Source organism: Lepeophtheirus salmonis, chromosome 14 (genome assembly GCF_016086655.4).
Source record: "Lepeophtheirus salmonis chromosome 14, UVic_Lsal_1.4, whole genome shotgun sequence".
Classification (NCBI taxonomy): Eukaryota; Metazoa; Arthropoda; class Copepoda; order Siphonostomatoida; family Caligidae; genus Lepeophtheirus; species Lepeophtheirus salmonis.
In genome coordinates, this window is record NC_052144.2 from 39,037,796 (window position 1) to 39,109,884 (window position 72,089).

The 72,089-nt window shown below is 31.1% G+C and overlaps 1 protein-coding gene across 1 annotated transcript; it reads right to left on the bottom strand.

The window, feature by feature from the left end:
• Positions 1–7,032: 7,032 nt before the first annotated feature.
• On the bottom strand, positions 7,033–20,089 carry m (zona pellucida domain-containing protein miniature). Its single transcript, XM_040725278.2, has 7 exons — positions 19,680–20,089; positions 18,507–18,725; positions 18,155–18,431; positions 17,948–18,070; positions 10,407–10,621; positions 8,433–9,473; positions 7,033–7,783 (listed from the first exon to the last, which is right to left on the bottom strand). Exons 1-7 carry the CDS (start codon positions 19,740–19,742, stop codon positions 7,508–7,510), a joined length of 2,214 nt encoding a protein of 737 aa, XP_040581212.1. The 5' UTR covers positions 19,743–20,089; the 3' UTR covers positions 7,033–7,507.
• Positions 20,090–72,089: the final 52,000 nt, after the last annotated feature.

The following is a 72,089-nucleotide window of genomic DNA, read 5'->3' on the forward strand; positions in this document are numbered from 1 at the left end:
GTAATTTTTATAAAATCAAGTTTATCAACTAATTCAAGAGATCTTGGGGTTTCACACCAGACTATCCAAAAGAGAGTTATCAAAGAAGTGGGTGGAAAGAGCCTAGTGAAAGTGAAGAGGCCACTTTTTGACACCAGGAATCAAAGAAACTCACCTTTTGGATGTGTGTAGAAGGGAAGGCCTGCAGTGTTCGTCATTCAAACATCGAGGCCCTCAAAGCCCCTTTCAGCCAGCACTGGGACGCCATGACAGAGGACTACATCCGTAGCGCGTATCAGGTCTTCCGTCGCCACCTGGAAGCCATCATTGCCGCTAAGGGTGGTTTCATTAATGATTAACGGAGCTCAGACACACATCTGTTTAGAGTATTACTTTTGTTTGTGTTCCTATAATTAATACATTACACTTATTAAAGTTAAAAATTCATAGTGGTCAGATTTTAATGGACCACTCGGTATTGGGGTTTTCTTGATTTTTGTTCAAGATTGTTTTTACGTTGGTGCACTCCATTTTTCCTTTTCTTTCTATTTGATTCATTACTTTTTCATTGAGCCACCACATGTGTATAAAACAAAGGATCACATGAGTAATCGGATTTGAAAGAAAAAAAAAAAAGATTTCTGGAATACTTCCACCTAGGTATTTAAAGGAAGGAGTGCTTGTGTTTTACTTCTTTTTTTTTTTTTTGCATCATCTCCTATTCATCTCAAGTGTAATAATTGATTAGCCTATATTTATTTAAAAAGCGTCAAAAATAGGGGAAAGAGGATTTAGAGTGATAATAGTAAAAAAAGAAATTAAATATGATGGATTTGATGTTCTATAAATATATTTGGGATTGGAGATAGAACTATTCAGGATTGATATTGTTGTACATATATGTACATAATACGGTGTGTAACTTATTATTCTTTAAGCTGTTGCCTAACATCAAAAACGTTTGAAAATCACATAAACCAAACTTAGAAAGTTATTGTAAATGTGTGAAACTAGGGATTTATAAATATAAACATTACAATATATTATTTTCAATTTCCAAAACATATATTACATAATATTTGCAAAAATGAACAAGTCATCAAGTGTTATCTTTTCGACGACATTATTCTCCATTACTCTTTTAGTTTTGCAAGTACAAAAACAAAAATCCTGGTATGTTTGTGTTTCTCTTTACAAGGACAATAAATGCTATTACCTACTTTTTTTTTTTTTCAAAAATAGTGCAAAAAGAGTTTTTTGCAATTCTCCTCGGGAATTTTATTTTGGTTATTTTTTGAGAAAAAAAAATTATGGACTTCTTATCTAGAAATTTTTTTTCTTGCATATATCCTATTTGAACTTTAGAACACATTTTTTTAAAGTTCCTAATAATACCTTTCGTATAATATGCAGGAGTTATATTATATTCCCTGTTAGAATACCCTAACACTCGCCCCACGGAAGGGGTATAAACAATAAGAAGAAATTGTATTGACCATTGTCCTTGTGACTCCCTTCTTGGCCTGAACAACGCCGGGTAACCCTAAGCTAGTGTTTCATATTCTTCTTCCCCTTCAATAATATCTGCTGATAACTGTATCGAATCATTCTCTTATGTGTTTTAAGCCAACTTTGATCTGACATTTTTCTATGTTTTTTTTACAAAAACTTTGGAAAATTTCATTTTCTGTCAAATATTTGTATGATAAATATGATTTTATTTGATAATGTTTGTTGTATTCTAAGCCTTATTTGCTTATTTGTTATAATTCTTAAATTAACCATGCTATCATTTTAAGAAAAACATGTGGTTTCTTAATCATAATAAGTCATGAGCAAAAAAATAACCGCAAGGTGGTGTGATCGTATGTAGATTGAGGGCACAACATTAATGAATTATACAAAAAGGGTATATAGTCCTTTTTAATTTATATTTCTTGTGCCTCATTTACAATTTTGAATTTACAAATAATAGTATCATTATACATACTAGTTGTAATTATTTTGCCACAAGGTGGCACCACTATTGTAAGCAAATGCATATAAGTAAAAAAACCGCTCATGCCCCATTATTTATGCAAATAATAATTTAAAAAAAAAAAAAATTTAAAAACATTTTTTGTCAAATAATTTATTCAGATTTGCCAATAAAAAACCATATTTTTCAAGCAATATTTCAATTAACCATATCGCAAAATTCAACTAAAATATACTAGTATGTCGTTTTAAGGATAATAATGCGATCTAATAGAATAATAAGATTCAAAGCTAAATATACAGATTTATAGATTAAATTAAAAGAAGAGTTGAAAAAAAGATTCTAGGAAAACTACATTTGAGAAAATTGTCATTGATAAGAAAAATTGCCATTGGTCAAAATTTCCCTAGAGAAATTATTATTCAGAAATTTTTCCATAATTTAACAACAAAATCAAAAAACTTCTACAAAGACTTGTTTTATGAATGGTAAGGCCACCAAGCAGGTTAAAAAGCATTTTGACTCCCTTCAAATAATTCAAAATAAACCCCGATCATATGGGTAGTTTAAGTAAACGGGTCGGACATCATGAAGGTTAAAACCCCTATCGCTACATCACAAATCATTTATGTTTTTTTTAATACTTCAAAATGAGCCCCGGGCCCAATGCTTGATTAAGGCAAAGCCAACAAGCAGATACAAAATCACTACCGCTACTTCACTAAGCATAAAGACCCCTTGCAAATACTTCAAAGTAAATCCCCGCCCACGGGTTGTTTGCTACTACGGTGAGGCCACAAGAAGGTTAAAACCGACCGCTAACACTTCAAAAAGTATGTAAGGCCCTCCGGATGTTGCTCTAATTATATTTCGGGCATATGTTAATTTTTATAGTTTATAGTATAATGAAAATATTTTTACTGGGACTGTCACATTTAAAAATAATGTACTTTATAAATAATTGGGGTTCTCTGTTAGCCGTGTAGTTATTGTAGTTTTGAGGCCATAGGCTTGGTGTTCATTTTGAAGTATTGATATGGGGCCTAAATGTTTTGTAAAGTGGTGGCAGTGTGATTTAACTTTCTTGCTGGTCCTGCATTACGCTAAACAAGTTTTGGGGATTTTTTTCACAATGATCATTTTTCACATTGGCAATTTAAAAAAAAAAATCTTTATTAATTAAAAAATAGTAAATGTATTATTGAATAATATATCTTTTCTTGAGAATGATTACAAAAGAATTAAGGGAAGAAAAAGTTATAAAAACCTATTTGTATTTAAGGAAATTATAATATTTAAAAAAAATTAAATTTTTCTTCCAGGCTTAAATTATCTGTTTCAGAAAATATATTCACTTGATTTTTTTTATCAATCAATTAATATAAATAAAGTAGATCTAAAGGATTTTTTTTAGCCTAAATCCACAGCTGAAACCACTATGAAAAGATGACTCATATTATTCTTTGACTGGGGTCTGCATATTCTGAAACTTCCAATGATGATTAATAACTATTAAATACTTAAAAAAAACATACCTTGTGATTTATTATTTTTCTTGTTAGGTTTGATAAAACAAATCTATAAGCAAATGGTAGAGTGTGACGGTCAGTCATGCATAATAAATGTATATTGTTGACTGTGTAATATTTACAGTTAAAATAAACTATATATTTAATTCTAGTTGTTTAAGTAATGACATTTTTACAATTCCATGAAAATGAATGATATTTTTTATATTTTTTAAAAAGAATCAAATATATAAATAGGTTAAGTATGGAAATTTATTTTTCATATTTATATTTTATTAAATTAATTTCTACTTAGTCTTTTTTTTCCTTTGCTTCATCGACATTTATTTCAAATTATGACAAAAATCTTAACCTAATAAACTACACTCTCAAAAAATATCTGGCATGGACATAAAATAATGAGAAAAACAAGATAAAACGAAACTAAAAACAACAACTTTTTTTCATTTATTTAACATAAATATTTAAAATTCCACATTAATGACCATTCTCGGAGAAATTTGCCAAAACGTCGGGTTCTTTACCGATTACACCTTCCAAATTTGTTGGAATGGGTTGCATGTTGCATCTGGATGAACAAATTATTTATTTGCACTTTGCCTTCACCTTCAGATCCCTAGGAAGATTGGGATCCGTGCCCACTCCCCAATCAGTTTTGAGGTCGTGACTTGTAGATTTTTTTGTTATATATTTCAGACATTTGTACCCAATGACTTATCTTATCAGACGCGTAGGGAATGTGTACTGACGTTTCTAGTTTATCGCTACAGAATGTGCGATTTATACTTTCATCTTGACTATTCGATTGATTGGTTAAACGAATCGTGCAAGTATTGATGAAATAGAGATTCTGTAACGGAGCAATTTTTGCTTAGAGGAAGTAAAAGGGTATTTAAAAAGTGTTTTTGTATCGATTTCATACCTCAAGAGACCTAATCTATTCAGATTTAGTCTTTCTTTAAAAAAATATATATCTTACTACAAAATTAAATCCTCTGGAGTAATAGTTTCAAGCTTCTTTTTTTCTGCCACGCTCATCTTTAATCTTATATCAATATAATAAAGTTTATGTGCCCACACCCATGGGCCTACGAGGCTTAAATTTTGCATGGGTCTCTTTTTGGACCTGGCAAGGCTAAGTCGAGAGTGCCAATTTTCTGAGGCGCCATATTAAGGGGGTTTATTTCATAACCAAAACACAAAAATTGTTTTCGGAACTCAAGGAGACTAGATAGGAGGTTAAGCTATAAATCAAAAGTAGGTTTTCAAAATCAAAAAAGTTATGGGGAAAATAAGAAATCGGTTAAACTAGCAGTTTCGCTGTTTAAAGGGAAAAAAAAAGAAAGGATTTCCAATGGAATATTGTCTTAACTGAGCGGTAAACCTAATAATGGGATACGCCATTGGTATCTTTCAAGCTTTCGCTAGCTGCTTCTCTCAAAAAATAGATGGAAACCTGGTCAATATGACGAAGGACTTATAAAGAAGGCAGGTAAATTAATAAGCATATCGCCTATAACGGGTTAATTGCACTTTAGGGCGTACCGTATATTCGTACCATTTATTTTGAAATGGTTCCGCATCCATACGTAGGTACCAGTGGCGTCTCCAGAGAGTGGATTGGAGCCTCTCCCCCAGTTAAGGAATTTTTGCTATACTATGATTTGTTTGTGTTATTCCGATAAATTATGCAGCAGAGGAAAAGATTTAATTTTTGAATTTTTTTTCCAAAAAATTTAATTTTATCTGAAATGCTATGAATTTTTGAATTTTTTTTCTAGTAAAATTAATATTTGAAACTTAATTTTTGAGTTTTTTTTTGTAAATAAATATGGATTTTTGAATAAAATTTCAAAAAAATCCAAAAACCATACCTCTCCAAAATATAATCCTGTAGACGCCCTGGGTACTGCACTTTTGATAAGGATCAAAGGATTTGATAAGGACCCCGTACTGATCATTTGTAAAACATCAGATTGAAAAATATTTTAATATCACCCCAAGTCTTATGTGTTCTACACTATCAAATAAAATATCCTACAACAAGTTATTTTACGCAATATATTTGATATGAAAAACACATCATTTGACATAAAATATAAGTACATATAGTTGCAAAGAAATGATTATGTATCAAATTATCAGAATACAATTGATTATGTAATTATATATATAGATTGATAAAAACTAAAGAATTTAATTCTCTGACATAGAGAGATCAAACATATTTTGAGAGAATAAAAAATTTAAAAAAATACACATACAACCAAAGAATGTAGAAAAAGGATACAAGGACAGGACAAAAATATATATGTATGTATGTATTATGGTATATATAAATTTGTATTACTATACGAATTAAATGATATAAGCACTCTTCCCAGAAATATAAAACATATGATCTGTATCAAAATGTGACGAAATACAAGTCTGTCACATCTGCACCAAAGTCAATTATTCATGTATAACATGTACGCTTATAAAATAAGGTTTATTTCTTCTTATTTTGTAATATTTTTAAATAGAACTAATGCCAAAAAACTATAATAATGAATATTCTGGCTCTGGAGAACGTTAACGAGTACATGAATATTAGGGCGGTTTGTGTTTCAACTTTTTTCGAATTTCTATCATGGTTATTTCGAAAAATTTGGGATATGGTAAGGACCTATGCAAAATTTCATTTTCAAGGATACCATCTTTAGGTAGCACATCTCGATCAAAGATTAAAATGAGACAACAATTCTTTATTTCTTCAATAATGAATTAAATATAGCATTAATCATTATTTTGTATTAATAAATTATGATATAAATGATTCTAACCTATACCATATATCAATAAGCCTTTTTTTTATATAGCTAATCTATGCTGTAAAAAGAGAGAATAACAATCAAAATGTAAAAAACTGATGCGTTCTATACGCGAATCACTATACTTTTTTCTATTTTTTTGCTCCATAAGACAATTTTAGAAAAATAAACTTGAAATACTTTTTATAGGTAAGAAAAATGTTTATCAAAAATAACTAAAAATGTTTTTTAGTGTATCTATATTTACCAAGTAAAGAGTTTTTGTCTCTGTTTTTGCTCCATGACATAATTTTAGAAAAAAAAAAAATTGTATTTACTTTTTATAAGTAAGAAAAATGTATATCAAAAATATTTTATGCAGAATTTAAAACATCTCTATTTAGTATCTATATTTACTCAGTTTTTATATTTTTTCATAATTTGATCAAGATGTGTGACCTAAAGATAAAATTTTGTAAAGATAATTTTCATACCATATCACAACTTTTTCTGCATTAACCCTAATCAAAATTCAAAGTCTGATAAAAAAAAAACTCCCCTAATATACAAATATAATGTTAAGTGAAGACATTTGATAAATTTCACCCTATCAAAAAAAAAAAAAAAAATAATTACAGATTCATCTAACAATCTGTTAAATTTGAAATGATATCTTTTCTACAATAATTATATTGTGCAGGTAACCATTGGCTAAAGATGAAGATTTCGCAATATGCTCTAGGATTCATTATTATTTGTTTTTTTTATTTAATCTTATTTCATTACTCTATATGAAAATCATGTAGTAATATAAACTACATCATATATAAGTAAATATATAAAGAAATACGGTGATTTATCTATGTAATAATTTTTAAATTAAAAAAAATAAAATAAAACTTTCTAAATAGTTTTTTTAAGAAAAAAAAAAATGATAAAAAAAAAAATAATTCATTTCTAACCGTAAACACACTTGATTTTTACATGAGGAAAATATTTGAACACCGAAATATCTTCAATTCAAATAAAACAATATATTATGATTATATATATAATCATTAACCAAATAAGCGGTTATATTCATTGCAAAAAAAAAGAAAAAGATTTCTCACAAAAAAAAAACTTATTATTTTGTAAAAATCTTTTCTACAGGAAGTCCGATAGATCCCAATCACTGTGTATGAATGTTGTTTTAAATCCTTCGTTCATTGAAATGATACGTGTTCGTTTTAGAAGACAGCAGGTGGAGGAATGCCGACTTCATGTTTCCTCTTGGGTTTAGCACCCTCAGAACTTTGTTTAAAAATTGTTCTGAAGGAGGATCTTCGTGGGATGGGTTTTGGAGCGGATTCTTCAGCCACTTTTTGTAATTGTCTTTGATAGCAAACAAAACCCGAAACGAGGACGGATATAACTGTTAGGAGTGCAAGCAGAACAAATATTGCAGAAAAGCTCGTTGTAGGAAGACAGATGCCATAGACTATTTCTTCGCCTTTCATTCGGCCCTGTAAAATAAGAATATATATATTTATTAGAAATAGAACAGGCGTTTCTGCAGGACGGTGAGCTGGAGGGGTTGTAACCCCTCCCCCAAATAAAGGAATTTTTGCTTGTTATTAGCGGTTTGTTTTTTTGGCTTGGATGACAAATTTTTAACACGAAAATATTGGTAAAAATATTTATTTTATTGATTTTTTTTTTCAAAAACTATATATCTTTTTTTGAACAGCTTTTGATTAAGCTAAATATTTCAAAAACCAAAAACTTTAGTATTTTTATAAGGAATTTGAGATTTTTTTCTAAAAAATTTAATTGTTGAAATTTTTTATCCATACAATTTAATTTTTTTTTCAAAAATTTAATTTTTGATATATTTCTCCAAAAAATTTAATTTTGTGTCAATAGCACTAGATTTTTGATTTTCTTTGAGATTTTTTTCTAAAAAATTTAATTGTTGAAATTTTTTCTCCAAAAAATTTAATTTTGTGTCAAAAGCACTGGATTTTTGATTTTCTTTTTCAAAAAATGTGAATATTTGGAAAAAAAAAAATCGATTTTTTTCCTCCCCCCCCCACAAAAAAAAAAAATCTATATATATTTATAATCCTGTGGACACCCCTGTGGAAGGAATAATGAATGCAGTTTATTACTTACTTGAAATGTGGTAACTTTTCCTGCATCCTCTACGACATCAGATGCTTCAAACGCCAAATCCACCTCACTGATAACTTCATAGGCTGAAGATACTCCTAGCTCAGCACTTCTTTCAGTTCTTGAATGGGACACTGAGCGTTTTTTTCTACGGATGCGACTCTTGTGACTTTGTTTCATCAGCTCCTCCTCACTTGGCTCCTCTTCCAACATGGCTGTCTCTTCCGTATCCTCTCCCTTAATATCATCCAAGAGGTCCACTTGAATAGCTTCAAGATTCAAACTCCGTGGACCATAAGGAAAGGTTCGACCAGATTGTCCAGGAAGTGGTTCGATTGGCTCGATACCCTGAGAGCTTGGAGTGTTGAAGGAGGAAGGGAAAACAAGAGGCTGCCCGTGTTTTCGAGTGCGTTGAACGGGTACAGCAGATGGGCGTTTGGATGGAGGTAAATCCAGAGGCTCGGGTCTGACACCCAAAGACACTGGAATGGCTTCACTTTTAAATCCATTGCGAGAGCTCTTATCCTTTTCTTCACTCCCGCCTCCAAAAAAGGAAGGGATTGTAGGGAGTTTCAAGTTACTAAATAGATTTGTGAAAGAGTTTCCTTGTTTGGAGGACTTTGGGTCTGCAGTACGTGCTGTTTCAAGTGAAACACGGGAAGTAGCAAAGTGTCTATTCCCCTCGGGAATGATCTTCCTTGAGTGAGAGATAAAGTGCTGATTCGGAGCAGCTTTTCTCTCTTGCTCCTTATGAGGGATATTGTGTTGTCGTTCATGAGGACGCTTCGTATTCTTTTTATGTTTCTTTCCAGCATTTATTCGGGTTTGCCGATTAGGTCTATTAATAGAAGTGTCCAATTTCACTTTATATGTGTCAGGAGAAGATGCTGCGGAACTCTGTTGTTGATGGATTTGTATAGGAACTGGAGCAACTCCGTTTTTAAGGATATTGGGTCCAATATAGCTGCTGACTTCTCTCTCTCGTGATTGATAACCTCCAGGATTTTGACAATGCTCTGGGCATCCATAGCGACATATTTCGACCTGAGGAGTTGGAACAATAAATAATCATTTATAATATAACTTGGACCGTTCGAACTACAATTATTTTCATTAAGTAGGTTTGTTATGCATGTAATAGGTTGAGGAAAAAGTAATATTGTAATTTTCGCTTTATTTCAATTCTTTATAAAAGTGTTACAGGCATCCAAATTAAGGTAAGTATGCCCTGTTCTGTTCAATATCTTGTTGCCAACGAGAATCCAACTTTATAATGCCCTTTCGTAGAAGCCCTTGTACTTATGGGCAAAAAACTCAGACAAACAATTTCAATAGGCCTGCATAAGAACTTCCCATCCGAGCTCCCAGAGCTTCTGGGACATCATCAAAAATGCGTGCGGCCTGGAGTTGTCTTCATGATGTCTAGTTGTCTCCTATTCAACAAACCTGACCACATCTGTTGCTTAATGAAGTGGGCAGAATTGAGCAGAATTTTTGTTTTCTTACATCACTGTTGAGCAACACAAACCTAAAGAGTATTGGCTCTTGGTCTTTTTCAACGAGTTTTTGCCTTTCAGGTAGTACAAATGGGAAATATGGCGAATTTCTTCCTTTGAGACCTCCATTCTCGACACATGATTATTCACAACTGAACCGGCCAAGTGCAATACTTTTCTTTAAGCGTTTATAGTATACACACATTCCTTTTCAACTTTTTATCGTATGATCCGATGTGATCAATAATGAACAAGACATACTTAGTTTAAAAAGAGGCTGTAACTATAAAATTACTTTTTCCCCAATCTAATTTTGGATTCCTGATTGATCATGAGTTTTGAAAGTTAATTTTTGTTTAATTTACTTTTTCCTAACATGCAATCATGGCACAAAAAACTTCATATTTATATATTTAAAAAATCAAAACAAACACAAAGTACATAGGTGAATATGTCTAAATAATGATAATGACTCACTCACCTTGCAACGAATATTAACAGCCATAGAGTCTGGGAATTTAAAGGCATGAAAAAAGGCATAGGTAACAACGGTAGCTCGTGAGTCAGAGCTCTTCATTTTCATGAACTTAGAAATCATTTTGGGGCGAAGTACACAGCCATTTTCATCAGATAAAAGTATGGGTCGACTCTTAGAGTCCGAGGCCTCGCATGATTTAAGGCGCATATCAAATTCACCTAGAAATAATGATTGTAATAATAATAATAATGTTAGCAGAAATAAAATAAATTTATGAAGAAAATTTTATATATACAAATAAGTACAATAGAAAATATATTTATTCCTTTGGAAAATAGAAATTACTTTTTTTTATATACGTATACGTACATATTTTATTTGTTGTGAAATGATGGTAGAAAATAAAGAATTTGCATATGTTACTTTTTTTACATACTAAATATGAAAAAAAAACAAAAAAACAAGGATTTGACGTGAGGTCAGTTGAAATAATTTTCGTTTTATTTTATTTTAATATCAAATGAGGTAATAGTAAATATTTGTACTATTTCTTCCAAGAGGTTCCGTAAGTCATATCAAGGTTAACTATTTGTGTCCTTATGATATATATTTTCGGTGAATGGGTTCAATCAAGGAGTGTAATATGTAACCAAAATAATAATTAATTGAATAAATTCTTCTAATTCCAAATGGAACGACGTAGCTCAGTGGAAAATGAACTTGGGAGATATTATTCTCTTCAACTCGATAAACTTAGATTCGCATCTTCGTCGTTCATAGAGAAGGAAATATACTACGAGGATGGTTCGAAAAGCTTACCACCTAACAAAGATACAAGACATTTTTTCTTCATTTGTATTTTGAACATAGTCCCCTACTAAATCTACATACTTCTACCAGCGATGTTTCCATCCCTGTAACCCGTCCCAAAAGTACTCAGTGTTTTTTTCTGCAAAATAATTGTTTATTACACACTTTTTGTTTTTGGTTCAATTACTCCGAGTTGGATTGATTTAGACTGAGTCAAATTTTAACAACACGAGCATTTATATGTTGGCTATTGCTTGAATCTATTTAAAGGCTACGCTTTCAAAAATAAATATTGAATGACAGCTTGAGCCTCAATTTCGTTCATTTTCACAAAAACCCTCCCATCAACTCCCACAAACAACATTTATATAACCACTACGATTCCAAAATGGTTGAAACTTTGATGAGTAACTATCAACAGATGATAGAAAGATGTAACTAGCTTTTATTTACAAGTGCTGTCATCTTTACGTTGAGGTGGGAAACTTGTCAAACCACCCTCATATTTGTATATTGACTTCAAAGATAAATCTTAGGTAAGATTGAGTAATTGTGATGCTATACTGTTTATTTATACTTAATCAGTGTAACTCCATCTGACCAATTACTCACCATTCACGATACAAAAATGTAGTTAATGTCTTAAAGAGTTTGAAAAAACATAATTAATTAGTTATTATTCTGGTGAGATTAAAGAAATACGGCAACCAATAGAAAGTATTTTACTTTTTTAAGAAATTCATTACACAACTGTTAAAATTCCCCTTTCATTTAATAATTATCATACTTTGAACAATAGCCCTAAGTTGGTCAAAAAGAAGTAGAAAAAGCATGAGTGCGTATTCTCCCGTTAAAAACATGACTCCCTCCTACGTTTGAACTTAAATAACAATTAATCTACTTTTCTTGAGTTGTGGAAATAAACAATCATCTAATAAGTGAAATTTTACATTTTTACGTATAAATATTTTGCTACATGTATTTTTTTCCCCCTTCAAGTATTATTGTTAATACGTAGATATTTTCTTCAATTGAAGTATAAGGTACAATCATTTAATATATAATTATATATTTATCATGCAAGTTGTTCCAGCTGAGATCTTTCATGTAAGATATATGTTTGTATTTTTAAAATATAATAATGTAAATATGATTGTACAGATTCAAGTTTAATACAATCGCAGAGTGCCTATTTTGAAGGCATAGGTTACAAATCTCTCGTTTCGATGTTTATAGTTTTCTTGCCAGGTGCAAATATCAAAAAGTTATTTTTTATTATTAAAAAACACATTTTCTATGACTAGAGACATAACAATACAGAAATATAAGCGTGATTCTACGGGCAAGAGCTTTTCCAGATTTCCCTCATTGTAGAAATATATAATAAATTGCAATAATTGTGCTAGATATTTTAAGTTTAATAGAAACTACAGTACTTTTGCTCGGGACCTAAAGAATTTAAAAATAATCAAGAATTCTTCTTCTTATCATACAACAAAAAGTACAGATCGTAAAATTTTAAGAATTATACTCATGTTGGTTTTTTGAGTATGAGTTTACTAATATTTAGGCACTCTTCTTTCTCCTGATGCGGAATTAGTTGCTTTATTTGGGATCCGACACTTTCTTGAGCATCAAGGAACCCTTCTAATATCCCAAAATACACCCCAGGTTGTACAGGAGAAGTACTGGACCTCAAGGCAGTTCAAACTACGCTGTCGCAGTATTTCTAAGCACCAAGAACCCCTTCTATTAAGCTAGAATACACCCCCAGCCACGGGTTGTGGGTTGCTGGTATCAGAGGCAGGTTAAATTCTTCCACCGCTGCTTCCCTGAGCATCAAAGAACTCGTTCATTATTCAAAATGCACTCCACCCTCAGGTTGTACAAGCAAAATGTTATTTAAAGGCCGTATTGCCTTGAAGGCCCAAAAATTGCTATAGAACCGTTTCTGGAGCCTTAAGAACCTACGTGAAAAAATTTAGGGAAATCCATCTTTTGGGTTGGCTGTGATTGAAGGACAAACATACACAGACATTCACATTTAATATATAGATTATTATTTGTCGCAATGTTGTGTTTATGTAATGACCATTAATTAATATAATTAATAAAATAAATATTTTTCGGTAAAAGATCCTACTCATTAATTTACCTAATATGATATATAATATATGCAGAATACTTATTTATCATACTATCATTTTAAATTGAATTAAAATATACAATCATATGTATATTAAATACCATTTTTTGTCCAATGAAAATTCAGCAAATTATTTTCCCCCAAAAATGTTTTCCACAAATTGACCTAGAACCTCGAAATACAAGGTTTTTGTCTTTTGTAACGTGAACTAAATCGTAAAAATTGAATTTCATATCTAAAAAGGTATTTCAATTTTAAAAACAGTACTTTAATGAAACCCTAACTGATGTTACTAATTATATGGAATAAATTTTTCTATCTACACACCCTGTAGATATTTGCATATTTTTTGCAAAAACAAAAAAACAATTATGGTTTTTAGACAGGAGGAATTGCAACTTATTTCAAAATAGACTTACATAGTAGGAAGATCTTATTTACAAATCAGTTATTCTCCTCATTTAATTTTCCAACCAATTTTTTGAGAACTGACCCGTACCTCAAGTGCTATTAAATATTTGCAAAATTCTTCCTAGAAGAGGTATAAAAAAATGCTCACTTAATACACCACTATAACTTTGAGTTAAAATGTTGTTCTGGCTATTTTGAAACAGTTTCTCAAAAGAAAGAGTCCCAGAGATTAAATAATTCTTTAAAAAATGTATTAGGTCAACGAAAAAGTTCTGAGCTTTTTTTGACAGATGTATTAAGTCAGCCATATCTCACAATTAATAAATTACATAAAAAAGCTTAAAGTATGCTTAAAGGTTGAGCGTACATTTAAAAAAAGTCTACAGTTTTGTGTTAGGCGAAGCCAGTTGAGTATTAACAGCGTTCCAAAATGGAAGTAAAAAAGAGGAAAGTCGATACATTTTTCACTAGGACCAAAAGATGAAATGGCGGAGCAGGTAGTCAAAAAATTGTGGTCTTTATGAACCCAATACAGTATCGAATGCAACAGCAACGGAATGATTCCAACGATTCCGTTTTGGTAATATGGACGTCGAAAATGTCAATACAATAATAGAGATCGTTTAGTTGGACAGGGGTTGAGCACTTATTACATTGCCCAGGAACTGAAAATTAGTCAGAAAACCAAATAATCCCAACTATGTTAACTTTATTGTCAAAATAAATAAAAAAGTCGCTCAAATCGTTTTAATTCACCTATTACTTAACTCTTTAAAGAGAAATATGGCTTGGAGAAATAGTGAACGCCAAGTATCTTGATGTCAACCCTTTCAACTTATTCACAGGTACTTTCTATTTAAATAAAGAGTCTCCATCAATAATTATATTCACTACCAAAATAAAACATGAAATCATAAGGAAAAATGTATGAACAAATAAATTCCATGCAGTCAAGTATTTAATCATCATGGAGGCCCCCATTATAATATTGTCGAAGAAAGTATAAAAGGATATGATAAAAGTTCTATTACTACGTGGGCGTATAAAGCATTTTACTGATGTAAAATGATTAAAAAAAAAAAAAAAAGCTTGAGAACTTGCAGTGAGGAATGTGTATTCATTTATTTATCTTTTATTTCAAGAATAGAATATGTATGGCTATAAACGAAATTGACTTCCCCTGAAGCTATGTGATAAATTACTCAAAAGAAAGTAGAATTGAATTGAAATTATGTTTAAGGAAAAATAAGGAATAAAAAAATATTATCAATGAATGACAAGGCTAAATCAAGCATGACTCTTTGCTTCATCTGCATATTATATACCTATACAATATACAGCTGAAATTAATACTTGTGTACATATATGTATATTTAAACGATAAACAACACACTTGATTGGAGACGAGAGGTACAAATTTTTCGGTAGAAGGAAACGTAATATACTGTGTTTGAATAAGTATAGGATATGTACAACAATACAAAATATAATAGATAGTGGTTTTGTCCAAAAATTACTAAACATAATATATGGCCCGTCAACACAAAATTAAACTAGAATGATATTTTAGAAAAATTGTATTTTTTGACAAATGATCGTTAATTTCCAATAAAGAAATTAGTTTGATTTACCTTTAATTGACGATCGTCATAATAAAAGAATAATAAATTTATAGATTTTATTTGAACGGCCATATCGGGATATATATATATATAGGTCTTATAACTCAAGCATAGGCTGTATGCTATAGATAATATCCTTGAGTATCTTAACTCATCTCATAAATATAAATAAAAACCCTATAATTGACTCAAATGTATCTGTATAATATACCAATGTGAAATTTAAAAAAATTAATTGGGATTGTCTCCTATACTTTTTTTTGTACAAGATTAATTTTATGTTGAGCCAATATTTATAATGTATTAATTAAAAGTCAAATATTACATCAAATGCCCATCCAAGCAAATATATATTAGATGTGGTTTTTTTTTACAGGATACACTCCGTGACGATTTAAAGGAATTTAAGGACTTTTACATTAATTAACACCTAAATCAACATACTTTTGACTTATAATTAGCAAGCATTTAGTTGGTATGTAGAGAATAATATATGCAAGAAGAGAGACACACAATGTCAGTTATCAGCTGGCATTTTGGCACGGTGCACTTACTGCGGTGTGTAAAGTATATGTTCTTAAAATTGAGAGACGGTATATCTGCTGACAAAGATCACTATATAAACTATAATGATCCTTACTTGCTAATAGATTTGAATTATAAAAATAGGGAAGAATAAGTAATTGAATCACTAACAACTTGAAGATTACACCACAATATACTTTTTTTTTAAATATAAGCTTCTGAAGATTTCAAAAATTTTCGCATTTCTATCAATTAAATATTTAATAAAACCTCAAGGTGCTTTAGATATCAGCTATCTGTACGTAAGAACAATTTGATTTCCTACTTTTTTTAAATTTCGCTTACGGTTAGTGCAAAAAAAGTTTCATATGGTATGAAAATTACCTATGGAAATTTGCATTGTTCTACGAGGTCATCTTTGGGTCCCATATCTCAATCAAATTATTAAATAAGAATAGTAACACTTTGTTTCGTAAATTTATATAGTAAAAATACATTTTTAGTTATTTTGATTAAAATATAGATTTGATATAATTTTTTTATATAATGTTTTTCTAAAATTGTTCTATGGAAAAAAGTGTGAAAAATTTGTTGATCAGCAACTAGTGCTCATCCTAGTAAGGAAAGATCAAAATTTTCTTATGTTATTCTCTCTTTGTGCTTCATGGGGTACCCTTAGAAAAAAACCTTTTAAGATTTTTTTATAGGTTAGAATAATGTCTATCATAATTCATAAATGCAAAGTAATGACTAATGCTGTATTTTAATCTTTATTGACGAAATAAATAACTTTTGTATTCTTTCAAATATTGACCTAAAGATGACATCGTAGGAAATAAAATTTCGCATAAGTTATTTCCTTATCAAATATCAATTTTTCCAAACAGCTGTGATCAAAAAATTGAGGAACTAACAGCTCTAATCTACGTGTTTTTGGGGAATGAGACAAAATGAGGGGGGAAGGGGGGAGAATATACCTACATGTTTTGGGTATAATAGTTTTGAAAGGTATTTTTTCCAAGAGTATTAATTTGTTGATGTTAACAAGAGTCATCAATATTATTAATACAAGGAAATTAAGGTACTTGAAATATTCTTATAGTAGTAATATATATATTTATATACACACAAAAAAAAATATTTTTTTCCCAGGTAAAAAAAAAGACAAAAAAAAAAACAAAATCGACTAGAAACGGGACTTGTTTAAAAAAAAATAGGCAGTTACTGAGAGTGTAAAATATTGTACATTCCTTGCCCAACTACAAGAAAGTTTGGCCAGGACAGAGAAAGACAATTACATATATTTATTCTTTATCAAATGGGCATGAATATTTTGAGGGGCTATAACCTGTTTTTCTCTATCTCTCTCTCTTGGTATTTATCCACTTTCAAGCACATTCCTGGGCATGTTGATAGTAGTATACTATATAAAATATACAAATACTGATATTTTTTTGAATGGATCATGTTCATTATATATCCTTCACACATTGCTAAGATGAAGTGAAAAAGGACTTTGCAACTGTGGTTTTTTTTTAATATAGTTGTATATATATATGAAATACTATAAAAATCTTGTTGGTTCTTTTAACAGAGCGTCGAAAAGAAGCATATAAAGAAGGAAATAACATATGAAAAAAATTGGAAAGTGAAAGTTATAGGGGTGCGTCGCTTCAGATTCGAACACAACCGTACGCACTACATTCTTTTTAAGACGGTAGAGTATTGCTTAATATAATAATAATTACATTAAAAAATTGTTACATTATAAATATATATAATTAATACTATAAGACACAATTTGGCTTGTGCTTCTTCAAAATACTTTTCTATGAGGCAATATTTAATATTTATATATGAGAGCCCCTTGCATATGTATGGATCTATCTTCGTAATGTCTTTTATAATATACCATTTTTGCAGGTGTGTTTTTTTTTTTTGCTTTCTGCAGAGAGTGAAATCAAGGGTTATATTTAAAAATTGTACTCGTCATATACGTTGCAAATTAGAGTAGTTGATGATGGTCTTACCTTGCTTATCATCAATCCCAACGACCATAGTCAGTGTTGTACCCAAAGGAACAATCCCTGCCACTGGACTTGCCCATGGACCCTTCCCTTGCTGAATCTCCATCCAACAATCCACATTGTCCCCTAAAGAAGAAAAAACGGGGAAAAAATGTATAACGTAGATAAAGAATACTAATAATTAATTAATTAATCAATATGGGAACCCACCTCTAAAATTCAACTCAATTACATCTAGATCCGAGACTTGAATGGGGGCCTTTGTCACGCCCTTTTCATAGTCATTATACCATTCACAACGAAGTCTTTTGGCCTCATCCCAAACTTCAATGAGATCCTTATCATACTGAATGACAATGTTGTTCTCGTAAAACTTCCCATTTAAATCCGGCTTGGAGCCACAGGAATCATACATGATTTTGAACTTATAAGCAGCCTGCCCGCTTTGTGGCTGAACATAAATGCAATTATAGATATCCACGGCACCCTAAAAAAAAAAAAATATATATATATATGTGTGGAATTTAGGGCACTATCTCTTCGAATGAAGAGAGGATCTTACTTTAGAGAAAACAATGCCGTAGAAGGGCCTGTCAAAGTTGATCATGACTTCCATATGGGAGTTTCCACACATGACTTCTAAATCCGTGATTTTGGCCATGTCTGGAGGCCTCTGACTTTGCCAAAGATTGCTTTTGGATGATGAGGAAGATGATGAGCCAACGGGAATGGAATTGGGTCGACTTAGCCCATTATAATTTTGTGCTCTGGAGATACTTGCCTAGTAAGGTAATAGTAGTAGAAAATAAATAATGAATATAGATAAGAAAATCTTACAAAACCTCTACTACAAATAAAAATGAATGATCTCCCTACCTGAAAAATATATATGTACAATGTTTTTTGAATAAACAATTTTAATGGTATTTGCAAGCCCTGCATGATCACAGACGGAACGTCTCTCACGAAGGGGAAAAAGAAGCAAATATATACAAAACGGGATTCTGTGTCTTATTTTTGTTGTTTTTGTTTGTTTTTCCAAAACAACAACAAATGGCCATTAAATGGAAGTATGTACTTTGTACATAACATTGATTACCTATGTATAATAAAACCACTATTTCACTTTTGTGTACTATAAAAAAACCACTAAACCAATGTTTAATAATGAGGTAGCAAAACTTAGCGGAAATATAATATCTTTTACTCTAAAGAAACATTGAAGCTTAAAGATATACCCTAGAGCCTCGTTACACAGCGTAGTCGAGTATATAGAGGGACTTGTACATTGTAAAAGAAATTATGAAGCATAATTATGAGGGAAGAAGGTGCTTCATACTATTCATACCATTATTTTTGTAGGTGCTTAATCTACCTGTTGGATATTTAAATACAAAAAAATAATAAGGAAAACAAGAGTTAAAACACCTCAATCACGTATGTTTATAGGTGCCTCTATTATATTGCAAAAACAAAAGATATCTGTCTTGACCTTTTAAGAAAAATAACATATAGTATGTAGTTGGCATGACTTTTCCATCGGAGAACATTATATAAAATCTTAAAGTAGGGAAAGTGGGATGGCATCATCGTCATTTCAATGATAATAATTAGTGTTACATTTAAAGCCGCAATGTCATCTTTTTGAGACAGAGGGTAGGTATATATGTATAGCAATTCTCTTAATATCATATTTATTATAAATAATATATAGTTGGATATAAAAATCTCTTACCAGAAGCAAAATCCGTAGAATAAATTTGGAAGAAATATTCGCACTGTTTTTAAAGGAAGTCATAATGTCCAAAAAAAAGGAAGAAGAAGAAGAAATTAAAACTATTTATATAGTAATTCTGTTACAAATATTATGTATAATATTGTATCTATATGTTGTATCAAAGAACGGCACTTGGACTATGCTTAAAGTCACACTAGCAAATTAGGGAGATCACTGATTCCTTTTGTAATGCGTTTTATTACCAAAAGGAAAAAGGTTTATTCATAATGGTGCTTCTCTCGACAAGGAACATGAAATTTTTGATGTCCAATAATATCTATAAGGGTATGTAAATAATATATATATATATATATTAATTTTTCTATCAGAGTACACGACACGAACGAGTTGAAAGCTCCGTAAGCACTGTGAAATATCTGGAGAAAATTTCTGTCATTTGGTACTAGGTGTAGTTATAGAGGATAGTATTATTAATAGTAGATCCACCACGGCACTGCACTCTCTCCCTCTACTTTTTTAAGGAAGGAAGGAAAGAAAATGCGTAACCGCTGGTTGGTAGGCCGGTACGATGGTCGAGGGTTTTTCTACCTTCTTCTATCCTCCTTATTCTTTCCTCTCTTCAAACCAATACATTATTAAATGCTTGATAATTCGTATATTAAAGATTTCTTTTTTCTTCCTCCGCCAAGATGAGATCATCTAATTAATTTCTTTAAATAATAATAACATTTGATTGCTATTTGCTCCGCTGATTAGAAATGCACAAGCATAGATTAATTTATAGGCATATACATATTTAGATAATAAGTGAGTTGCAATTTTTGTTTCGAGGGGGAAAAAAACAAGACTTTTGACTCTTGATTCCTTCTTATCATTTCATTCAATCATATGTTTATATACATATATATGAATAAGGTCTTATTAATGTAAGGATCTTATTATACTATGATTTGTTTTTTGACTGGACAATTATTGTCGTTTTATTTATTCTTGTTTTAGAAAGTGTGGGAAAGGTTCATCTCTTATTTATTACTAAAATATTTGTCAATAATATGACTATTTTTCTACTATATTACAAATGTATTTAACATCATATTAGAAATAAATGATGATTCAATGGGAAGTAAAGTCTTAAATCTAATAAGAAAAAAAAAGTGATCCTTTTCTTTACCAAGGGTTTTTGCACATTTATATCTCTATGTATTTGACATAATTGAATTCTAAATTTATTAGAATCTCTGTATTAAAAAATACCCTTAAATGAATATATATGTTAGAGTCTTCTCCGTCTAAAGTGTAACAGTTTTTAAAAAATTACTAAAATGGTTGTATTTCAAAAAATATGATCAAATTGGGAAAATTTAATTCATAAATACAATCAAAGAACACCTTATTTAAAGTCTCAATCAGTCTTTTCCCTTAATGACAAGTTCCAGCATGGTGTTCAACTTTGCACAGAAGTTATTTACAAAGCTGGACTCAACTTTGGCTCAAACAGACTTCAGTTTGTCATTTGTTATTTATCGAACTCCCAAAAATTTTCCCTTGAGATACCCAAATATACTAAAATCCAGGGGGGACAGTTTAGGCTGTGGGGAGACCAAGAGTTTTGCTCTTCAAGATTGTTGAGTAGGATTTTGCACCGGATCAAACGCTTTAATTGATTCAAAGGCTTCAAGGCCTGACGAGGAGTTTTCTTGTAGGCATTGAGGGTTAAGTCATGGTGCATCAAGGGGTACATGGTGGTTTGGTTGGTTTCAAATTCACGATAATGGCCATTGAGGGGCATATTGTCTCTTTTGTCTTCAATGGTGCGCTTAACTGCCTCAACTAATTCTTTTGGACTTGATTTTGACATTACATAATCTTTTAGTGTGTCTCTCACGGTCACCCTGTAAACAGTAGAGTAGTTACAGCCTAGCACTTTAGATATCTCTGTTGGTGATTTTCCACGGCTGGATAGCTCCAGAATTGCAGCTCCTGAGTTGCTTTATGCTTTTGGTTATTTTTCTGTTAACTTTCCTTACTTTTTATTTACAGTTTCTTGAGACAATTGTTTACAATCAGTTATTTGGGTTAAACATCGAAATATAATAAATAGGAGAAAGAATTTAAAAAGTTTCACAATGTAGACAGAGGGCCCTTTATTAGTGGCCTGTCAACTCAAGAGTTTAATATTAACTTTTTTCAATAAAGAGTAAATGAATGGATTATTGGTTAGATTTGTATTTTTCAAGTCATAATAGTTATATGTTATCTTTCATTTATATTAATAAATTATTCATGTTAATCGTTATTGAACACCGTAAATTGCACTTGAAGGTCACCAAAAATAAGAACTAATAATTTTGCTCAATAAAAATGAGTCTGGACAAAAATACATTTGTATTTTTTAATCAATAGTTATTCTGTTAGTTAATTAATATGACTAATCTTTTGTAAATGCGGGTCTTTTAAGTCACAACCACTGTTTGAGAAAGATTGCCCTAGACAAGTCTTAATTATTCAAATATACCTAAATGTTTTTGCCATAAATTTGCTGATGAAGTATTCATTTTAAATATTCATTTTCTGCATATAATATCTAGTCATCTTTTTTGATTTTTTTAAAGATTTACCTTGAAAATACCCTAAATAATTATATATAAATTATACTACATCAAAAAAATGTTTTGAGGCATGAATATATATGTACATACATACATATATGGGTATAATTGTTTTCATGTAAATAGTGTTGACTCTAAGGAATTTCTTTTTGTACATGATATGTACGTAGAATAGGTGAAGTAGTAAAAAGTTCATGTTACTAGAAAAGAATCGTGGGAACCACTGTTTTGCTGTTGCACTTGATACTATATTGGGTCCATAAACAGCACAATTTTTTTGCCAGCCTGTTCCACCTTTTCACCTTGGTCGTAGTGATACTGAAGAATGTATGAAATTTTCTCTTTTTTAATTCCATTTTGGAACGGAACGCTGAAACACACAATTGGCTTCACGAAAGACAAAACTGTAAATTATTATTTTTTGTTTATTGATTTTTATTTGATTTTTGGTTTATTGAATTTTTTAATTATTGAAATTTTTTTCAAAATTTTTATTTTTTGTGAAAAGTTATGGAGTTTTTCAATTTTTCTTTAATATCTATTGTTTTTTGGAAAAAAACAACAAAAAAAACAAACATATATAAATATATATATAATCATGCTGACGGCCCTGTAAATTTTGATGAAAATTGTGTGTATGTAAACAAAATTGAAACTGAAAATCAACATCTGACAAAACCTGACTATTACAAGAATATTTTGCAGGAGAGCTGCTTAGTAGTTACTACGTTTCAACTATAATCAGCTGTGAAACGGGAGAAGGCAAAAAGACTAAGACATATTCTTCGAAAAGCTTGAAGTGTTCGGAGTAAAGCTAAGGTGGTATCATCCAAATGGACAGTCACTTTTAAGCTAATCCATGTAAAAAAAAAAGAATTATAAAGGACTTCTTCAAGTGAAAGAAAGCGCATTTTTATGGGCGAAAAAATCAGCGTAAGGATACATTTATGTTATAATATACCTATATATGAGGAAGAAATTTCCCTGGCCGAATCTTCTGGTCACCATATTTATGTAGTTCATAGAAGGTGGTCTTAAAAGTTTCCCACCTAACAAAGATAGAAGACATTTTTTTGAATTTTATTTTATTTTTTTTCAACATAGTCTCCAATGTAACTCTAAAATTTTCCCTCTACAATGTTCCCATCTCTGTAACCCAACGAAATAGTAGTTGGCGTTTTTGTCGTCAAAATAATTGTTCACGATACACACTTTATTTGTGGAACAATTACTCTTAGTTGGATTCACTTAGACGCCTCAAATTTTAACATAAAGTGACTTTATATGTCTGCTATTGTTTGAATCTACTTAAAGGTTACACTTTAAAAAAAAATGTCCATTTTCAAATTGAAATGGAAATGGACAAATCTCCCTTTGTCCATTTCCACAAAAAACACTTATATCAACTCACTCAAAAAAGCGTTTACATAAGAACTGTGTGTCCATAATACCCTAAACTTTGGTAAGTAACTGTCAACATATACTAGATATATGTGACGAACTTGTATTTACGTGTGCTGCCATACGGTCGTTGAGGTCAGAAACTTTTCCGTATATGAATGATGGGTTTTTTATTGGATGCATATTCAGAATCATTTTACAATATTTTGAAGAGAATTTTTTTTATTTTCCATATAATTCTCAACCTATAAATACATGTTTATTTTCCTATCTGCTTTCTCCAAACTTCCTTTGGGTATTATTGTTACATTTAATAACAATTCGAATGATTAGATAGGATAGTACTACGCTAGCATATAACCCATAAAAACGATTGACCTCCTCTTCCACTATATATTTTCAACAATGTATAAACGTGCCTATGTAGTTTTTTTATAAACCTGCTGATGGAGATTCGATGGAAGAGCTTAAGGTTAAATTTCTCTCCCTTTCTGGAATGGTTTTTTATAAACATACATACGTATATTATAATCAATTCAAAGTGCATTTACTGCTTGTGAAAGTACTGTTATTCAGGGATAAAAGAAAATATATAGAAGGATAAAAAAAAAAGGAAGAATCAATTCCCCGAATTTTTATTTGATTTTCCAACTTACAACAATTATATATTATTTAAGTTCACAAATTGCGGTTTGTCGTTGATAATTATGTAGGCCATCACTTTCAACAATGTTCTGGTTCTGTCTAGCAAAACCTTCTGCCTCATGGAAACAGGATTAAAAGTAGTACATACGTGTACATCATTCGTTTGTTTATAAACATGAGTAGAAACAGTTTTGAATATTAATTTTTTTAAATGTCTTATCAAAAACTTAAGGCTAGTTACCACGTCTATCGTGCGTGAGCGCGTCTAAATGTATATATAGCCACTCGAGGGTTTGCTGAAAAGATTCCAACCTCAACGTTAAGATGGCAGCAATCGTAAATAAAAGCTAGTCACATTTATTTATCATCTGTTGAAAGTTACTCGCCAAAGTTACAGCCATTTTGGAGAAGCAGCTGTTATTTAGAAACAGTTGTTTGAGTGAGATGATGTGACTGTTTTTGTGAAAATCGACAAAATCGAGGTTTGAGCTGTCATTAAATTATTATTTTTTTTGAATAGATTCAAACTATAGCAGACCTAAAAATAGCTATTGTGTTAAAATTTATCGCGTCTAAGTCGACCTAACTCGGAGTAATTGAGCCAAAAAAAAGTGTCTCGTGAACAGTTATTTTGAGGAGTACTATTGAGACGGGTTACAGAGATTGAAGCATCACTGGGAGATGTGTGGTGAGTTTCAAGGGGACTTTGTTAAAAATAAAAATTCAGAAAAAATGTTTTATATCTTTTTTAGGCTGAAAACTTTTCAGATCACCCTCGAGTATATGTATATATATTAGTGTTGGATCAGTCCTATGACTGATTGCATAATAAGTTTCCCCTCCCCATGTAGTCTTTTTTCTAAAATTATTATCTGGGATCTTTTTTACTTGTATTTCAGTCCTACGGTCCAAATTATCTTTATAGTTATTTATCATTCATAGAATAATTGAATAATATAAAAACGAAGAAAATGATAAATGATTGCTAAAACGTATAATTATAAGTTTAAGCCACACACCTTCTACTTTAAACTTCAGCCATCTTGTTTCTTGAAAAAGACGATGTTGAGCAACTCAACGGACATAGTTAGTAAAAAGCCATTTTAGCTGTTGGAGTTACCATTACCATCAAAGAAATTAAAAATTATACCATTAATTTACCGACCATTCATTTAAAATTCAATTATTGCATTTTCATAATCACAAGTCTACTGAACATATATTCTTCATTTACAAACTATTCATCAAATTTTTTTTTGTAACTTGTACAATCTCATTATACAAGTTACAACTTGTACTCGGCATAACATACGGAGCGGTCCATTTAAAGCTGAACACTTACTAATGTAATAATTAGTTGAGGTTGAGAGATTGAAATTAATTCATATTTCGATATATTAAAGCACAAACAATTACTTACAAACAAAACAAACCTGCGCTCTCTAGCTTACGTACAAGTCGAGAAAATGACACTTGAACGTGATCGAAGGATTTCTATTTGCACACTCCAAGCAGTTCGGTGTCTCCCGGACCCCTGTCTATGCCGTCAGCAACTCCGAAACGTTGGATATGAAGAAGGAATCTGTCCAAAAGACCAAACTGGACCTGGATGGGTTAAAGAAAAAAACTCATGCTAATCTCCTCAAGTTCATGAGGGACCATGCAAGAGATCTCAGGGTTTCACACCAGACTGAAGAAAGAGCTATCAAAAAAGTGTATGGAAAGACCCTTGTGAGTGGAGAGGCCACTTTTGACACCAGCAATGAAAGAAACACATCTCCTCAGTTACAAGACTCTTTTGAAATCTTTTTTGACACTTTTGGCCCCATCCCAGCTCTGATGCCGACCCTCTTGGCTACACCTTTTGATTGCATGTCGAGGGAAAGGCCTGCAGTTTCGTCATCCAAATACTGTGACCCTCAAAGCTACTGTCAACCAGCAATGGGACGCCATGACAGATAAATACTTCCGTAGGGGGTGCCAGGCCTCAATCATTGCCGTTAAGGGCGACTGCTTCTCAGACATAACATAATTTTTTAGTTGAAATTATACTTTAATTCATAAATTAAATTTTGTTGAAGTTGAACATTCAAAGTGTTCAGATTTTAATGGACCATTCGATATGTATATATGTATACACATAGACGTTTAAACGTACGATAGATGTGGTAACCTTCCCATAATTTTTCTTTTGTGGAGAAGAGAAAGAAAAAAGGAAAAGAGAATACATTATAAAAATGTGAATCACATCATTACTACAAGGATGACCGGTGGTACCAGAGCGTTTTTACTTTTTATTATTCTTCTTATTTTAAAGCGGATATTTTCATCTTCTTCCTTGAAAAAATTCTTGGCATTCCAAATCTTTTTTTTTTTTCTTCCCTTCTTTCCATTCTTCTTCTCCTTCAAGTCGTTTTCATACTTGTACATAGTACATACGATTCATGAAAATTACTTAGAAATTTTAATTATGAAGACGAGAAAGAGAGGAGGGGAATGAATTGATTTGAAACAGGTCATAGGCACAAATGAATGGTAGAAGATTTGCAGGAATTCAATTTAAATCAGTAGTACTTATCCTTGAAAAACTTGGAAAAACCATCATTAAATGATGTATGAAAGTTTTTTAATTTTCGTAAGAAAAAGTGGGAGTCATCAATAACTATAACATGTTGTGTACCAGTTGCGATTTCTGTACAAGTTGTAACGTGTTAGAATTTGTAACTCTCATAACGCTGTACTCAATTATAAAACCGATTATTTTAGTAGTACGAAATATTAATGGATTAATTCTTTAATGATTTCATTTCGATCTATTGCAATCACATATTTATTAACGCGTAATATAGTGGTTCATCTAAACGTTCGCAAACCGCGAAAAAAAATTAAAACGCTGTAGTGACTTTATTTCTTTAACAATTTTATTAAAATATTCACAAAATCAAGAATATAACATAAATTTGACATGGAATAAATAAAATCCCCGTTAGCTCGAACCACACGTTCGCAAGGCCTCCATATACATTTTACTGGCTCCTTGACCATCCCACTGGTTAAAGTCTGGAATGCCCTCTTTATCCCAGCTCTCAGGGATCTTGTGGTGCTGTGGATACCTTTATTGGAAACCTGTTCCACATTTTTCCTGACAAAATAGTCTAACGGGCTGAACTCCGGCGAGTTAGGAGGCCAAGAACATGGGGGGGGGGGCGTACATCACATTCTCAAAATCAAAAAAATCGAGTGTTCTTTTGCTGGTGTGGCAGGATGTCCTGCCATGCTGCCAGATCCAATATAGGTATTGTATGATGCTGTGTATCCAGGAGAAGACTTTGGTACGTAAAAACTGATTTAGACATTGAGGTTGAACTTCAGGCCCTGCTTGAAGATAAATGGAGGTATAACGTGACCTTCGCTGCTAACAATAACAAAGAAGCTTGCTTTGGGTGCTTGACCTTCATGATCCTAGGGACAGTATAAGGACTTTTTGGCAAATATCAGTTGTTCCTCGAGATATGCTTCTGTGTTGGACATAATTTTTTATCACCTGAGGAGGACGAGACAAGATCTTTCACGGGAGGCTTCTGTTTTAGCTTGATCAAAGTCTTGACACCTTTCTTCCCGTTTGAGAGGGTTAGAAGCTGTCCTTTGCGAGGTGCATAGCTTTTGTACTGTATGTCTTCAGTGATGACACGATGGACATTTGAACTGGACTCTACATCGATACTGACAGAGATTGCATTCATCGATTGGCCTGGATTCTTCTCAAAAAAGAATTAATTTTATTATTCTCAACAAAGCTGGACTTCAGAGGATTGGGGACGCTTCCGGGCACAAGGCTTCCGGGATAATCAGTGGGGTTTCATAAGTATGCCTGACGCTTTTTCTGAACTTTTGGAGGAATCGAGTGGTGTAACCGACCACTTTAGCCAAAAGTTAGTTGTCCATTTTCCCATTTAAATTGTAAAAAAATACACAAAAATGCACATCCTGTTTGTTTCTGATTAAAAGAAGACAGGGATATGTTGTTGTAAGCAAGCATACTGAGCAACTCACGTGGTAGAGTGACATTCCTACCGGAGTAAGTATTTATTAGTGTGTGTTTCTATTAAAACCGGTTTATAGAGGGATGGAATGTGGTCAGAGATAATTGCAAACGTTTAAAGGAATCACCCATTCACTGTAGAAATTGGAACTTTATAATACACCAGAGATCCTTAGCAATTATTAACTTTGAGTGTTGGGTTAGAGTATTTAAAGGCGTCTTTGATGCTTAGAATTTTTGTAAGACCAAACTAATTAATTTTGTACCAATGCCATAGGAAAATTTTGTGATTTTGATCTGTGTAACAAAAGCAAAATGACAAAATATTTGATCTCGTTTAGAAAATGAATTTTAGGTCCATAATTTACGACCACGCGGTCCGTACATAAATATTGGTTCAGATTGGGCTAGAAGAGTTACTTTATACTGAATCTTAAACAACATATTCATCGAACTGAGTCTCAACACTAGACATTTTTTTATCAAAGTAGTCATAGATTATTACACCATTAATGCATCGATGATGATTCAAGTAACATTCAAATATTGGATTTTCTTCATCACAAATACTACTCCAAATCCTTTATTCATAATAAATACTTGCATTTTTTTAGTTGCAACTTGTAGAATTACTTATCCAACTTTTACATCAATTGCATCTTCTACACAATATATTGTGGCTATTTATAACTCCTACTTTTTCTATCGAAAGCTAAAAAACTTTCATCCGTGTTTTATAGTAGTGTTGAGTATCGGTCCAAACTCGGAATGTAAACCAAAATGTAATATTTCTCAATATCTTTTCGATTTTTTTCTGTCTCTAAATATAGAATTGGTTTTAACCGAATATTAAATGAGACCATCCAGACCCAACTATTTTACAGGACTGAACTAGTTTGGTCAACATTGTTGGACAGCCAAACGTAGACTCTTAACGAATATAATTTTTTTCCTTTATATAGAAAGGCTTGTGACTATCTTTTGACATTCAGGTTCAGTCATCCTTTGTGCATAAAAAAAAAAACTGTGATAAGCACTTAGTCATCATGAATGAGCAAGAAGCCAATAGACTTCTATGATTTCGTAGATGCTGAAGTTGAGGTGTTGAGATTATGAAGCCGGGTTTTTAAGGTGGCCATGATGAAAAATTATGGAAAAGACCTCTACAGGAATGTAGGAAGTGGAGGCCACAATTTAAAAAAGGATTTGGAGTTCCTTATCCAGCTTTGATAATAAATCAAGGAAGACCCAACAAAATTGTTGAATCGCCTTGCAAACGACTTCTCTGAACTACAACTAGGAATATCAGGGGGCCATGAAGTACGACTTGGGATTTTCATTATACGCTTATAACCTACGGCACCTTCTGACAGAGGTAATAAAGGCCAAAAGGCTCGAGATTCCATATTTTGCTGCCCAACCGTCTACTAAAAATTATAAGGGTTTCAAACTGGCCTAGAATTCTCTGAACAAACTCCGATACAAGTATATATGAGCTAGGATAACTTTATCGAGTGGTCCGTTAAAATCTGAACATGTTAAATTTTAAACTTCAACAAAGATATATTGAATTTATTAACAGTAGAATTTCAACAAAATTAATACTATGAATAGATGTGTGTCTTATTTCTCTAAATAATAAATGTAACCTCCCTTAGCGCCAATAATGGCTTCCAAGGGGCGGTGGAAGGCTTGGCACCTGCTACAGATATAGTCTTTTGTCAAAGGGTCCGCTTGACCTTTTGAGAGAGCCCTTCTTCCTCTCCAACGTTTCAGACTTGCTGACGGCACAAACAATGGCCCTGGAGACGCCCAACTGCTTGGAGTGCACGAATGGAAATTCGTCCATCACTTTCAAGTGTAATTTTCTCGAATTGTACGTAAGCTAAAGAGCTCAAGTTTGTTTCGTTTCACAATCACTCAATCTTTATAAACTATTGAATTACAAAGTGTTGAGATTTAAATGCACCGCGTGGTATACACTTGGATAACTTTTATAGCACTGCCTGCAACTATAAAACGAATGAGATTCCACCTTGCAATTTCCTAGAAGAAAACATGCACAAAATAAATAGTTTTCTTTTCTTTTGCAAATAAAGAAATCAAATTCTTTTCATCAATTTATATATGTACCTATGAGAGATTTATTATTTTCAGTGTTTTATATATACACAATGTATGTAGATCGGTTTGCTTTTGAGTTAGTTACACATAAGAGGGGGGTCTGAAAAATTTCCAACCTAACAAATATAAAAAATATATTTTCTGATTTTTATATTTTATTTTTAAGATAGTCTCCTTGTACCTCAACATAATTCACCCAGCGATGCTCCCATCTCTTTAATCCGTCCAAAATAGTAGTCAGCGTTTTTCTCAGCAAAATAATTGTTGACAAAGGTCAATGCTTCTTCATTTAGCGAAAAGCCAGTAGGGGGTATAATGGCGTTTTCAAGTTATTTTTACAGTAATTAATCGGGCCAAAGCTCAGATTTATTGTTCCTAAACTCCAGCAATAGAGAAATACTCGATTTTGCCCATTTTCACAAAAACGCTCTAATGACTATTACAACTGTACGTCCAAAATGGCTGAAACTTTTGTGAGTAACTTTCAATAGATGCTAGATAAATTTGAATAACCTTAATTTTCCGGCATTCTCACGTTCAGGTCAGAAACTTTTCAGACCACCCTCGTACTATGTGGATGGCCCTGCACCTTTTTATTTTTTTGCAAAGGATTTTCACAACAGGCATGAATGAAAGTGGTGCCGTTTCTTCCTCTTTGTAGGTAGGTATTTTGCAAGTAACACTACACTAACCTGATGTTAATGTTAACGAAGAAATGAAATGTAAAGAATACAAGTCAATATATGTGGAAAATGAAAACAAAAAATTATTGAAGGATTTAGTTTATGCGAAATACTCACGATATCATTAAAAGAGTTATTGAAATTAGCATCCTTGGATTTTTCTTTCTTTTATTTATTTTTTGTTTTTGCATGAATGTTTCATTAAAATTAAAAAAAAAAATACTATAAAAACTGGTTCAGATTCGGGGTGTTTTTTGTTTTTTTGTTCTTTTAGCACCGTTTTGCCGCATTTTTGTATGTAGATTTGAATCATGCAGCTCTATGTAGTACATTTAATGAGGATATATATATTTAGTAGCCCAAGGAATCCGTGGTTTTTTATTCTTTTATGGGTCCGTTTTGTAAATGATTCCATCTACATTAGGCTGTCCCTTTTTTGGGCTAATAATTTTCTTTGTCTGCCAATGACCTTTTCTTCAACAAATGTATATATTCAGGGGCGTACACAGGAGGTGGGTCAGCCCCCCTCAAATCAAGGAATTTTTGCTCTGACCCCTCCGGGGTATTTATAATAACATCACCATCTTGCTTTTTCAATCTAAAATGATGTTTAAATAAGGGCATCAGGACATTTCATCATGGAACCATGAGATACAAAATTTGAGTATTCAGAGAGTTAATACAATTTGACCAAACTGAGTTCTTTTTATGGGTGTATTAATGCAATAAATATAAACATCTCCTTACTTATTTTTATATACATTATTTGTAAAAAAAAAAAATCTAATTTTATTATTTCAAATGGTCAACCAATAAAAAGAAGCGAGGATTATAGTATAGACCAGTGGCGTCATCAGTTCCTTCTTTTAAGGAGGGGGGAACGTGAGTTCAAAAAAAAAGTTTCTAAATTCCCCCATAATTTTTTTTTCATTTTATCTTATATATAGATAAGTATGAGGAAAAATAAGGTTTTATCAAAAACGGGATTTTAATTACCTCGGAGGTCAAAAAAACAACATAGGAACATGCTTGGATATTTTATACGTTGACTTGCTAAATATTTTAGACTAATTTGTTAGAACATTTTAAATTCCATGTGTGATAACACCAAAAAGAGATGTAATTCCCCTATACATAACATTAATTAAGAATGAGTATTGGAATAGTTTATTTTAGTATCAGTACATATCTAGTTCTTTTGCAAATAATGTTTCTAATTTTTGTGAAAATTATCTAAAAAGTAAGCTGGATTAAACTTAAGAGGCATCTAGCCGTACACTCATAAATTATGTATGAAAAAACGTCACCGGCTGTACTATATTCCTGATTCATATACCAATATAATATGAAGAAAAAAAGGAACTTTAATCTACAGGGAGCACTGTATAAAATGAATGAAATCTCTCATTAAAAAAGAAAAAAAAGCGGGAAGTACTTTATATTTAAAATTTAAAAAAAATGAATATGGCTTTAGATGAGGTTTATCAACGAGCTTAAGTACTCCCTGGCTCATGAAATCATATAAAAAAAATTATGGATCTATTATTATTACTTTTTTATTCTGAAGGAGTGAATGTCTAAGTATTGAGTGAGTTGCTAAGTGTGAATTTGGTCAAGTAAAAACCAAGGATTTCATTGAGTGTTATCACCTTTATTATTAAAGCAATTTTTTTTGTTCTTCGACTCTTAATAACTCTGAACAATGCGAGGTAGTACGGCTAATGTACGATAAAACAGACATTCTAGGCTTGTAACTTATCCAGAGTCAGTTTTTACTGTCTCCTGCAGATAAAAATCATTATGTAGCGGATAAAAATGTTAACCCAAAATTGGGACATTCTAACAGACATCGTACATTCAAACGTGAACTAAGGAATTTCACTTTACCTACTAAGAGCAACTATTATAATAATTATCTACGTATTTTGCAGTAGTACAGTGTGCCTAATGCCAATTCGGTATGTAGGTTTAAGGAAAGTGATGCATATTGAAGCAAATCAGAGGATTTCTGACCCCTTCAAATAATATGAAAATACGTATAAAAGTCTTACATGATATTAACAAAAAGATAAAAAACTCAACTATAACATTTCATCATTACGATTTTCCGACCACCCAAAATGACATTCATTCCCATATATTTGCCTGTTAAAAATGTACTTACATTGGGCATACCCACTTCTAGGTATTTGGGTTTATGTGTCGTGGAATTTAATACACTCAAATAATTACATGGGATCAAAATGAAATCTTTTAAACAAAAATATATATATATATATTTTTTTGCAAATCCATGAGTACTCACGGTGTTATCTCGATAACACAAAATACCCCATGTATTTTGTTGTCGGCAATCATTTCCTTTGTCTCACTGAATAACATATGGGCTGTAAACTATGGGGCTTCACTCATAGATAGCGCTATTTATTTCTTTAATTGACCTCATTTTCAGTGTGTACCAACCTTCAAAAGAGAGCTTTCAAAATTTAATAACAATCTGATCTTTAGTTTGCGAATTATTGCACTACGTATGACGCTACTTTTGGATTAACAATGGATCAAAAAAAATTCGTATTTTACTTTGTTACGATGATTCAAATCATGGACCTTTTTTCGGTCTCAATAAAAATATTCATTTTTTTTCGGTTTCAAGCTAAAAATTCGATTTTTTCCTTATCCTATAGAAATATAATTGATCTAACTTTATTTGATACTATTGCATTGATATTCACCACCTTGAAACACAACATAATTTGATCAAACATTCATCTTTAGAATCAATCTAGATCGAATTTTAAATGAGACGGATACATACGAAATTTGTCTTTGGGACTGATCCAGATTGAATTTCTTTAAAGGACTGAACGAGTTAAATGTCTCAGACCGGTCTAGGATTTTCAGACCGGAAAACAACACTACATATTGAATGTATATATTTGTTGATTTAATGAGAAAAATGTGACTCATATGAGACTATTATAGGTTTATATATTTGTATATTACCTATATAGAATACACAAATATAAAATAAATAGTGAAAGTAGAAAAAGAAGGTATGTTCTATGTACAATCTACATACACTATATTAATGATGTGGACAAGCAGAGAAAAAAAGATGGGGCTTATTATAATGTCTTGGGACAGAAGAAGTAGGAAATGGTAAGGTCATCAAAAGGTGAAGAAAATGGCTCAGTAACTATACATAAATATAATATGGATCTTTTATTGAATCCTTCTTTAGAAATGAGTCATTTGAGTAAATTTGGAATACATATACATTAGGATGTTGTTGTTTTTTTCAATTTTTTTTCAAATTTCGATTATCAATCCTTATTTTATTTGTATTAATGATAATAGACATTATTCTAGCCCATAAAAAATATTTATAAACTTTTTTTATAAACCAACCCTATGGAGCCAAAAAGAGAATACTATAAAAAAAATTTGATCTTTCTCTTCATAAAATGTAAAAATAAGAATATGCGGATCCTCCAATTTTGTGTCTTTTTTTTCAAAAAGACCCCGTAATCGAAATTCAATAAAAGTTGAAAATCAAACCACTCATATACTCATATCGACAATTTCTTCATAGATTGTATCACTATTTTTGAAGCACTTCTTTTGATGGAATAATCTAAAGGTGAAAAGTTTTAATGAATTGATTTTTATCGTACTAAACAAGTTTGTATGTATAGTGCTAGTTTATGCTCGAATGGGATACTTTTAAATTGCTCTGAACCGTGGACCAGTTCCAAAACTCGCAGAACGACGGATGTGTTGGATTATTTAATTTGTATTGTTGCATTCTGCTTAAATACAACGTGAGTCTTTAATGTGTTTCCCTGTAAAGAAAACACCTGACGATATTTTGTATACTTCTGCCTTACATTTAAAAATAAGAATAATACTTATTATTATTTCAATATCAAACCCTCCAGCCAATTGGTAATAGGACATGAGTAAAATCACAGCTGCAATATAGTACAAATAATATTAAGTCATAATGAACAAACGAATTTGTAAACAACTCTCAGAACTAGTGATGGAACGATTCCCAAAAAAATCAAATCCTGATTCTGATGCCATTTTAGTAAAGATTCCCGATGCCGAATTCTGTAAAATATTAAAAAATAGTTAAAAAATACCATTTGCAATCAGAGGTGTCCTCAGGATTATATTTTAGGGGGGCTTGATTTCTTGTTTTTTTTTGAAAAAAATCCAAAAATTATAATTTTTTGGAAAAAAATTTCATTTTTCAAATTAACAATTTGATAAACAAAATTATTTTCAAAAATCCATAACTATTCCCAAAATATTATATTGGAAAAAATTCAAAAAAACATGGCTTTTATAAAAATAATATAATTTTTGGGAAAAAAAAATCAAAAATCCCCAGTTTTTCTCAAAAAAAAAAAGTTGCTAAAAAATTTCAAAAATTAACTTTCTAATATAATTTTTTTTACAAAAAATATTAAAAGAACATAGTTTTTTTAGAAAAAATTACAGAAAAAAATATTACTTTTTAGAAAAAAAGAGTTTAAAATTAAATTTTTAGGAATTAAAAATTTTAATATTAAATTTTTTAGAATACAAATTTTAAAATTAAATTTTTTTGGAATAAAAATTTTAATATTACATTTTTTAGAATACAAATTTTAAAATTAAATTTTTTGGAATAAAAATTTATAATATTAAATTTTTAATATTAAAATTTTAAAATTAAATTTTTTTTGGGATAAAAATTTATAAAATTAAATTTCTAATATAAAATGTTCTAGTCAACAGCAAGAATTTTTTAATAGGCCCCCCCCCAATTATCATTTTTTTTTTTCATAAATAGAAAAGTAAGAAATAGTTAAATACCATTAATAAATAGTAATCGGAATCATAAATTAAATAATATTTTTCCGATCCCCATTACAGAAAAAAATTCGATTAATCGTCCCATCACTATTCCTAACCGTCATATCGTAATAGCCTATAGGGAATGAACAAATTGGCAAAATGTTCATAGTCGCAAGATTGTGTATATATACTAAGTCATAGTAAACAAGCAAATAAGTGAACAACACTCTGACTCTATTATTAAGGCTTTGTTACAAATTGATCTACTATTTCGGTGCTGTAGGTATCCGGTGCCTTGCTTCAAATATAAAGTCCCTACTATTCTGTCTTTTACCAAGCCAAATTTGTGTTTTTATATCATAACCAAAATTTATTTATAGACATAATAAAATAAACCTATTTATATGTAATAGGTGAAGTAAAAAGTTCTGAGCGTTTTTTCGCTCAGTATTTTGGCAATAAAATAAACATAGTAAGGATTATCCGATTTAGATGGTTCCAAATGGTTTTTGGCTAATTTTCAGTTCCTGTGTAATGGAATAAGTGCTCAGATCCCGTTCCAACTCGACAATTTCTATTGTATTATCGACATTTTGGGCGTCCATATTACCAGAACAGAATCATTGGAACCACCACTTTGCTCTTGCATTTGATACTGTAATGGGTCCATGAAGAGCATATATGTTTTTGCCCGCCTGGTACGCCTTTTCTCCTAGGTCGAAGTGATTATGATTATTCTTTTATTTAACTTTTGGTTTTGGAACACTTTAACATGCGACACTGTAAATGAACTTTTTAAAAGTGTACGCTCTACCTTTAAGCATAATCGTGAGATATAGCTCACTAAAAACATCTGGCTAAAACTCTCCAAAACTTATTTTTTATATATTCACTTTATGGACACTTTTTCAGGCATTACTTAGCTTCAACGGTATTTTTCCCCATCAAAAAACATTGTCAAATGAAAACACAAAATGGTTTTACAAATAACAAAAGTAGTGGGACACGTAGTACAATAACTCAAAAACCTACAAACAGATTGTCATGATATTTTGACGGCTCACTTTTGAATGTTGGTACAACTGAAAATGAGTCGAATTAAAAACGCCATTTATGCATGAATTAGTGAAGCCGAGAGTTTTAACTCCATGTGTTATAAGAACTCTTGAATTACAAATGCGGATGTTGCTTCCTTAAAATCAAAAGAAATATATAAAAAAATATTAGAATTAACTCCTTTGATGTGTGCGTGTGAAAAGATGAGATCATGAATAATAATAAAAAGGCAAATTAAACTTATTACTCAGTTCAAGGTTGATATAAATACATAATATTTATTTGCATAAATAATATACATACAATATAAGTGTATTATATCAGTCAACAATATCTTCTACAATTTACACATATAAAAGTTTTCATAATAATATAGCGGAATAAAATTTTTTTAATATTCTTGTAGATAATAAAAGGTTTTTTCATTTTCCAGGAAATTGTCCTTTAGTGAGATCCCATGAAATTTCAGGATGAGACAGTGAATATAAATTAATACTATGAAGCTTAAGTAATTTATTTGATATTTTAAGAAGAAAAAATACATTTTAAACAAATATTGCCCAAAGTTGTACATTGTTTGTTTTTTGTATGTGTATATATTTATATTGTTGTATATTGTCAAAGTGGTTTATTGTATATGTATATATATACTGATTTTTATCATACATGATAAAATTTTTGGGAGGCTTGAGAAACTTTTAAGAGAGCTTCAACCCCCCCCCCTCATAAGGACTAGCGACGCCACATACCTTGACAATTTAAAAAAATGTTTAGAGGACAACAGATTAGCTATTATGACGTTTCGTTATTTAGATTACGTAGCAAGGAGAGGATGAAAACACAGGTTATATTTCATAGAATGACTCTATTTTCTATTCTCAATTCTACTCTACCGGGTGGTCCATTGAAGTTTGAATACTTACTAATTTAATAATTAATGAAGGTTGACTGATTGAAATTAAGTCATATTTCGATATATTAATGCATAAACAATTAATTACTAACAAGCCAAACATGAGCTCTCTAGCTTACTTTCAAGTAGGGAAACTGAAACTAGCACCTTATCGATAAATTTCCATGCCTGAGCTCCAAGCAGTTGGGCGGCTTCAGGACCACCATCTACACTGTCATCAAGTCTGAAACGTTGGAGAGGAAGAAGGGCTCTGTCAAAAAGAACAAACTGGATTCGGATGAGTTATAGAAAACAGCTCATGCTAATCTCCTCAAGTTCATGAGAGTCTATGCAAGAGATCTCGGGGTTTCATACCAGACTGTCGAAATAGATATAAAAAAGTGGTTGGAAATACCCTTGTGAGGGTAGAGAGGCCACTCTTGACAACAGTAATTAAAGAAACTCATCTTTTTTGAATTAATTTGTATGCCGAGGGAATGGCCTACATTATATGTTATCCAAACACCGATTTCACTCTCATATTTTGAATACTCAAGGAAGAATTAACTTGGCTGGGGTGTCATTTTAATATTTAGCAATAATGTTAGCATGCTATTTTTGTGTATAAAATTATTTTTGATCGAACTTAAATTAAAGCACTTGTTCTTGTGATTATATTAAGTCAAAGGTGTGAAAATCAATGAGTTGGAGCGGAGTTACGTCCCACAGACATAGTGTTTTGTTGTTGGAATAAACATTCTGAGCAAAAATTATCAAAACCGGTAATGATTCAGTCGGAAGAGTCTGTACACCTAACATGGAATGCCCTTTTATTAAAAGCCATATCTTTGGGGGGAGGAGGGGAGGGGGAGGACAAGTTTGACATAGGCAAGGAAATATCATCAAGCTTACAGGCGCGTTATTATAGCTTTGGTCAGGTCAAAGTTTCCAACATTACATAGGGAAGTCATAATTCTAAATTCCTTCCTAGGTTTGTTTAATATGTGCTTCATTTTTTGTAGATGAGCATCACTTATACAGTAGCATCAACTATTTTAAACTTTATCTAAAGAGTATTTTCAATATATTAAGTCACTTTTCATTTAATGAATCACATATAGGAGCCTTATACATATGTAATACGTAAATGCAAGATTTCTGGGAAATATTTTTTTATTCTAAAATTTCTCATAGGTGTAAACCCCGAGAAATACCAGAAAAAAGACATTTCTAGATATCGGGAGATATTATAAATCACGTAATATTGTATGTACCTATATTTTACAGACAAGATTTTCATGTTTTTAAAGGAAAAAGTTCTTGCAAAATTCGTTAGTTTCATCTATCGAGACGATTCTTTGCATTATGTATGTAGATAGTAATAAATAAAAATAGATGAATTCTGAGATAAGAATAAGCATTCAATTCCTATGAGAACTTGTTCAAAATCATTGATGCTCCTTGATTGCCTCATTCCTTTTTCACAACTCACTTCTTGGGTTTTTTTTTATATAAATTTGAGGAAAACCCAGCCTTGGAGATGAACTGAAAAATGAACCTCGATTATCTTTGAGAACTTGAACTTAACAAAATTAACGGCTAACAGAAAAAAAAATCAACGGTGGTCATTTTACCCCAGGACCAAAGCTAAGCCAATTAGCTATCACAGGATGAATTTAGTTGCATTCTAGAAAGGCTATAATTAATCACTCTTTCACCAACTACACAATTTTAATGAAGTGACAAGCTGAATTTTGTGAAAATAAATTATCAAATGAGCGTCTGAACCTTTTTTTAAAAGGAAAATAACAAAGGAACATAAAATAGTGTGAATGGATCCCATGTCTGAACAAAACACAATGAGTAGCACGTCAACATCAAAGTAAGCCAAAAATACTTTTTTGAAAAATAGAGTGTATATGTCATTTGTATTCTTTGGCAAATTATCGTCAATTGCTATAAAATAAATTATTCTAATTAAACCTTTGGGTGGGTTGTCGCAAATGGCACTAAAAGTAGACAAAATATTATCATCATAATAAAAGAATAATAAAATGATGGATTTGATCTGAAAGGATATTGAAGGAGTCAATATTTGTCCTTTAAATCAAATAAAGGTTCTAAACTATAGTTAAAATTCTTAGGTATCGTAACTCATTCCATAAATTTGAATAAATTTTATAATTTACTCAATATGTCCATGAAGTATTGGTCAGTGTGTATACCTATTGCTTCTCTAACTAACATAATTTGAGGTGGCGTAGACCCAAAAGTTATATACTAGCAGAGCTGAACGTTGCATGGCTGAATAGAGGGTAATAGAAACAAAGAATGAAGGTAGAAGAGGGAGAAGTCAGAGAGAAGGAGAGAGATATAGAAAGAGAAAAAGAAGATGAAGTTTTATTTTTGTGAAAAAAAAACCCTTAATGATCTCAGAGGCCCCAAAAATACCATAGAAACAGGCTTGGTTACTTTATACGTCTACTTACTAAATTTCAAACTGATCTTTTGGACCGTTTTGGATTGCATGTGTAAAAACACACTAAAACAGACTTATAAAATGTCAGATATAAATAAAAAATATTGGGAGAGCTTTAGAAACGCCATTTACTTCTGTTAAGTAGTAAAAATTCTGGGATTTACTTTTTGATTTTTGTTTCAGATTGTTTTTATATTAACGTACCAGATGTATAAACTATTTACATAATATAATGACTTGTTTATACATAGGTTCGTATCTTATCATTTACTAACAACAGACACAGTAAACAAAAAGGTACAAATACTAATCACCTTTTCAAATAGTGCGTGAAGAGAAATTCCAAGATGACATACTTAATCTACCAAGGTCAGCTTAACAATAACAAAAATAATAAGTACTATCTTAGTCACTCCTATGGACAATTAGTCTCTGGGGATTTCTTTATTTATTGCTTTAAAATCTTACTCATCCCTTTTCTTGAGAATGATGAGGCATTGTTGTTAGCTGTCAACAGAGGCTCTGCAGGACTTCATCATCCTTCACTACTCAGGGACCATGCTGACAAACAAATGCTTAATACATATGTATGTTTGAATTCCATATGGCTATTATATAGGTACAATAATAATTCAATGTAGATACATAACATTATTTCCTAAGAGTAAATACAAAAGAAATCTCTGGAAATAAAAAAATTGTTTTATCTTACAAGTTACAATATTGTGAGTAAAAGGAACTTGGAATCACTTGACGATGAAAACGCAAGAAAATAGGAAGAAAAATTAAATATTACAAAAGAGGTCAATTCCGGCGATTTAAGATGCAAAGAACTCACGTACATCACATTCTCAGAATCTAGAAAATCCAATGTTCTTTTGCTGGGTTGACAGGGTGCCCCGCCTTGCTACCAGATCCAAAAATGTTCTTTCGTGATACTGCGGATGTAGAGAAAGACTTTGGTACGCAGAACAGATATGTAAACATAGGTCAAAATCGAATATTCGATGCCAAGCAATGTTGTATTTTTTTTTTGTGGCGTGACTGGAAGTATTTTCCATTTGAATGAAATTACAGCTCAGGTCATGCCAGTTGAAGGTTTGACACGTCCAGCTATTATTTTCTGGAATCTTAGAGATAATTTTGGCTAGGATTATAAGTCGTTCATTATTTTTGATACCCTCCAGAGTGAAAAGGTTTTCGTCACAGTATACAAAAAAAATACCCACTTAGCCTGTAGCAACTAATTTTAAGATCCTCCTTGACAATTATCCTCATTGTTTTAAGATTCATTCTCTTTGAATGAACCATCATATTCATTCACCACACTCTTACGTATATAAAGACTTCAGAGGTTCTTAAAAAACAAATTTTCTTTTTGCGAGGCTTTAGTTGAGCACTTCCAGTTTCCAGATAACGCTTTAGCATTTTATAAATCCCCCTTATGCTTATATGTCCATCTAGGATCCAAAAAATATCAGAAGGCTTATTTCATTGTTTATATAAGGAAATGATAGCTTCCCTTTGATTTGCAATAATGATTGACAAAGTATTTTTAATGGTCAAACCAATTTATATCATATGAGGAAGATGGTATTAATTGTCATTACTTAATTTTTTGAGCAAAAATTTTGGCGCCAGCTCAAGATTTGCTGTCTATTTATGCGTGCACGCTTATTGTCCCAATACTGTGTAGTTAATGAATAATTTGAAATATAAGTATTTTATCTTAAATTTACTGAAAAAAAAAAAAAAATTAAGCTAGCCGTGGAAGATCCAAAATGAATTACATTTTACTACCTTAGAAGGTGAAGTTTTAAAGCGAATAAAATAGTCATTTAAGGTCCATTATAGATGATTCATGCATAGCTATCATTTTTGTTGATGCAAGTTATTTAATATGTAGGAAAAAAATTCAAAAACTATTTATTACTACGGGAGTGTACTGATGCATCGGAATTGGCATGAATAAGCCTGTTTGGAGTATTAGAATTGGCTGAATAATACTGATTCTACTAATATTTGTGCTTACTTTATTCTATACAAAAAAATCTAATTAAATTATTTCAAATGGTCAACCAATCAAAGGAAGTGAGGGTGAAAGAGACTAACCCAGGTTTAAGACTAGGGGCTTCTACCTGTAGAGGCCAGGATAGAATTATTTTTTCTTTATTTCTAAAATTTAATAAGTGCAATAATAATAGACCTGCATAACAAAATTCCGGTTCATCCATTGAAAATAAAAGTCTATTCAGGAGTGCGGGTAATATTTATGAGCCAACCAGGAATAAATTGACTCATGAGCATAGAGAGGAACTAATTTTTCGAAATAATTTTAATATCAAATTATTTAGAACTAAAAATATAATCATAATTAGTATTGATATATTTATGTCTTTTTTCTTGTCAAGCCCTAATTAATAATCAGTTAACCTTAAATTAAAGTCAGTCATTTTTTATCTGTTTATGTAATTAATTTATACATAATATTAATAAGGAATTAATATCAGAATTGTTCGTATGGATGGTATTGGAATTGGAATCTGAATAAGCTGAAATTTGTTATAGGTACATTCCTAATTTATTATGTATACAATTACGAATTATGCACATTAAGAAAGCTTACATGTCTATTAAATAATTAAATTTCTGATAGGTGTAAAAACTCTAGAAATACCAGGAGAAAAACCCTATTGTGAACCATCGTGAGGAAATTTTTACAAAATCATGACATACGCAATAACCACTCCCATCAAACTCCATCAACAATAATGAATTTGCAAAAATCAATAGATTTTTGGTTTCCTTTTGATAAATAAAAGTATGTTTACAATTTAGACATTAAGATTTGAGTTATTCTCTATATAAAAAGTTGGTTGTACTAATAAACAATGATGAAGTAACTTTTTTGTTTTTTTGAGTCCACAGTACAAAAAAAAATTAAGTTTTTTTACATACGGGCCTAAAATGAATCTGTACAAGAAAATATACTACATCATATTATGTAGGTATGTATAGTCTACGTAAGAAAAATTTATTTATTCCATTTTCTTTCGTGTTTTTGTGTTGCAAAGAATTGGTTTTAATTACACCCAAGGAGAGGTTTTACCTTCAAGGAGTAATTATTAGTACTGCATGTATTAGTGTGTTGAGATTCGGTCCAAGACAGAGTTTTTCCGGCTTCGGTCTTTAATCATTTTTTATAGACTGATTTAGAGATATATTTTGGTCCAGACCGAGTTTCGGAGCGTGTACCGAATCGTTTCAAATCCTAGACCCATTTTTTCACCTATCCAGATTTATGAGTTGTACAAATATTATTTATGCAACACATTTAACTTCTACAAAATATTTGTATTTTTTAAGTACACATGACGTCATTATCAGTTCATCCATAGCAGTGCTTCCCAATGCATTTTTGGAGCTAATGACTGCCATATTTTCAAATATGGTCAAAAACAACTGTCAAAAACAAGTCTGTTTTTTTACACCCTGAGCTTTGTTTTTGAAATACTAAATTCAAGAAATCAAGAAGCAGAACACTGATTAAGGGAGAAGAAGCAGAAACAACGACAATTGTTTGTGGAGTAATATGAATTTCATGGAGCTCATAATCTTAGTCAGACGAGATTCTAGACCAACCTTTTCCTACATTTCTGGAGCTATGCCCCCTTGATAACATTTACCAAGTTACGATGACCCCAAGAAAACAAAATTAAAGTTGACTTGATCCTTCTTCACTGCATTTTTAGATCTAATGGTTACTCTATTCAATTTGTTAGCATATTCAGCTCAAAGCATAACTCGAACAATGTATTTGGTTGCAATTCCTCACCAATGGTGTGAGGTTTTGTGGCTTTGGCGATTATGAAATTCACCAAATATGAAGTTTCATTGACTGCCATATTTTGCTGTTGGTTTTTGCCTCCAATGTCAAGCCTTTTTTTTTTTTTTTTTTTAAACCATCAGCTTTGTTCTTAAAATACCGCATATTCATGTCCTCAAAGATGGTGTCAAAATGGGTTTCATTTTATAGGGAGTTCTAAGGAGACCCCAGCCAAATTGTCTAGATTGTCTAGATACGCACAGGTTGGGAATACAGATCTAGATAGGACTAGATCGAATTTTAAGTGAGACCGATCCGATATTTTTTTTTTTCAATACGATCCAGATCGAATTTTCCTTGAAAACAGTTTAGACTAAGCTCCTTTATATGACCCACTAAAAATAATAACCATCTTAGACCGGTCTAGGATTTTCAGATCGAGACCCCACACAACGTATTAATTAGTGATCAGGCTGCACATTTAATGGGTTTCTTTTTAACAATTCCTTGTACTACAGAGTGGTCCATTAAAATCTGAACATTTTGAATCTTTAACTTTAACAAGATTAACAGTTAATTAATTTATTAATTAAAAATAGTATTTCCACAAAATTAATACTATAAATAGATGTATGTCTGAGCTTTATTAATCAATAATGTAGCATCCCTTACTGTGTAATGATGGTTTTCAGGTTGCGGCGAAAGGCTTGGCACCCTCTGCGAACTTAATGCTCTGTTATGATGTCCCAGTACTGGCTGACAGTGGATTTGAGGGCCTCGGTGTTTGGATGAAGAATTCTGAAGGCTTTCCTCTCGACTTAAACCCAAAAGGTTTAGTCAAGGGAGTTGGCATTAGGGCTGTAGGTGAACAAAAGTATCAAAATAAAGCTCAAAAGTATCATTTAAAAGAGTCTTGCAACGAAAGAGATGAGTTTCTTTCATTCTTGGTGTCAAAATTGACCTCTTAATCCTCACGAGCCTCTTTTTGATAGCTCTCTGGATAGTCTGGTTTGAAATCCCGAGATCTCTTGCATGGACTCTCGTGGACTTCAAGAATTGGCCTGACTGGTTTTCTTTAACTCCTCCGCGTCCAGTTTGGCATTTTCACAGAGCCCTTCTTCCTCTCCAACGTTTCAAACTTGCAAACAGCATAGACAGTGGTTTTGGAGACCCCCAACTGATTGGAGTGACCGAATATAAATTTGTCGATCACTTTCAAGAGCCATTTTCTCGACTTGAACGTGAGCTGTAGAGTTCAGGTCTGACTTTTTTTTGTTCTTTATTGAAATTTAGATTAATTTGAATCACTCAAACTTCCTTAATTATAGAACTAGTAAATGTTCAGATTTCAATGGACTATACGTTACATTCGGTATCCAACTAGGGTTGGGACATAAAGATTGGTAACTACTAATCTATTTTAAGTGAGACTGATCCAGATCGAATTTTTCTTCAAGACCAGTCCAGACCAAACTACTTTGCATTCCCAAATAAAAATCTTAAAGTTTTGGCCTAGGATTTTCAGGCCGGAATCCCTACACTACGTATTAATTAGTGATCATGCTTCACTTTTAATGAGTTTGTTTTTATAAATTTTTTAAACGAACTTCTTAATAATATTCCAAGCTATTTTACTCTCTATAACTAAATCATGAATTGTAAAACTACGAAGTGAAACCCCACAAAATATAAAATGTTCCAACACTAATTTCTCTGTAAAAAAGAGTAAATAAATAAACCTGATATTTTTTATAGGTCAGCTATTTTTTTCTCTCCTTTTGGAATGATGCCTCATGAATTGTCTAATAAAAAATGCATTGCACGCTTGATTGTAATTTCTTAAGCAAAGATTGATCTAAATTATTTTAAGAGAGCAGAGGTAACTTTTTTTAATAAACAAAGATACTTGATATTTTTTTAAGCTGTTTAAATAAATATTCATAAGTTGACTCTTCTATAACATAAAGCAACTGATGCAGGATTTTATATTCAATTTATATCAATCATGAACTTCAATTCAATATATATTTTATATATAATATTTATAGGCTCCTCCGTCTAAAATACAACACTTTTTGAAAAATACCAAAATGTTTATATTTCAAAAAATATAATTACACCTTATTTATATTCTAAATCAATATAGCTGCCTTTTGCTTTAATGACCAGTTCCAGCCTGGTGCAGAACTTTGCTCAGCAGTTCTTAACAAAGGAATGCTGTAGGTCGTCTCATGCATTGATGGGAGAGCCTTCAATAGGTCCTTTGCAGTGTATTAGCTCCCGAAATCTTCCCTTTGAGGTAACCAAAAATAGCAAAACCTAGAGGGTGCAGTGGAGGCTGTGGGGAAGCCAAGAGTTTTGCTTTTCAAGCATGTTGAGGATGATTTTGGACTAGGTTACTCGCTTTATTCAATCCAAAAGCTTCAAAACTTGACAAAGAATTCTCTTTTTAGCACTAAGGTTTCAGTCATGCTTCGCCAATAGGTGCATGGTGGTTTGACTACTGTAAAATTCATAAACAAGGCAATTTACGGTGAATTGCCTCTTCTGCCTTTAATGGTACCTTTAACTGCCCCGATAATACTTTTTGCCTATTTGGCTTAGATTTGGACCTTGTAGAAGCTTTAGGCGTACCTCTCACAGTCATCCGGTCTGCGGTAGAGTGGTTACAGCTAGATCTCTGATGGTGATTTTACACACGTGGATAGTTCCAGAATTGCAGCTCTACGTTTCTCCATGTTTTTGATTATGACGCTGATATTATTTCTTGGTTTTACATGAAAAAAATTATGTTTAAAAAAAACAAACGAAAATCAACATGGTCACCCTGACAGTTTGAAGAATATATTGGTTTGATATCTGCTATAATCAGTTGTGACAAGGAAGGAGGGAGAAGAAAAATAAACAAGGACTTTGACAAGAATTACTCCGATATCGATCCTCAATTCTACTCTGAGTCCAACAAGGACTTACAATTACAACTCCAACAAATCCTCGGGGTTACGCTCCGTCTTTTATGACTACACACGAATGTTCAATCAGATTTGGAATATAATTGAATAGAAAATGAAGTTAACTACTTAAGAATTAAATAATAATGACAACTGCTAAAGGAAAGAAAATGCACTCTTCAGATTATCTATTCTAAAAAACGGGCCAGCTAAAAAATTAACAGGATTTACATCACTTAGTCCCAAACATCCCAAAAATGTTGACTTAATCTTAAAATCTATATATAAACGAGGCTCGGACCCATTCAAATTTGTGTCATTCATTCGTAAAATTCTTAATTTTTTTGTTCAGGCTTATTCTTTAATTTATTTCCGTTTATTCCTTCATTTCTGACTTTTTTTTCAGGCCCATTTATTGACATTAATTTGGACATATATATTTTTTCGAAATAACTATAAAAACTGTTTTATTGCAAATTTATTAACCTCAATTTATAATTTCTACAAAAAGGCTTTAATTTGAAGTATATACTCGGTTGTTGTTTTTCTAAATTTTAGGCCGTTGAGCTACTTTAACAAATTTTTCAAAACTGTTCAAACTTGTCTGGAATGTTGTTGTTTTTTTTTGTTCAATTTTTAACGTAGGCCATTTCCTTTCACAACAAAAATGAAATTTTTGTCACCCTAGTAAGCGTGTTTGTTTAATGAAAGGGATTTTAATCTATCTATGTCAAAACAGACTCCTTTTAAAAGAACACTATACTACGCAACAGTGATATTCTTCTATGTAAGAGAAAAGACAAGTTTCAAAACTAATATTAATAGTAGTAAATAAATATTATGCTATTTTAGGAATGTAGTAACTGTTTATGATTTATTTTTTTGTTTATCTTAAAGAATCCCGACAATGCATGGTAATTTTCAAATGAGCCATTAATAATGAAGTGAAAGGAGGTTAAACATGATTTAAATTGTTTATAGGGAGGTGCTATGCACCAATGCCAATACTCTTAAGCTTTTAATTTGGACCATGTATGAGAACCTTTGTAATATATCAAAAGGTCTATTAAAATCTGAACACATTGAATTATAAACTTCAACAAGATATAACTTATTAATTAAGATTAGAATTCCCAAAAAATTAATACTATAAATAGATGTGTGTCCATTTTCTCTAAATCATTAATGTAGCCACTCTTAGCGGCAATGATGGCTTCCAGGTGGTGGCAGAAGGCCTGTCACCTACCGCAGATATAGTCCTCTATCATGGGGTACCGGTACTGGCTGACAGTGTCTTTGAGGGCCTCTGTGTTTGGATGACGGACACTGTAGGCCTTCCCCTCGACATGCACCCACAAGTTGTAGTCAAAAGGCATCAGGGTCGTAGGGAAGGCCAAAAATGTCAAAAAAGAGTTCAAAAGAACTCAAAAGAGTTTAAGGAGAAGATGGGATTCTTTCATTCCTAGTGTCAAATGTGGCCTCTCCACCATCACAAGGCTCTTTTCACCCAATTTTTTCTAGTGTTAAATCCTGAGATCTCTTGCATGGGCCCTCATGAACTTGAAGAGATTAGTTTTCTTTAACTCTTCGAGTACAGTTTGTACATTTCGTCAGAACCATTCTACCTTTCCAACGTTTTGACTATATGACGGCGTAGACGATGTTCTGGTACGCCCAAATACTAGGAGTGCACAAATGGAAATTCGTCGATCACGTTCAAGTATCATTGTCTCGATTTGTAAATATGCTGGTTTGCTTTTTGTTGTAACTAATCGTTTATGCCTTTATATATCAAAATATGAATTAATTTCAATCACTCATTCTTCATTAATTATTGAATCTGTAAGTTTTAAGATTTCTATGGACCATCTAGTATATAATAGATATATGTACTGTACGGTGACTGGCCGAGGAATTTTAGCTCTCGGAACTTTCACCCTCATGTATATAATAGTGAAGCTTGTTTTTTAAATATTCAAAATATGAGATTCTTAAGGTCTAAATGTTTCATTTAGTCTATAGATATCATTGGCTAACTTTGAATCATTTAAGAAAAAATTATATATATATATATTTCTTCAAATAAAAGTAATAAAAATGTTGCACATGACAAGGTCATCTAAATTTGCGCTTTTTTGTTTATCGATATGAATATGAATGCTTGCAAATTTTTATTATTTATCAATTGAATTTCTTGGGTGTGATACGCTTAAGAACCGATAGATAGGAGGAAAGCCACAATTTTTATCCCTAAACTCATCGTTGCTCTTGGAAACGTAAATACGGAATTTAAAAAAAATATATTTAATATTGTTGATATTATTGATGAAATCAATGCAAAAATACATTTATTACTAAAAAAAAGTACAATGTCCAAAATTTAGGACTGTTAATCTACCTCTAAATATTATTAAAAAAAGTTCAGTTAGCCAATGATATCCATAGCCTAAAAGCATTTAGTCCATTTATATATATTTCTCTTATTATTATTTTTTTTTTTTTTTTAGTTATTGAATTTTTTCATCAAAAAATTCCAAAATTCACAGCAAATTCACAAAAAAATTGAAAATGAACATTTTGAACCCTAAGGACTTAATATTTTTAACATATAAAAAAAATATAAGATTAACCCTGGTATAAGAGTATCTAAACTGTAGCTTAAAATGCGTCTTCCTTCACTTGAAGTCCTTTGTAATTCTTTTTTTAGGTGGAACAACTTGAAATAAAGACATTTTAATTCAATTTGGATGTATAACATTCATATTAAATGAATGTTGTCAATCTAAAAATGTTGTAAATTCAAGGCAATACTTCTTAAATACATCCAATTTTCTACTACAGTCTTTCATTTGTTACCTTGTACCTTTCTCAACAGTAATTGGGTCACCTCGTTCTATGTTTATTTTTTTTCTATCTTGCTAATGATTCTTCTTCATTTAAATGGTCTATAAGCTTTTACAAATTGGGATGCGTGCATAAAATTGAACTTCAATTTGTAAAGCGGTACTCTATTAACCTGTTATTCATACGAATATCTGCATGAATAGTTCATTCATTCAATATTATGGTATTTCGTCTATCCATGAGGATTTTCCAAAATTAATAAACTATAATTTGGAATATTATCACATATGGGTAATACCTATTTTATCATTTCAATATATAAACAATCATTTTTCGACCAAATGTCTGTTAGCCAAATGCCCATTCGGCAAAATGCCCTCCGAAAATTTTTTTTTGCCGAATAGTCCCCTGACCCTCAAAAAAATATATAAGATACAGAGGTACCATACCATAGCAGTTTAATCTCTTCCATGACTTAGTTCGTAAATTAAATCAAATTAACTGGAACGCAAAGTTGCGTATGGATCGGTATTTCTGCAAACTAGCTTATTCCCGTCTTGTAACTTATAAATAATAGCAGTAGTACTTGGCATTGCCGGAGTTATTAGGCACTGCCAAATAAACAAATTTTGCTTTAATAATATGAAAGGTATAACCCCAACAAACCCTCCGTTTTTCTTAAAAATACACACAATACTAACTCAATACTTAGACATTCATTCCTCAAAATTAATAAATAATAACAGATTGAAAAATAAATTAATTATAATTTGATTTGATGAGCCAGGGAGTACTTTAGATTGTTAACATTTAAAAAAAAAAATGAAGCTGAACAACTGCGAGATTTCATTAATTTTATAAAGTGCTCCCTGTATATTATTCTACATTTTTTTTATTAGTTAGTAAATGTAAATGATCCAAAAATAACTATTTACAGTGCATCCGGTGGTTTTTTTTTTCAAAACAATTAAAAAATATTTTTTACTCGCTAGATGTCTCTTTGGTTGAATCAATGTTACTTTTTGAAGATTTCTTCACAACAATTAGCAAGATTTTTTGCAAAAAAATAAAAAATGTTTAACTCAATTCTGTCGATTGTATCAAGTCATTCAATACTCAAACTGTATCTCATGGTCACATTATGAAGTGCCATAATTTCCTTAATGGGTCATCCTTATAGGATCGAAGGAAGTAAGAGTTGATGTTATTATAAATACTCTGGATTGTATGTCAAGGAGTCGAAATTTCATTATTTGTTTTCCTAAATAACTATTCAATTCTCATTTTTATCAAAGATTCATCATAAATCCAGCTTTCCATCTTAAAAATTTGATTTAACTTAATCAGCACCCTCAAAATTATATAAAAATATCTTTAGACTGATAATATATAAATAAATGAAAAATTAAATATAATTTGCAAACCGTCGGATGCATGTATGTAGATTGTTTGAATGTAATTATGTAACATATATATTGTGTTAGCCATAGGAAGGGAGACAAATGAAAAATCACACTAAAATTATTAGTGATGGGACGATTAATCGGACTCGGAAAAAGAGTGTTTAATTTGGAATTCTTATTTATTAATAGCATTTAACTATTTTTTACTTTTCGAAGTAATGAAAAAAAAAAAAAAATATACAACTAAAGGAATTTATGCTTCTTACTAGAATATTTAACATTACAAATATAATTGAATTTTTCAAATTATTTTCCAAAAAAAAATAATATTATAAATTTAATTTATTTTTTCAAAGAATTTTACAAAAAATTTAAAGTTTCAATTTTATTTTCAAAATTATTATAATAGAATTTTTTTGCCAGAAATTTTTATTTTTTCTCTAAAAAATTAAATTTTTTGAGAGCAGCTAAGGATTTTTAGAATTCTGTTTTTGGGAATAGTTTTGGACTTTTGAAAAAACATTTAATATCAAATATTATATTTGAATTTTTATTTTTACTTTAATATTTGAAATTTAATTCTTACAATTTTTCAATTTTTGCTTTAAAAAATTGTTAAAAATTCCAAAAATCAATTCCCCCTCCCCCCCAAAAATCAAAACCTTTGTATGTCCCAGGTAGCAAAATGTTATTTTTGAACTATTATTTAAAATATTAAAGAATCGGCATCGGGAAAGTTACTAGAATAGTATCGATATCGGGATTTTTTGGAAATCGTCCCATCACTAAAAATTACTTTATCTATCGTCATTACAATGTTTTATAAATAGAGAAAATTGGAATAAACTCACACAATACCATCTGCTATGGTTTTTGCATCTATTATGATACTTTTTTCATCTTCTCTCTAGGTATGTTTTTACCTACCTACAGAGTATATTTATTAAAGAAAGTCAATGAATTACATAAATATAATACATATAATAATAATATTTGAGAACGAGAAAGAAAAAAAAACAATTAAATTTACTTATAAATATTTATTTATAAGTAAATTGTTTCATGCAATAATTATTACAACAGATGGAAAAATATATTTATGTATCAAAAGGAGAGTTGAAATATAACAATTGAACCAAAATATTGAGCTTACATTTATTACAATATATTTTTTTATATATTTATACTATATAAGGTACACATACAATATGCTTATACTTACAACTTTAAAATATAGTGTAGTAGCCATTTGTAATGCATTTACTTACTAAATTTTTACTAGACGTCAACCATCTTGGTGGATGCTATATTTTAATTCAGTTTAGTTCATGTTTATTTTATTATTAAATGAACAATTCCAATATTGAATTCTTATTTATATAATGTATAAAGGAATTACATAAACAAATAGCAAAAGGGTCGACTTTAGTTTAGGGTTAACTTAATATTAAATACAGCTTGACAAGAAAATACATAAATACATCTATCATAATTATAGTTTTATTTTTAGTTATAAATAATTTGAAATTAAAATTAGTTAAAAAGTTATTTGTCATTGAATTCCTAGTTAGCTCATATATAGTGCTTCCACTACAAAATAGACTTTTATTTTCAATGGATGGACTTGATTTTTGTATTACAGGTCTATTATTATTTCACTTCTTAATTGTTAATATAAAAATTGAACAAGATATAATTTCAACTTTCCTCATAAAAGTGGGAGCCCATAGTCTTAAACTTTGGTGGATCAAAACAATGGTCCTCACTTCACTATTGTGGTTGACCATTTGATATAATTTTATATATATATATATATTTGCTATATAATCTATATAAAAAAGTAAGCACAACTAACGGTGGAATCAGCAATAATGCCGATTCCAATACTTCAAAGAAGGCTGATTCCTATCGATTCCAATGCATCAGTACATCTCTAGATAAAGTTCATATTCAGGTAGAGAGGGAGGGAAGGCATACATGTGAGGACCTAAATATACATTTATGGGCATGCATACATATTTTATTAATTAATTTGTCAAGAGACTGTAAGATAAAGTGACTGTTAAAAGCTAGTTTTTTCTATGAACCAATATAGTATTTTTGAAATAATTTGTGTGACCGTCGAACAGGGATTGAAAGGACACTCTTAATATACTTTTTTATGCTGTAAAATTCTTGTGTGGGAACTGGATATGGAATGTGTTGTGTCGGAAATTATTTAGGACTGTAAATAATCCAGTCCATTCCCACTTATCAGTCCTTAAAGAATAAAAGAAAAAAGACAAAAAAAAAATAATAAAGTTACTTACGAATAGTGATGTAACGATGATCGGAATCAGGGATCGGAGAATCGTGTTCTTTTTCAGAATGAGATTCGAGAAAATAACGTTTAATTTCCGATTTCAATTCTTATGCATGATCTAGGAAAGGTCCCCTTTAGAAAAGATGCCTTTGGAATGTTTGCTGTGGCCGTGGGACTACACACTCTGGGAAAATTTGTCTTGGAAAATGATAGGTGGGCAGATAAATCCTTTATTCCTTTACTTTATATAAATATTATTTAAATTAAATACATGTAGGTATTTTTTAAATTGTAGTTTTTAGAAATTTATAGCAAAATGATATTTTTTAACTGTTATTTAAAATATTAAAGAATCGGCATTGAAAAGTATACTAGAATTGCATCGGAATCAGCATCAGGATTTTTTTTTTGAATTGTCCCATCACTACTAACCTACGCCCCTGGTTACAAGAAAGATTCCTTTATGATTGGATGGAATTTTCATCAAAGTAAACTTGATGGAAAAGGCATTAAGAAATGACTGTAATTAATTCCTTGTATGTTTTTTCTCTATTTTCAATGCATTAAGTCTAAATAAGGCGAAATTAAAAGACGATTCATTCATCATGTAAAGGAAAATGCATTTCCTTAGAAGGATATGCATTTGTATTCACTGTACTAATGATTAGAACCACACAATTTGAGAGGTAATGATGGTTGTACAAATGAATATGGAGGAGAGGAGGGGATTGAGGGTACAAATAATTATTATTAAGACGCGCATACAATCAAAGAATTCATTATCTTTTAATATTTACAATCATATTTTAGCTCTGAAATCTATATATACCTATAATATACCTAGAAATAATACTGATGGATTGTCTGTAAATTAGAAAATTGTAGATATATATAGTTACGTCAAATATTTTATTAATTGAAAATCGAGATATAATAATTCCACTGTAGAGGTAGGATGTATCCACATTTTCTCGGATTCGGGTCCGTTTGCATTTTACTCAAAAATCAGACTTAAATAACACGGGATAAAGAATAAGCTTCCATTTTCACTGTTTACTGATTCAAAATAAATAAATAGTAATAATAACGCAATGAACATACCCATTAGTTATTATTAGAATGAGTTTAATAATAATTATTATTATCTTTATTGTATCTCGTAACTTCTCATCTAAAAAGAAACCCCCCCAAAAAAAGCCCAAAATCAGTCGATAGTTTGCCAATTCTTACAGCTATGGAATTATTATTGAATAATAATAAATAAATTTTCACAGTTTAATAAGAATTAATTTGTATCTAACCAATCAATGTTAAGACACTGATCTGTAGAAGCCACTTCGACAGCTGACCACAAAATATATAAATAATAGTGTTTGTGTTTTATGCGAACCTTGCTAACATTAAAATATAGAGTGACTATCTGGTCAACAGTCAATGTTTTTTGCTTTTACTTTCCTAATCAGTGTTCTGAACATTGATTGATTGAAATATAATTAGTTCCTTTTAAACTGTGAACAATTCTAAGCAATCATGAAACAATAGTTCCATAGTTGAGAAAAATTGCCTAACTATCGTATGATTTTTGACTCTATTTTCTATTTCTTTTCCGGGGTAAAAGGTAACGATGTGTGGAATAATTATGCCTATTTATATATGCCTATACATAACTATTTATGTAGATGTTGCTCCGTTCACTACTCAAGATAATTAGAGATCCAGTAAATCTCTCAGATTTTTTTATGAACGGTAAAAGTTCGGGTACCCAAAGCTGGTTCGGATCTCGGATCTCTTCGGGTAATACAAATTTACTTAAAACCGTACCTGGGTATTTCAAATACTGGTCCAATACCTGTCCTATCTCTATTCCGAAAGTCTTCAATTACAGGGTGAGGCTTTGAAAATTCCCTCTTCCCTTCATTCCATTTTGGTAGAAAAATCAATATAACTTATAGGCAAGGTTGTGCCCAGTTCAAGTTCAGCGGTTCTATCGGTCTTGGTTCTTTCATTTCAACAATTTCATTATCGGTTCATCTTTATCAGTCTCGGTTTCGGTTTTTTCTCTCGGTTCTTCTGTTATACAGGCTCATTTTGGTAACAGACACTTAAAACAAGGGGCGTCGCTCGAAAATTCGGGTATAGGAAATAATATTTGATACAAGCCATAATATATTTATTCAGAAAAAGGCCTAAATTAAACAAAAACTCGTTTAAATCACTATAAAGTAAAATATTGATATTTAGTTGTATCAGAATATAGATATAGGTCTAACAAAATAATATAGTTCATAGAATTAGTCATATTCACTGAAATATAAAGTTTTTATGTACAGAAACGATACAATTGGTAGCAATTTTTCCCTTCAAAATTGAGTAAATCTTTAAGCTTCGGGGGTAGGCATAATTTTGAAGATATTTGTATTATTTAGGTTATGTTTGTTATACATTGAAATCTCATAATGAAACAGCACAGATTTAATGACACCAAAACATTTTGTCTTTTGGGACACCTTAATGTTTATTAGCACATTTATTAACTTCTGCTTCATAAGAAACCATTTCAAAGTTTGATAATCGGGCAGTGACAATTTAATTTAAAGCGACACTTTAGGAAATTAAGTAGAAATAATGGATCATCGCTTAAATTCAGTTTCGTATTCTTGCAATTTACAATAATTAATGATGATCTAAATCTTATTTCATATTAATTACGATAGTTTAGACCAGTGGTTCCTAACCTGCAGGTCGCCTAACAATTAGCATGGGGTCGCCTAAGGCCTTCTCAAAAATTGTTGTCCTGGTACCGTATGTAGGTACTTGTGTTGTATTCTCGTGTTAATATCAATATTTGCTACAGGGAGTATACCTATACCCTTTTAAATTTAAAAATATTGAGTATAAAAAGCAATGGTTGTTGTAAAATTTGAAATTAATTTGTCAAAAAGTGAAGTTATCATGTCAAACTTTTAAAATTATTGGTAAAATATTTTATTTTATAATATAAGAAGACACGTGAATACATTTTTGGAAGAAAATGCCATGAGCGATATTTTGCTGTCAGATGTATACATTCATCATATTATAAAAAATCAGAAATTCAAAAAATAAATTTGAATATAGTGTCAAATAATCAAAGTATGTTGTCAAATTGTTTATCTTAAAAAAAGTAAAAATACGAAATAAATTGGGCGTTACGGTCATGGCCCTGTCTGTTTGACTGATGTGAAATGGGGGGGAGGGGGATAAATTTTGGGATACTTTTAAATCTGAGAAAGACATGTCGAAACCGCCCCCTAACGGTGCTCCTACTATCAACCGTCCATAAGTCGAGTTGACCCACACATATAATTAAAGTTAAAGCAAGGTTAATATAAATACAAGGTTAGACTTTCATCTAATCGGGCTTGCTAGAATTTTCAATCTGATTTATTGTATCGTCTGTTGGACAAGACAGGCAGATTTTGACAAAACACGCAACCACTCATAGCCTATGACGTCATTATATAAAGCGTGGTGGAAGTCAAACATCCGTTCTACAACGCATTATGGTATAACCTTGTATGTCTATTAACCTTGAGTTGAACAAATATCTCATATATCTACGAGTGTGGTCTGAAAGTTTCCAACTTCAATTTGAAGGTGATAACACTTCAAAATAAAAGCTATTGACATCTATCTAGCGTCTGTTGACAGTTAAACACCAAAATTTCAGCCATTTTGGACGTAAAGTTGTTAAATATCAGTCGTTTGAGTGAGTTGATGTGAGTGTTTTTGTGAAAATTGACGAAATTGAGGCTCAAGCTGTTATTAAACATTTGTTTCTGAAGGTGTAACATTTAAATAGATTCAAACAATAGCAGATGGGGGCACCCCTGGGAGACGAGTGTATAGTTACGTGGAGACTATGTTGAAAAATATAAAATAACATATGGATCTTAGTTAGGTCGGAAACTATTAGAACCACGCTCGTGTGTAAATGATTTCAATTCACTTATAGATGCAATGTTTATGGGTATAGAAATAGGTGTAGATATATTTATTTTACCATAACAAAAGTAAGCATAGTTATTTGTTGTGGCAAATGCATCCATTCATGTTACCACGTACTTAAGTGTGGTATGCACTTCCACAAACAATCAACTAGATTAATTGTCAGATCCTGCCACATTACTTCTTTATTTCCCTTTCCAAGACAAGGAGGCTCGGGCTGCTCCAATAGTAATTATTCAAATACATGTAACTCGAATAATGTTTTCTAAGGATTTATTACGTACTCAAAATGTAAGTAACTTTATATGTGTTAGGTCTGGTACGGTACAAGGTTGTACTACAGCTCGGTTCGGTACGTTTTTACTCACGGCGTGGTACGTCTATTCAATCACGTATTAAATATTACTAAATTTTGGTTACTTTTTCTAAATCATTCTTTATTCGGTTTATATATTATAGCATGGATTACTTAATGTTAAGTAATCCATTGTTGTTGGTTATTTTGGCAATATTGTGACTCCTAATCGGTCTTGGTTATTACCGGACAATGTTATATACAAATACATGAATAAATAGAGAAATTAATGATAGTTAGGAATAATATATTTGCACAGAAAAGAAATTGTATGGAAAAACATTTTACCTTTATACTGTACCGAACCGCGTACCCTGAAGGGTGTACTCCAGTTTGTACTAAACCGTTGGTTTAGCGTACCGCACCACCCCTACTATAGAGGCATAATATACGTTATGAACATTTAATTTGAGGGTTTCTCTATTTTTAAACCCTTTGTAGAGATGCTGTTTTCTTTAGTCAACTACTAGAGGATGCGGCAAGAACGTCTTCAACAAAGAATCATTAATTTTCCAGCAGATTGCAGAGATTGTGGTATTGAGGCCACAAACGTCCAGATTTAATTCAAGAATGTGCTGGATGATTAAAAAAGAGGTTGAGTGATCCGTTAGGTTTGGACCTTTCAAGAAGTATATGATATCATCTTGTCACATCTACAGTATTCTCTATTAATAAGATAATAAGGGACTGTTGAGTGTTTATAATTACATCAACTCTTGCATCCATCAATCTAAAAGGATATTCCATTGAGGGAATCTGGTCATTACATAATGGGACCAATGACCATGAGATACAATTTGAGTATTCATTGAGTTTATATAATTTGTTTGAATTGAGTGAAATATCTGTTTTTTAAAAAAATAATTTTACAAAAATTGCTGATTTTAGTGAAAAAATCATTAAAAAGTAATATTGATACAAATTTTGAGAGTAAAAAATAATTTATCCACTTTAGATTGGACTTCCTGATTTATATACCCATACAGTATAAAGAAAAAAAGGGGGAATCACTGTATAAATGGAATCTCGTACGTGTTTATTAGTGTTGGGGTTCGGTCTGGAAATCCTTAACCAGTCGAAGACCGTTATATTTTTTGTTGGACCGAACTAATTTGGTCCAACAAAGAAGTTCGGTATGGACCGGTCTCATATAAAAATTCAGTCCAGATCGGTACAAAAGAAAAATTCGGTCTAGGTCGGTCCCAAAAAAAATCGGTCTAGACCGATTTTACAGATAAATTGTTAATTACATGCCATCATATGTTTTTTTCAACCACAATGGCGTTATACAAAGTTTAAACTGATATAACTCAGATTTATCTTGATTCCGCCGTCTCTTATATGTATACAGTATTTGTTCTAGAACTTATCGTGTACTTGAGAGATTAACAAAAAAAAAAAAAGAATCACAATTGATCTAGAAAAAAATAATTGGTTTCTCTATAATAATTAGTGCTGCGTCACAAGTATTCATCATGAATAATGCTTCAATATTTCTTAAAAATGTATGGACAAATTTGACTCCTTTTAAAAATACTCAATTTTTCCATCATTTTATTTTTCAAACTCGAGTCTTCATAACTTCATTATTATTCGAATCTCAAATTCAACTTGTGATACATCACTAGTATTAATAATGTTGAGAAACCCTTGCTTGGGTTGTCTTATCATTAGATTCAAAGAATAATTTGCTTTAAAAACCGTCGAATCTTGAAACACTGACGTTAAGACATATAAAAAGGGGGACATCTACTCAATGCCTCTACGACAGCGGGTCTAGAAGGCATGTTAGTTGTCGATGTCTACTTCTATTCAGTCATCTATTTGATTCATTCTCCTCATCTGCTTCGTGTTTGGGGACATTAGGAATCCATATTTCCCCCATTAAAGTGAAATGCATTTGTCTCATGGGTTAGAGATCTCATTTTACAACTCCATCAATGCTCTTTTATTTCAAAGAATTAGGAGTCCCAAAATTATTAATTCTCCAATATGATGCCTACGGGCCAAATGAAGAAGGTGTTTTTGTAGAGCTCTGACAATAAGAATAAATTATCCTTTATGAACTCCAGTATTTTAAGCAGTTTTATCAAAAGAAATAGCGGATAGCCAATATTTTTTGATTAAAAGAGGATCAAGTTGCAACTACTACCAATTTCTCTACATTTAATAATATCATTTTTGAATCCAAATGAATTATTATTCCTCATGGAAACTTAGATGTTACTTCTCTGAAAGAGTCTTTCACTTCTTTTGATATTTTTGTGCGTGTTTCCTCCCGTGCTCTGGCTGTTGATGACTTTGAAAAGAACAAAATCCTCAATTTTTCATCCACCAGCTTTAATTGTTACTGCAATCAGTAGAGTTGCCATTCTATTCGAAATGTCTCCCTTATCACTCACTTTGGATACTTCCGGAGATGTGATCACATTTTGGGTAAAGTCAGCAGCTGTTTTTTGAAGCAAATAATCAGAGAGCTTCCTCTTTTTAGGAACAAATTCTAAATCCTTTTGAATTGAACTTCCTGGTTGTATCATAGGACATTAATCATTTGAAAATTCTAGACGCTATTTTCTTTTTCGAAACGTTCCTTTTCTTCTGCTTATTTTCCGTTTAATTTTCTTCTCGGGGGCCTTAACTTTTGCTCCCAGATGTTCATGTTCTCCTGCTCTGAGTATTTTTTTAAAAATATACATTTTTTTGAACTTGATCTATTCCTAGCGTTAAACGCAGTATATTTTCTGTTAAAAGGTTTAGAGATATCAAAAAGTAATCTATGTTTTTCAAATATTTCTCAACATTTTGTAAATGAACTTCTGATGTCCTTGCTTTGTGTTTATTTAACGCTTGCCATTTCTCGTAGTAAATGAAAAGTTTGTTCTTTGTTCAATCTTTTGTAACTGTCGATGAGTTACAGCTTTTCCAAAACAATTGGACATCATCGATAAAGACTCCAGCTTGTTTCATATCTAAACTTCCCTTGCCTGGTATTTGATTATAGTGTAATGAAACAAGTTTTATACAATGAAAATAAATCAAAACTTGACCAACTGTTCGTAAGGTTGATGATTCCATATTTTCGTACAGCTTTTAGTAGCCATAATATACTTTAAAGTTGATATAAATAACTCAAACTAGAATATTTATACAGAAAAAGGCTTAAATGATACAAAAATTAACATAAAAAATGAAAGAAAAATTAGTATAAAGCACTATAAAGTAAAATATTGATTTTTAGTTGTATTAGAATAAAAATATAGGTCTAACAAAATAATTTAGTTCATAGAATTAGTCATATCCACTGAAATATAAAGTTTTCATGTACTGACACCATAAAATCGGTAGCAATTTTCCCCTCATAATCGAGAAAATCATTAAACTTCCAGGGTTGGCTAAATTTTTAAGAAATTTTATGATTTAGCTTATGTGTGTTATACATTGAAAAATCTCATAATAAAACAGCACAGGTTTCATGATACCAAAACATTTTGTTTTTTTGGCACACCTTATTTGACATGTATAAAATATATAAGATCTTGATATGCAAATTTGAATATTTCTTTTATTTGGATAATTTGAGATTTCATAATAACTACCAAATAACAATTATTAACTAAAATAAAATTTTATGAGATATGAATGCTTCATTATAGCCCTTTTTAAAATTTTAACCGTCTCGTGGTGCACTTTTTCTTAATAATTTTGAAACTATTAAAGATAAACCCATGAAATGTAGTACTCGGCCATTTTAACATTCCTTTTAATTGGATAATTGGAGTTGCAGAGATTAAGGATAAGTAAACATTATAGTATTACATTTACTCCATCTAACGTAGGAATATTGTATGAAGACCATATTTATAAAGTTTATATTTTTCTCCAGGAGAATTGGTGGGGCGTGAACCTACGCAGATTGAGTCCAAGAGAGTAGTTTCTCCCTAGCACGTTGTCCATGAACAAAATCGATTCCACTTATGGTTCTTTCATTAGTGATACAATTACATTAATATCTTTGGGCTTAGTTTGATATACTGATTTTTTTCTATATAAGAGTGTATCAAATTTATAAGATTAAAATTACTTTATTTAGAAATTATAGCAATCATGATATCAGGGTCATTGAGGAAAAGTTTGATATCTATATATTAAATGCAAATGTCAGAGACGATTCCCGGAAAATCCCTCCCTGGAGATTCCTCTCTGGTAAATTCCCCCAACCCCCGGTGAATTCCCACCCATATTAATAAACCAATTTTATATTAAAAGGCACAAAATAAAGCAAGTCGGGTTTTTTTGCACATCTATTTTCTATTAATTTTGTATTTTCTACATATTTTTTTTAATTAACAGCATATATAAACATGACGTAATAAAAAATATATTAATTTTAAAAGAAATAAACATTCAAAATGCAATATTATGAGCAATAGCTCGTAAATAATCAAAATTTTGAGTACTATCAGAATTGTATAAAATAGTTATAATATGTTGATTACAACCCTGATATCGTCTTCTTTGAACAGGCGAAGGATGACCTCCAAGTTGTTGAATGATCTCTATGCGGATCAAGTTTTCTCCATCCCTAAAAAGTTGGAGAAACATCCAGAGAACTGGATGACATGAAGCAACTTCCATGAAAAACCGACGGTGAACTCCTTCCAATTACAAGTTTATTAATAACCTATATTGATGTCATAGAGATAATTTAACAACTTGCAGGTCATCCTCCGCCTGTTCAAAGAAGGCGATATCGTGATTGTAACCAACGTATTATGACTAATTTAAATAATTAAATTGACTTACTTTATCTTTTTGTCTTTTTATTTGAAATTGGTTTATTAATATAGGTGGGAATTCACTGGGGGAGAATTCTCTAGGGAGAATTTTCCGGATACTGTCAGAGACAATAATTTTATTTTTGTTTTACATATATGAAGCAGAAGAATTTATAATTAATTTTAATATCTTAATATCTCGAGCAACGCCAGGCAAGCCTACTCTAGTAATGGATGAAAAAATGAAAATAAACAAGCCTTGAATGTTTAATTGTTTTTTGTAATATATATTTGACATGTATATTTACAATTCCTTCGTTTTTTGATTCCAAATCAACAAACAGGGTAATGAGAAAAAAGATCAAAAGTTCAGACTAAACTGTCCAATTTTCGGGTTAATATTTTTCTCCCCTTACACAAAGATCTTTTCTGATGGGAATGAAAAAAACTGTCTTTGACAAAAATAAAGGCCTCTACAGCCATTTTTGGCGTGATACTAGCGATTTTAGTTTCGGAAAAAGTATTATTTTGAGTCGTCATCGGCCATTTTTAAGCCTCCATTAATGGTTTCCCTTTTTTATCATGCATAACATATCAAGAAACCCACAAATCATTGAGGACATGATAGACACCTCTAATTCTTATTGTCTCCAGTAGGGGTGTTGCTAGTTTTTATCATTTTGGGGGAGGGGATTAGTTCAAAAAAATATTAACACAGTAATACAATTACTTCTACCAATTGGTTTAATTAGATATATTTTGTACAGGTTGCAACTAAAGCATGAAATGACTCATTTTAAATAAATGATTTACAGTACTTGTGTGAAGATCATGCAATTATTGAATATTCCAATTATTAACTATATTACTACAAATAATTAAATGTAATTATTTGTTGAACATTATAAATTTCCAATTCCCGGATTTATATAACTCATAAATACGTAACCATTTAATTTTAATAGATAAATATAAAATGATAGTATCCATTAATAGTGTTGGTAATTAGAAATGACCAATATTCGAATTGAATAATGCATTTTAGGACTAAAAATTGCAATATGTACAATTTATATATAAAAGTGGCAACTTGTAATTTTAAAAGGCTAAAGGAAGTGCCATATAAGGAATTTCAATTTTGCAGTAATTTTTTTATACAGAAAAATTATTTCAAGTAATAATCACTCTTGTCTTTGTACGTCAGATATAACTTTTTTTTATCCTACCTGGAAGTCCCATAAAATCCCTTATATGCACAATAATGTGCAGAAGAGTCATAGAGAGAGAATTAAATAGGGTCCCTTCAAACATGCTCATAAATATTATCAAATTAGACTCAAGAACATAAATCTTCATTAAAAGAAAAAAACAAGTTAAACTCCTTTTTGTACAGAGATAAAGCTGACATTGTATATTACATATTCATTTCTCCACTTAAACCCACACTTTTTTTTTTTAACTAGGTACTCATTAGTGTTGAGATTCGTTTCGAGACGAATTTATTTCCTATCCTGTTCTAAGGGATTTCTTCTTCGATTTTGACCGATTTTTCAGAAGAAACTACTGTCTAAAACCGTGACCAAATTTTAATTGTTTACCAATCGCAAACATATTTTTTCGTCTCACTCTATGGATAAATTTTATTCGGTCTCACTCAAGTCCAGCGTTTCTCAAACGCTTTTTAGAAGGGAACCTTTTCAAGAGCGCATAAAATCTAAAATCACTCAATCTAAAAAATAATTATATATAGACATTGCAAAATACATAGAGCGGTTTGATTTTCAACTTTTTTCAAATCTCGTTTTTAACTAGTGCAGAAAATTTGTCATATGGTATAGAAATGACCTATGAAAATTTCTATTCTCCTACGAGGTCACTTTTAGGTCGTATATATTGATGAAATTATGAAAAAAAGGCAAAGACTCTTTATTAAGAAAAAAATATCGAGGTGACTTAGATAAAAAGAGTAAGAGTTGTGCTGTATAAATATATTCTTAGGTTTCCATTAATTAGCATGCTTACTTTAATTCTAAAAGGAAGTACTGCGCGTTATACGGGTGCATATTTTCCTAAAACTGATACATAAAATTTAAGAGCAATTTTGCTTACCAAAGAATTTGACAGTTCACGTTAAATGTATCCTTTACAGGCATCTCCCACAGTAAGGAAAGCTCAACTTTTTTAAATGCATCGACTGATTCATCACAAAAGCCTTTGATTCTTGGCGAGAATTGTCCAAGCATTAAAAGGGTTTTCCAGGATGAGTTAAGACATTTTGATATGTCTTCAATGGCTATGATGTTCAAACCTTCAAACTTCAAGGGATTGTGGATTCTTAGAAAGGATATGTTCCTATTCTGAAGTAATTACAAAAAAGGACTCCTCAACAGACCTTATTTCATAATACATTTTTGCAGAGCGAGGGAGTTACTCGCAGAAGATGACACAGTGACCTTTGGTACAATATACGTATTCCATGCACATATTTTATCCCCAGTACGCAAATTAAAAAGTGAGATGTGGTTCATGGTTTTCTGAATTTTGGACATAATGTCTTTATAATTCAACGTGGTAGGGCTGACGCCAATCCAATATCCCAAGATATGAATATTATAAGTAAATTTAAAAAGTAGCCATGCTTTCGCCATAAGGATACTACATAAAGACAATAATTTAGTTATATCCTCTTTGATGAAAAGTCCCGACTCCTTAAAATAACTCCATATTAGATTTAAAAGGTTCTAACTGATTTGATAGTAATAAAAGAATTCCTTAACACTAACATTGTCATGTCATCAGAGTAACAGAGACATTTTAAAGTCCTAGTCGGTAATTGAACACCCTTTATCATATTCTCTTCATGTATATTTGAATTAATTTGTGTAAGCAATCTAATAAATAGTGTGGCTGACAACGGATCCCCTTGGTAGATACATTTGTTATTCCAGAAAGTGTAGTGTGTTGTCCGTAGTGTATCATTGATTTTGATCTTGACAAGGTTACTCCAACCATTCGAATGACGTAGTCTCCAAATGCCTGATGAGTACTAACTATAAATTCGTGTGACAGTGTTCGCCTTAGTAAAATCAACTGCCATTTTTGATTAGGTATTGTCTTCTTTTAAAAGAGTGTGAAAGGAATAGATTTAATTAATTTAGGCTTCAAAAAACCCTATCAGGAATCGTGAAGCATTTTCTTCAGAACTTTGTTAATTCGATTTAAAATAACGTATGAAAAATTTTGAACAAACAATTTGGTATTGTGAGAGACCGTAAGTCTTAAATATATCTTGTATCATTTCCTTTTTTTTAGTATTAAAACAATATTGCTATCGGATGCATATTCTGGAAAATACCCTACACTTATGACCTTTCCTAAAACTTTAATAAAATAAATGTTAGGTGAAATATTAATTTTAACTGCATTTAGTATCTCTTGAGTAGTTATTTGATTATTGATAAGGTTGTTGTCGTCGGTTGGGATAGTTAAGTTGTTATCAAGGTCACTTCTAATGTACTCACTAAAGTTTGCACATTTGTATGTATATCTTGAATCTATCTTGAAAAAAATTATTGCATTTCTGCACAGATAACTTGAGGATCTTCAGTTATTTCACCATCACGTAACATAATGGACATATTCTCTTCCTTATTTCTTCTCTTTTCAAGATGAACGCATCGTAGCCTTGGTCTAGACAAGTCCACGAAATTGTTCATTTTCAATGAATGCTAAATCGGATATGCAATAGATTTGATCTAGTTTGTGACAATAACAATTCCGATGTGGCTGATATCATGAATTATTACGTTATGAAGAAAATTATTAGCGAGATCAATTTTGAACCATCTACGGGACAAGATTTGCAACAAATGTTGTATTGACTCATAACTTGTACAAGTGTTGGGGGCTTTTAAAATAGGTATATGTATGTAGATCTCGTGAAAGGTATAAAAATTAGAATATTATATTTTGTTTATTGTATGTACTTTCTTATACTTTTTTTTTTTTTTTTGCAAGTCTTATAAATCTTGTTTAAACACTGTTGCTACAATATTCCATTATGTATGATGTTATTTGAAAAAGTACATTTTTTTCAGTCATAGTTCAAGGGGACGGTTTTTAAATTTTATTTGAACTTTAAAAAAATCCAAGAAAAAATAATGGATTTCTTGTTTCTAAATATTGAAGTGCATGTTATAATTCTTATTTCTCATTTACAACATCAATCTTTCTAATTAGTAGACATTAATTAGTGCTATCATTTCAGTTTAATCTATAAAAATTATACATTTACAAGTAATACGTATAACTGCAGGCATTGGCATAGAATACTAACAAGTTATTCATTTTCATCAAAGAAGTTAAAAATTATATCATTAATTTACCGACCATCCATTGAACATTCTATTATTGTATTTTCTTAATCGCAAGTCATATGAACATATATCATTTACAAATTATTCATCAAATTTTTTTGTTGTAACTTGTACAACCTCATAATACAAGTTAACTTGTACAAATCATAATATACCGAGTTGTCCATTGAAAGATGAACACTTACTAATGTAATGATTAATAAAGATTAAGTGATTGAAATCAATTCATATTTCGATATATTAAAGGATAAGCAATTAGTTACAAAACAAAACAAACCTGAGTTTTCTAACTTACGTACAAGTTGAGCAAATGGAACTTAAATGTGATTGACGGATTTCCATTCGGGCACTTCAAACAGTTAGGTGTCTCCAGAACCACTGTTTACAGTCAGCAAGTCTGAAACGTTATAGAGGAAGAAAGGATCTATCAAAAAGGACGAGCTGGGCCCCGAAGAGTTAAAGAAAACTGCCCAGGACAATCCTCTCAAGTCCATGTGGGCCCATGAAGAGATATCGGGACTTCACAACAGACCGTCCAGAAACCTATAAAAAACTTGGGTGGAAAGAGCCTTGTGAGGGTGGAGTAGCCCTGATGCAACGCTCACGACAACACATTTTGGGTGCATATCAAGGGAAGGCCTGTAGTGTCTGTCGTACAAACACAGAGGCCCTTAAAACCACTGTCAAACAGCACTGGGACGCCATGACAGAGGACTACAACTGAAGTAGGGACCAGTCCTTCCACCGCCACCTGGAAGCCATCATTGCCGCTAAGGACAGCTCCATTAATTATTATGAGAGGTCATGCACACATATATATATTATACTATTTTTGTTGAAATTCTATTTTGAATTAATAAATTATATCTTGAAAATTCAAAGTGTTCAGATTTTATTAGATCACTTGGTATAACAAAATATTTGGAACTCTATAGAGAGCAAACGTCCACTTGTGTTCATTTTCCTATATGATATTTTTTTTTCCTATATGAAGCATCTTTGTTAAACCTATATAAAGACACCAATTTGATATCTGTCGATTATGTATTTTTTACGATTTGTTTTTGAAACCTTTGACCTCTCCAAATTTAATGGCCTCTTACTCGGACCACATATAACTTTCGTTCCAAGTTTCATAAAATCGATTTGTAACGTTTGCCATAATCCTGGTTACCAACAGACAAACAAGCTAACAAACAAACAGAGTCCAAAATATAAATAAATAGAATTCGTAGCAATTATGTAGTTTTACATAAAAAACCCCGAAATGGAATCAAAGCACTTAATTAAAAACAAAGTAAAAAGTCAAAAGGGTTAAAGAAGATTTCATGTCAAGTATTTCTCAAAATTAATTACAATTATTATAGGTTAGGGAAAAAGTAATTTCGTTTTTTTCACTAAATTTAAATGCTTTATTACAATCATCCTATTTTAGCCAAGTGCCCCTATTCTGTTTGATAACTTATTCCCAACAAAAATCCATTAGCAAACAACTCGGGGAACCAATTTTCTATTGGGGCCAAATTTGCACACCCATGTGCATTGGGCATAAACAGGAACAGATGGTAGTCACTTGTTGCAGGTCTGTACTGTAGAGTGGATGCATAAGAACTTCCCATCAGAGCTCCCGGAGGTGGTTCTAGTACGTCATCAAAGATGTGTGCAGCCTGGCGTTGTCTTGATGATGTCTTGTTGTCTCATATTCAACGAAACTAGCCACTTCTAGTCGATCGCCAGCTTCAAACAGTCGAATTGTTTGCAGTAGAGGGCATAATTGAGGTAGCAAAAAAATCGCTCGAACCACTCTTGTGCAACAGGATTTGAAAGAATATAAACCCCGCATACATATCAAATTTTCGTGGTCGCTTTCGACTCGTTTTTCCCTTTCAAGTAGTAAAAATGTAAAATATGGCCAATGTCTTCCTTTGAGACCACCATACTCTACGCAAGATAATTCACGACTTTAACGGTCAAGTGCAATAGTGTACAAAAAATCGTTTGTAGTATACATTCACACCTTTTACAACACTTTATAGTAAGATCCGATGTGATCAATAATGAACAAGATAACACTTATTTAAAAAAAAAAGGACGAAATTACTTCTTTCTCAACCTAATATTAGAATTCTTACTTTTGTTGGAAGCCTTAGATGGAAGATAGTTGATCTTCTCTGTTACTGTGGACGTTGAATTGGCTTATTTAGAAGCAGATTTATTTATATCATTCATTCACTTTTTGAAATTAACAAATTAAAAAACAAAATATAATTTGAATACATTTTTAAATTTTAGGTCTTTTTTATATAATACCAGCAACAGGTTACCTGATGTTGGTCGGGCCATGGATGGATCTGGAAATCACATTGACAATAGTCAATATTATTTGTTCTTAATATTTAGACTCTTTCGGTGAGGGAGAGCATTATAATATAGCACCTGCATATTATATGAATTAAAATAAAATAAAATAGTGTTATAAACTTCAAATTACATACGGACATATATATGTATATGTATATATTAGCCTTCTGGGACAACCCTGCACAGAAGAGCAGTGCTATCTCAATTATATTCTCGTATTGTGTGCTCAAGATGGCGACTAGGACAATGGTTTTCTTAGCAATCGACAGCTAATTATGTGTTTTACAATATTGTCCATTGGAAAATTGGTGAAAAACGACTCCTTTCCTCTCAAAATTTGCATGATAGAGATGATTAATATATAATAGTTTCCCCGGTATGTGTTGTTTGAAAAATAAAGAGGGGGGAGGGGTGACTTATCGATAGTTTGAATTCATTATGAAATTATAGGACTGACTACGCCTTAATATTAATTTTATTAACTTTAAAAGGGTATATGTATATAATTAGCTGAGGTTTCCCTTCTCACAACCATGTTTATTCGTGTGAGTAGGCGTATTTTTTGTTGTTCGTTTTGATCACAAAAGAAGAGTTTAATAATCATTGCCAAGTAGAAATCATACAAATTGATTTAGAAGTGAGGGATAAATAATCATCATTCAAGGTAAGACTCATTTAAAAAAATAAAAGCAAAAAAGAAACATTCAAATCCCCAGCTACTTTTGTACTTCATACATGATGTTAGGGTGGTTTGATTTTGAACTTTTTCGAATTTCGATTACTGCTACTTTGGAAACGTTGTTATGTGATAAGAAAATGACCTATGCAAAATTTTAATGCTAGATGATGTTTTCTTTAAATAGCGCATCTAGTTCTTTGTTCAAAAGGAGGCAAATGTTGTTTAGTTCGTCAACAAAGATTAAAATATAGCATTAATTAAATATAATAGACATTGTTCTAACCTATAAAAAATATTAATAATGTGTTTTTTTTTAAATAAAGCTATTAGTGATGGGACGATTAAACGTAATTGGAGAATCGGGGGGTTTCTCCGGAATAAACATTGGCATCGGGAATATAATGTTTAATTTGCTATTCCAATTGTTATTTATTATTATTCATGACTGGTATTTAATTCTGTATTACTTTTCTTATTTATGAAAAAAAAAAATAATAATATTAGTAAAAGTTTCCCACACCCTCAAATTAAGGAATTTATGCTTTTTACTAGAAAATTTAATATTTGAAATCTAGTTTAATTTTTCAAAATTTTTTTCCAAGAAATTTAATTTTCTATGATTCAGTATGTATTTTTAAAATTTTTGTCCAAAATATTTATTATATGATTTTTTTTTTTTTTTTTGAGATCCAATGGGGATTTTTGAATTTTTTTATCCAAAATATTTTTTTTTTGTAAACAACTGTAGATTTTTTTGAAATAGTTGTGGATTTTTGACAAAATTTTAAATATCAAATCGTATATTTGAAACTCAAAAAATCGGAATCGGTAAAGGGAATTTTTACTAGAATTGCATCGGAATCAGGATATTTGTTGGAATTGTATCATCACTAAAAGCTATGCTATCGAGCAAAACGAGAAAATAATAAATGAAAAATTTGATCTTTCCTCTCTGCAAATGTAAAAGAATAATGCTGTGCAGAAATTTTCCTAACTTTTTCCTTATTTTTTTGTTCCATCAGACAATTTTTGAACCAAACTGTTGAAACAATTTTTATAGGTTGATAAAATGTATATCAAAGTAATTTTATGCAAAATAAATAATCATATCTTGTTAGTATCTATACTCACTAAGTAAACAGTTTTTGCCTTGTTCATAATTTGATCGATATGTTAATTTTCATACTATGAGACAAATTTTGCGCACTAGGCGTAATTGAAATAAAAAAAAAAAATTGAAAATCAAACCTCCCTAATATACATATACAATGTACATGTAAAAACCATTCAACCTATTCTATACTATTATTATAAAACATTTTTTTACTCCCCGTACCCCAGGGGTTTTTCTCTTCTACATGTACGTGTATGATGATCATAATTAAAATTTTCATATTACTATTATTATTATTAATTTTACTATCGTAAAAAAATGTACATATACGGCCCCATTATATATGACGTGGAATAATCCGAGTTTTTAGGTCAGTATATTATTTTTTTTTTACTTTGCACTCGGAGTTTGAAGGCGAGACCTTAGACAGTTGCAATTGCCCTTCAAACATAAAAAAAATTATAATTGTAGACAATAACGGAGGTTATTGTGAGAAAAACAAATCAATAATTTTTGACAACTTTTCTTGGAGATATTGAATAAAAATATGATTTGGGTAGTTGGTTCGAAGAATATTCAAGCGGCTGATGGCGTTATAATCGGTCCCTTATTCGTGCTTAGCTGTGCTACAATAGTTTTTCATTAATTACAGGATGGG

Coding starts and splice junctions, on each gene's coding strand:
- m (XM_040725278.2), bottom strand. CDS start 19,742: ATGACTTCCTTTAAAAACAGTGCGAATATTTCTTCCAAATTTATTCTA. Junction 18,432..18,506: donor ACGGCATTGTTTTCTCTAAA/GTAAGATCCTCT, acceptor TTTTTTTTTTAG/GGTGCCGTGGATATCTATAA. Junction 7,784..8,432: donor GAAAAGTTACCACATTTCAA/GTAAGTAATAAA, acceptor CTTATTTTACAG/GGCCGAATGAAAGGCGAAGA.